Source organism: Balaenoptera physalus, assembly GCF_965194825.1.
Source record: "Balaenoptera physalus genome assembly, chromosome: X".
Classification (NCBI taxonomy): domain Eukaryota; kingdom Metazoa; phylum Chordata; class Mammalia; order Artiodactyla; family Balaenopteridae; genus Balaenoptera; species Balaenoptera physalus.
The window spans coordinates 117,963,026-118,023,973 of NC_138903.1; the positions used below are offsets into that span (position 1 = coordinate 117,963,026).

At 42.4% G+C, this 60,948-nt stretch overlaps 1 protein-coding gene across 6 annotated transcripts; it reads left to right on the plus strand.

The window, feature by feature from the left end:
- Positions 1-29,364: 29,364 nt before the first annotated feature.
- On the plus strand, positions 29,365-55,050 carry ZNF449 (zinc finger protein 449). Of its 6 annotated transcripts, XM_082445367.1 has the most exons (6): positions 29,365-29,433; positions 33,053-33,502; positions 35,196-35,400; positions 47,466-47,579; positions 47,776-48,396; positions 50,633-55,050. In XM_082445367.1, the coding sequence occupies exons 2-6, from the start codon at positions 33,149-33,151 to the stop codon at positions 50,728-50,730; spliced, it is 1,392 nt and encodes a 463-aa protein (XP_082301493.1). In that variant the 5' UTR covers positions 29,365-29,433; positions 33,053-33,148; the 3' UTR covers positions 50,731-55,050. The 6 variants fall into 6 exon arrangements, with proteins under 6 accessions (XP_082301493.1, XP_082301488.1, XP_082301489.1 ...); XM_082445362.1 differs by having other exon boundaries at positions 47,776-50,702; XM_082445363.1 differs by lacking the exon at positions 29,365-29,433 and adding an exon at positions 29,445-29,966 and having other exon boundaries at positions 47,776-50,702.
- Positions 55,051-60,948: the final 5,898 nt, after the last annotated feature.

Consider the following 60,948-nt stretch of genomic DNA (forward strand, 5'->3'; position numbering starts at 1 on the left):
CCAGCTTCCGGAGGGAGCTCTGCTCCAGGGTTGGGATTTAGCGGGGAAGTAGAGAGGAAGAGCCAGGAAACACCAAGAAACATTTCCCTCGTCCCTCCTTAGGCTCTGGTATGGCCGTGTGCGACTTGGGGTGACAAGAAGGAACTGACTCTGACCCAAGGGCTGCAGACACCTCAGAGGAACTCGAGTTTGGTAGCAGAAAATCTCATGGCTGAGAGCGTTCTCTCTTCAGGTGGTACCCATATATCTGCCATCCCCAGGCCTCCCTTGGGGAGGCTCTCAGCTTCCCTAAAGGGTGTTATTCTGGGTTTTCTTCTTCACCTCGTGCCCCATTCACTGGAGTGTCAGCACCTTATTTTTTGGGCATTCCCCCTGTTGGAGTTGGTGCAGGATCTCACATAGAGTAGAGGTAGTATGGGCGTAAGCTGTCTGCAGATTTTTGTGTGTGAGAGAAATAAACCTAAAGGGATAAATGTAACCCCCTGCCAAGATTGAAATATAATCATCTCAACTCTATACATCGTTTGCTTTTAAAATCCTTGCTACAACAGGTAAGCGGGAATGTGAGCTGAGAAAAATACAGCAGCACAGGGCAGTCTCTATGGCTTATACTCGGTTGGTCCAGTCTCCACTCCCACAGATCCTGACACAGTGGGTGAAACCTTCCTGAAAATTCTCAAGAATGGAGAAAATTCTCAAGTCTTCAGGCTCAGTGGACATAGGCCTACCCAGGACCAGGCTCCTAATGGTCCTTGTGCAAAGACTCGCCCCCTCCCCTGCCAAAGGGATCCAAAGCCTTTCCACCCGTTTTGCTGGCAAGGGCCCCTCTGGGAGCTGGGCATACCCACGGGATAGATCAGCACACAAAAAAAAAACATTGGATTGGCCAAAAAGTTCGTTCGGGCTTTTCCTCCCATCCTATGGAAAACCCGCACGAACTTTTTGGCCAACCCAATATATCAATATCTTTCCTTCAATGGTCTTTGACAAACCTGGGAAGCAAGGCTTCCTCATCTGGGGGCCCATGGATGACTTCAAAGGGCCTTCAAAGTTTTGAGTATGTGGGCAATTGTCCAAGAACCTAGCCCGTACCTTTTTGGGGTTATCAAAAGTCTTCGTGACCCCCAAGCATTTAGGCACAATTACAGCTGCAATTACTTAAAGCTGTATCCCCGACTCCCTCAAGTCTTGTAGTGCATTAGGGCTGAAAGAGCCCTTGGAGAAGCCATGGAGACCATGCCCCTGGTTTTACAGAAGAGGCAACTGGAGCTTAGGGGGTTTCCTTTCCAGGACCTTGAGGCAGAGGGGTATTGGAATAGAGTCTCCCAAGCCCCAGGCCTGGAGACTAAGGTCCCTCTTTCTACACATCACAATACCTTCACCTCCTGGCAGTGGCATCTCAGGAAATGTTATCACTCTCAAATTGTGATCTCTTGGCTGTCTCCCAGGGGCTAGGAATTCCTTTTTAGCGATGGTCTGTTCTGTTCTAGGAGGGCTCCAAACTCTATTCTTCTTTCAGGATAACCACTCAGGCAGGGATTCCACTCCTGAGCTCTGTAAGAAAGGGCTTCCCTGTGAACAGGATACTGTGTCCTTCAAAAGTACTCCTTGTCCCTGTACACAGACTGTGACCAGATAATCATCCCCATTCTTACGCCCGAAGGGGTCTGGGACTTGTGGGAGAGTCACAGGAAAAGCTGGACAAGAGGGGCATGTCCCTGGAGAGGCAGACTCTCCTCCAAATACCCCCTCCTCATTTCTTGTTTTTTTTTTTTTTGGCTGTGCCACGCGGCATGTGGAATCTTAGCTCCCCGACCAGGGATCGAACCCGTGCCCCCTGCAATGGAAGTGTGGAGTATTAACCACTGGACCGCCAGGGAAGTCCCCCATCTCCTCGTTTCTGTGCTACATATTCATTAATTGTCCTCCAGCACCGTGGTCACCAAGTCACTCTTCCACTCAATTTTCAACAGCTCCCATATCATTTAAGTCCCGCTCCCTGCTTTGGCTCAATAGATCACGTGGCTCCACATGATCGCCAGCCCTCTCTCCTCTCTCCCAGCTCACAGACTGTTGCTGCCGAACCAGGCTGTTAGTCTGTCTTCAATTATTCTTTGCGTTTAGCCCCCAGTGTTGCCTCCGGGCCTGTCCAAATCCTTCTTTCGACATCGCATCCTCCCCTTCCTCCTTCTACCCCCACCCCAAACTCACTCCATACTGACTGTCCTTTCTACTAGAACAGTATTTAAAACCCAGATTTTGCTAAAACACTGATTGCTGGGCCTCACCCCCAGAGTTTATACTCCAGTTAGCCGGGGGTAGGGCCAGAAAACTGGCATTTCCAGCAAGTTCCCCCGTAATGCTGATGTGCCAGCAACCCCACTTTGAGAACCTCTGCCTTAGAACCTGTCTCATGTACTTTCTCCTGAGGGCAGAGGTTGTCTTAGAAGCTTAGTAACTCTATCAGAGGCTGGCCCAGGGCTGCATAGCAATCAAAACTCCCTGAACATATGGGCCTGACCACTCTAGGGTTAAATGTGATCTTAATCTGCGCTTTATTTATTTTTTTTATAAATCTATTTATTTTTATTTATTTATTTTTGGCTGCGTTGGGTCTTCGTTGCTGTGCATGGGCTTTCTCTAGTTGCAGTGAGCGAGGGCTACTCTTCGTTGCAGTGCGCGGGCTTCTCATCGTGGTGGCTTCTCTTGTTGAGGAGCACAGGCTCTAGGCGCGCGGCCTTCAGTAGTTGTCGTGCGTGGGCCCAGTAGTTGTGATGCACGGGCTTAGTTGCTCTGCGGCATGTGGGATCTTCCCGGACCAGGGCTCGAACCTGTGTCCCCTGCATTGGCAGGCGGATTCTTAACCACTGAGCCACCAGGGAAGCCCTGTATTTTTTTAAAGTTATTTTCTAAGTGTTTACCCTGGGGACTACACTTGACATATTAAACTTTTAACAATCTAGTTTGAATTAATAACAACCTAGTCTCAACAGTATACAAAAGCTTTGCTCCTATACAGCTCAGTCCCCACTCTTGTAGTTATTATGACAAGTTAAGTTTCTATTTATTGTTTCCATTAACATAGATTTGTAAGTATTGTTTTACGTGTTTGCATCTTAAATAATGTAGAAGAAACAGAGGTATTACAAACTGTAAATATGATAAAAGTGGCTTTTATATTTACCTGTATTGTTATCTTTACCACTGTTCTTTATTTCTTCATATGACTTACATTTACTGCCTAGTATCCTTTCATTTCAGCTGGAAGAATTAACTTTAGCATTTCTTCTAGGGCAGGTCTACTAGCGATGACTTTTCTCAGCTTTTTTAAAATATGGGGATGTCTTAATTTCTCTTTCCATTTTGAAGCATAGTTTTGCCAGATATAGAATTCTTGGTTGAGAGATTGACAGTTTTTTTTTTTCTGTCAGCACTTTAAATATGTTATCCCATTACCTTCTGGTCTCCATGGTTTCTTCTGAGAAATTGACTGCTAATCTTATTGAAGATTCCTTTTACTTGAGTCACTTCTTTCTTGCTGCTTTCAAGATTCTCTCTTTATCTTTGTCTTTTTACAGCCACTGTGTCACCATGAGAGAGTTCTGAGTTGGGTGAAAAAAAGCTTGCACCTTGTATCTGTCCTCAGGGAAACCCTAGACAGGTCAAAATAGACAAATACAATTCCTTGGGAACAAGGTCTACTCTGTTCCTCCAGAACAAGATACCTACATCAGGAATGAGGGCTACTGTCTTCAAGACTATCACCGTGGAGGGGAGGGGAAGGGGGCAAGGCTCAGTTAAAACACCACAAAGCCCTCCTGTCGAAGGCTTCTTTTTGTTGATTCAGCATTCATTTGGTTGCTTCAAACCTTTATTTCCTAGAGTCTGACCAAGTTAGTTCTGACAGTTTTTGCTCATTTTGGTGTTTCTGTGGAAGGACAGGCCCTCCAAATTCCCTACTCTACTACTTTTGTTGATGTCACTCCTCTGTATTCTACCTATCTATTCTTGCCTGTTATCTATTTTTTTTCCATTATAGCCCTTAACGTATTAATCATAGCCATTTTTAATTCCCTGTTTGACCATTCTAAACTCTGTGCCATATCTGAATGTTGTTCTGATGTTTGCTTTGTCTCTTCAGACTCTGAATATTATTTCCTTCTAACATGGATTGTAATTCTTTGTTGAAAGCTGTAATGATATATTAGATAACAGGAACTAAGGTAAATAGGCCTTTAGAGTGAGGTTTTATGTTAATCTGCCTAGGAGTTGGGCTTTGTTTAGTGCTTGCTCTAGCTGTGTCAGACGCATCAATTTCCTCTAGCATTCTTATTTTTATCTCCCTTGTTGGTTTGGTTGTCCCTAAAAACTCCTTCTTAGAGTCTGGACCTTGCAGCCTTTTCCACTGCAGTGTAACAGTATAATAATCCCCTGTTATTATTCTAGAGCCTGTTACTGTGGTGTCATTATGTGGGGAGAAGCGAAGTATTATGTTATCAATCACCAGATCCTATGGATTCTGCTTCCTTATTTTTTCCTTATCTCTTTTCCCTCTTCATCTGCTGTAGCACTATTTTAATTCAGGCTTTCACTCTATTTTCTGTCTAGATTAATGTAGTGGACCGTATCTTAATCAGAACTCCATGCTTTCAGTCTAAGAAATCAGACTGTGCATATTAGTGCACAGAAATCAACCACCTTGTTTTCAATGGCTGCAGTGTAGTCCATGGAATGAACTCACCGTGACTCATTCAGACAGGCCCCTATCGAGGGACATTGTATTAATCGCAATTTATAACTCGCTGGCAAGAGGGACAGGCAGGTTCCAGGAGGATGGCAGGAATGAAAAAAGAGAAAGTGAACACAGTCTAGTTTTTTCATTGAAGAAAGTAAACAAGGAAAAAGCGTCTCAAAGGGTAGAATTCTTACTAATGTTTTGTTGAAAGAGATAACACAGAGAGATCCTCTAACTTGGTGTTTCTAAACTATTTTCTGGGAGAGTGGGGCCCACAACACACTTGGATCAAATAAAATCTTTCTTGAAGGTCCAATATGCAAAAATAGTTGACAATAGGAGCTGCTCTGGCAGAAGGATGGACTAAGCTTAGAGCCACCCCTACCAGCTTCCTGCAGATAGACTTCAGGTAATCTATGAAACCTAAGAGAGAGATAGGAAGTTATTGGTTCATGTGCTTTTTCACTAAGGAAATCCATAATCCCCATGGCCCATAATTTTCATTTGATTTTAACAAGGAACACTGATACGCTAAAGTTTAAGGATCTGTTCTCTAGGGGTTCAAGGGGCATATTTTGAAAACCAATACTCTAGTCCAAATCTCTACCCATTTATAAATTAGAAGGCTAATAATGCTTGCATTTGGGTTGAATGGCTTATTTTGTTCATAGCTCTTGCTGTAATTGGAAATTACTGTTTCTTTATGTATGGTGTGTGGCCCCCCTCCCCCTAGCCTGTGTGTTAAGCTCACTGGAGCAGGGATCTTGCCTATCATGTTCACTGTTAAACTCATGGAACGTACAACTGGCAGTGTGAGGGGTACATAGGAGACTTTCAATAAATATTTGAGGTAAACGTGAATGAATAAAGGGCATTATCAAGAAAGTGAAAGAGCAACCCACAGAATGAGAGAATATATTTGCAAATCATATATCTATTAATAGAGGCAAGGGTCTAGTATTCATAGCATTATTATTTGACGAGACTGGGATGTTCCCTGGACGGTTCCATTTGCAAACCTGATTTTATTTGTCCTGACTGGGAGTTAACCCAGGGTGAAAAGCCTTTCCTGAGGCCATTTGTCGAAAAGAAAGTTACTGGCAATTGGCTAATTTTATGGCTGCCTGAGGCTATGGTACACTTGAGAAGGCTGATGCTTTTGCTCTGGCTGATCTTGAGTTTCTGTGTAAGCAAGAATTGAGACTAAAGTAGACTTGTAAACTGTCTACATGTGCATTGAAGGTATGACCTAACATGAACACAAAACCCCTTAACAAAAGTTGGGAGACTTATTGATTCAAGATGTTTAATAAAATCTATTTCCAGTCGTCGGTTCACCACAAAGGTAACTGAGCAGAAACTTCAGTGACCGCAAGTGACAAAGAATACAAACAGTAAAAATTCATTCAGGAAAGTCACTAAACAAACAGCAACAACAAAAACTAAAAAACAAACAAACTCCCAACAACAACAAACCTGGAAGAAGGGGAAAATGTGACTTCCAGAGTTGGCACATTATAGTATTTGAAATGTATAATTTAAACAAAATGATCGAGGCGTGCAAAGAAGCAGAAATGTATAACCAATACAGAGGGGAACAAAGCAGTTCGTGGGAACTGTCCCTGACAAGGCCCAGATGTTGCCTTACTAGATAAAGCCTTTCAAGAGCTGTATTGAACATGTCCAAAGGTATAAAGGAAAACATGCTTAAAAATGAAAGGAAAGTAGGAGAACAATGTCTCACCAAACAGAGAATATTAATAAAGACGGGGAAATTATTAAAAAAAAAAGAACTGAGTGAAAATTCTGAAGTTGAACAATACAATATTGGAAATGAAAAGTCCCTAGAGAATCTCAAAAGCAGATTTTTGCAGGCTGAAGAGAGAATCAGCAAGTGTGAAGACAGCCTAATGGAGACTATCCGGTTTGAGGAATGGAAAGAAGAAAGGGTGAAGAAAAATGAACAGACCCTCAGAGCACAGCAGAAGTGATGTGTTATGAATTCCAAGGTGAGGTCATGTAAGACCATGGAGTGTCCATTTTATTTTTCACTAGGTATACAGTGGAGATATTTTGTGCCTCAATTAAAGAGTCTGTGGCTACATTAACTTAACGCCTGTTCTTAATCTGTGTGTTTATATTTACCTTGGAGGTAGAACCACACTGTTTTGATTACTGTAGCTTCATAGTAAGTTCTGAAATCAGAAAGTGTGAGCCCTCCAACTTTTCTTCTTTTCAAGATTGTTTTGGCTATTCAGGGTCCCTTGAGATTCTATAGGAATCTTAGGATGACTTTTTCTATTTCTGCCAAAAAAAATGTATTTAGGGTTTTGATAGGGAATGCCTTGAACGTATAGATCACTTTGGGGAGTATTGACATCTGAACAATATTAAGTCATCCAGCCCATTTACATGGAATGTCTTTCCATTTATTTCTTTAATTGCAGCAATGTTTTATAGCTTTCTGTGTACAAGTCTTTTGCCTTCTTGGTTCAGTTTATTCCTAAGTATTTTATTCTTTCTGATGATGTTGTAAATGGAACTGTTTTCCTGATTTCCTTTCTGGACTGTCCATTGTTAGTGTATAGAAACACAATAGACTTTTGGTTTTGTATCCTGCAACTTGGTGAACTCAGTTATTTGTTATAACTATTTTGTGGGGGAATCGTTAGGGGCCTCTGCTTTTTTTTTTAAATTATTTATTTATTTATTTATTTATATTTATGGCTGTGTTGGGTCCTCGTTTCTGTGCGAGGGCCCCCTCCAGTTGCGGCAAGCGGGGGCCACTCCTCATCGCGGCACGCGGGCCTCTCACTGTCGCGGCCTCTCTTGTTGCGGAGCACAGGCTCCAGACGCGCAGGCTCAGTAATTGTGGCTCACAGGGCCAGCTGCTCCGTGGCACGTGGGATCCTCCCAGACCAGGGCCCGAACCCGCGTCCCCTGCACCGGCAGGCAGACTCCCAACCACTGCGCCACCAGGGAAGCCCCGGGGCCTCTGCTTTTTAACTGTCTTCATATACTATACCTTCAAGAGAGATTTCTTTGACCCAAGTGAACTGCAGCCTTTACCCATCCAAAAAGTAGTTTAGAAATACCCACCTAGATGGTCCGTCTCTACTTATAGTTCCAACATTCCATTTGTGAAACTCCTACGCAGCAAGATATTTTCTCTCTTTACTTTCTTCTGTTAAAAAAAAAAGATTGTGTTCACCTGCACTTTTTCAATGGCCTAATGGCAGTCTCACTGGCGCTATTTCTCTCAGATCACTCATCCTGCTAGAGCATGCAGCTGCCCACCGCACTGGCCAATGTGTTACAAATCGGAAACACTTAAATGAATATTGACAAGGCCTGCCTGAATAAACTAGAGTGAATGCATTCCACAGACTACGCTGAAGACACTGAAAACAATGTGATGGATTTCTGTGCACTAATGTGCAAAGATGGCCATATATATTAATGAATGAGAAAGCAAGTTTGGAAGACAATGTACATAAAATAATACCATTTTTGTTATACTGGAAAAATATTTTAATGTTGAAATATCTGGATAGATACCGAAGATATAAAAAGGGCCCCTCTAGAGAATAGAATTGGAGGGGGTGGGGTTCAGCTTGTACTTTTCATTCTGTGTTCGCTACACGTTTGATATTTTTCAGAGCTACTGAAAGTTTTATGCCATGCTAAACATAGCCCATGAATATACATATATTCAGTGTAAACCAAAAAATATAGCCAGCTAAATGTCAGAGGGGACCTTTGAAGTTTTTCTCTGTAGCTCATATAGCCTTAACTTGTTAAAATCTCATTAACTGAGATATTTGTTGCACTGGGATGCAGAGGATTCAGAAAGTGATTGTGAAAAGCAGACAGTGCCCACTGAGAAACAAATTTGTGAAGTTTTCAAACTAGGATGCAACTGCGTCTCAAAGTCAAATAAGTGACTTTGAGCCTATATGGAAGTAAACAGAGCACAGACCTACCTCCAAATTGTCAAAGACTCTCCTGTGTCGCTCGGTTGGTAGCAGGGAGGGTGGCAATTCGTGGACGCTGCAGTGAGAGATGTCAGCTCACAGCTCCGCAGCAGCCTCGCGTCGCAAACTTCACTAAGACCCAGCCACCTCTGCGGGGCTCAGACTCCTCGAGCTCTGCTGGCAGAGGAGCTGCAGGGAGATTCTGGCACCTGGAAGCCGGGGCGCTGCTGAGGGAATAACGCTGCGCAAAAGCCGTCTCTGGCAAACTGCCATCCCGAGAGAACGCACAGCGCACGGACTCCCGCGCAGCAGGCGCCCGGGGCGGAGCGCAGAGGTCAGGAAGTGGCCGCGGGGCTTCGGGGCCGCGTGAGACTGGCCTGTGCCTGCCCTCCCCTGCCTGCGTCTCCCCGACCCCGCCGTCAGATGGACTCGGAAACACTGCGACTTGTCTCCGGGAGTTGCTTGAGGGTTAAAGGACGCGGACGCCTCTCGGGCCCTGAGCCCAGTGGTTGGCACAGACGTCGCTCAGCACCCACGGAATCAATGCAACCAGAGCACGGACGCCACCCTCCCCAGCAAACCTCAATTTAACGGATGCCCACCAAGAAAATGACGCCTCCTCAGTGTCTCCCGAGTCATGCCTTCAGTGCCAGACTCTGGGGCAGGTTTCTAGGGCACAAAGGTGAGCAAGTTAAACATGGCCCTGCCCTCCGACCGGGGACAGATATATGATTCCTCCACGTGGCTTCAAATACACGCGCGTTTGTGAAGTAAAATCAGAGTCACCCTCAGATCGGGCCGATGCACTGTAGGGGAAATCTGGAAAGGCATCTGCTGCAGGAGCAGCTGGGGAAATGCAGGGCCGGGAAGCGCCCCCGTGGGCCTTCTCTGCGAGGGTGCTGTGTGGGGGACAAGGGGACTGAGAGGGTACCTGGTGGGAGCCCTGGCTGCCCGGGGCACTCCCCCTCCGCGGGGTCCCCCTCCTCCGGAAGACGGGCACCGCCCTGGTCAGAGGCCTGAGCGTGGTCACCGCAGCCTGGGCACGCGCCACACGAGATGATGCACGAGGCTGACGCCACTGCCTCGCGGATGCCCTCTGGTCACAGCGACCTCTCAGGGCCTCTGGTCACAGTGACCTCTCAGGGCCTGAGCCTCCTGCTGTCTGTCCTCAGCCTCGGTGCCCCCAAGGGACCCTGCTGCCACCCTAGGAGGTGACACGGGCCCCATGCTCCAGTCTGTGGATTCATCACATGCAAGGCCCACCCCTGTGGCCGTCCAGCCAAAGAGGGTGCAGCTGGCGGGCTCCTGTGGCCACTCTCTGGAGCTATCCAGATGCAGGAGCAGCCTGTGCCAAGCTTCTGAGGCCAGAGTGTGCCTGATGTGTTCAAGGAAAAGCCAAGTGCTTGGAGCAGAGTAAGTGAGAGATAGAATAGTAGGAAATGTGATCGGAAAGAGAATAAGGATTCCGGCTTCTACTGCACATGAGATCTGAAGTCCCCGGAGGGTTTGGATCCTTAGAGAGGATTCTGTCTTACGTTTTGGAAGGATGCCTGTGGCTGCTTGACTGTGAACAGGTTATAATGGGCTGAAGAGTGAAGCAGGAAGGCCAGTTAGAAAGGTACTGCTTCATGCCTGGGCACTGTGGCTGGAATTGTGTGCCCTTCATGCCCTGCAGAGGGAAATGGCAGAAGAGCCGCAAAGAGGATCATCTGATGGAGGAGATGGAAAGGGAGAGGCCCGAGAACCAGGTGAGAGCAGTGTTGGGACAACAAGGGGAGTGGGGGGCATGGGTGTTGAGTGCAGGGGGCTAGAAATGTCTACTGCGCTTAGGTGATCACCAGTGGTTGTGGGATGGATTTGGGCAGCAACAAGTCACAAGGGGAGAATAGAGAGTGTGGTCTGTCCTTTCAGCAAGTGTCAGCATGAAAAAAAATGAGAGAGATGGGGAAGAATGAAGGCAAGGTTTTTCCTGAACGTACTAGTCATGGTTGAGCCTTTAGAGTGTGTGCTCTGTGCTGGTACTGTGCTGAGCACTTGACGTGCAGCAACTGATTTCATCCGCAAAGTTTTTCATGGTAGGTGTTATTATTATTATCCCCACTTTACAGATGAGGGTCCTGAGGCTAAAGGAAGTGGAACAACTTGGCTGAGGGTGCCAGCCAGGGGGAAATGGGATGTGGGCCTGAGTAGTCTGGCTCCATCATTGGTGCCCATGAGCACAGGGTCACACTCAGCGGCCAGAGCCTGGAGACACCCATCCTTCTACTCCTTCCCCCTTCATTCCAGAAACACTCCCCAAGAGAGTGGTAAAGACCCCGGGGAGAGGGGCTGGTTGACAGATCAGGAGGAGGTCGGGGGTGTGTGCTAGCATCTTTCCCTGGCTTTCTGGTCCTTGTAAGCTGTGAGTCGGTGTATTTGCTTCTCGCTCCAACTTTAGGGGCAGTGGTTTTCCTTTAACATCTGATGTATCTGAAAAGAGTTGTTGATTTTCAATTTGTTCATCTTTTTTCTTGTTATGAGGATGAGAGTCATGACTTCCAAGCTCCTTACTTGCTGGGCAGGAAACCTGGTTTTATTTTTATGTCGGACAATGTTCTGGTTTTTAGGAGATACATGCTAAAAAAATTTAGGAATGAGGTGTCATGAGGTTAGGAAATGTCTTTGAAAAAGTTCAGCATGTTGGGGAGGAAGAGATTTTCCTCTACCCTTCTAGCTTTTTCTGGCTGGTCTAAGAATTAAACTTTTTAAAATTTTAATTTTATTGGAGTATAGTTGATTTACAATGTTGTGTTAGTTTCAGAAGTAATAAGACTTAAATTGACATGAGACTGATTAACAGGAGAAAAATCACACAAAAGTTTAATAATATGTATACATGGGAGAGACCCCAGGAGAACTGAGTAACTCCCCCAAATGGACAAAACCTTCATCTTAAATACCAACTTCAGCTAAAGATAGAAAAGGATGTTGGGGGTAGGGGTTTGGACCGTAAAAGGGGAGGAAGGCATTTCACATGAAGATGGAAAAGCAAATGTTTGGTAAACAGTTGTTTGCTTGGCCCTGCAGAGACAATGGGACATGGGGTGGAGTTTGATCTCTGGAAGTTGCCCCCCCCCAGACCCAGCCCATATTCTTACAGATGTCTCCGGTGATAGTTCTATTCTGAGAACAAGCCCTGTATCTAAATTCTTTAGGTGGTCAGGGGGAAAGTCAAAGTTTCTTCTTGAGTCTTTTGGGCCTAAGAGACATTTTGGAGGGGCAAATTTTGCTCTCCTATGTGCACAGTGTTCATGGCAAGAATGTTAATGATAGTTGAGTTTAGATGGTGAACATTTGGGTGTTCATGGTGCTATTCTTTCAATTTCTCTGTATATTTAAAATTTTACCTATCATTTTGAATTTAAAAATCAAAAGGAAAATAGGAATCTAATGTGAAGGAGCATGGAAGTGACTATTTCCCTAAGGGAAATTGTCAGCCTGGTGAGGTTTGGCATCCTTAACTGACAAGGTGAAAGAAACCAGAGGCACACAACATGGGAATTCTAACTCTGCCAGAAATGATCTGGGCCCCCAAGTTGCTATGATCTAACGGCTGGTAAGAACAGGAAGTGGACTTAATATTGGGTGGAATTATAGACTAGTTTCAAATACCCCGGTTTGTGTAGGGGCCTCAAGTTTTGCACTTGGTTTTCTTGGACCCCATCTAGAATGACCCCAGGCATGTGGCAGAAGCAAATGAAAATCCTCTCTGGAGTAAGCTGCTAGCATTCTAGGTCTCAAATTATTCTTACAGATATATTTTAAACACAATGGACAGCAGGAGTGCAAAAACACGTAGGCACAGATAGAAACAAGTCTCTGTGAATGCAAACCAGCAGAAACGGAGTCACTTTGCCCACTTTGACAGGCACTTGCCAATAGGTTTTGTTTTAGTCTGTTCAGGCTGCTCTAACAGAATATCATAAACTGGGTGTCTTATAAACAACAGAAATTTATTTCTCATAGTTCTGGAGGTTGGGAAGTCCAAGATCAAGATGCTGACAGATTAGGTGTCTGGTGAATGCTCACTTCCTGATTCTTACACAGAGGTCTTCTTGCAGTGTCCTCACATGGCAGAAGAGAACTCTGGTCTCTTCAGCTCCTTATATGGGCACTAATCCCATTCATGAGGGCTCTATCCTCATGACCCAATCACATCCCAAAGGCCTCACCTCTAAATACCATCACACTGGGGGTTAGGATTTCAACATCTGAATTGGGAAGAGGGGGAATGCAAACATTCAGTCCATAATAAGTTTGTTTTGTTTACTCTGTGAAGGTCTTTTGGCCACTAATATTTTATTTTCTCATTATCATATTATGCTTCACAGCAAATAGTTTGCATAGTCAAAGAAGGAATTACCTTGATGATTAAAGGCTGTTTAAAAATGCAGATTTTAAGTAGGTAAACATCAGGTCGATCTGGGTGGGCCATATTCCAAGTCTGGCAAAATCCACTATTAGACAAATTGTAAAAAAGGCAGAGAAGAAAAAGACATTAGGTAATAAACTTCTAATTGCATATTAATTACATGTTGATCATATGTAATATTTACTCTGCCTGGAAAGCACCTCCAAACGATTTATTCTGTAATGACTGAATAATAGTGATTTGGTTAGTGCTTTCATTTGCAAGAGCATATCTCCAATACTAAATAAGATAAGCCTGTTCTAAAATTTTAAGGTATAAGTAATATTTTTAAAATATTACACTTGATTATACTTACCAAAGGAACATTTTTTTTAATAATTTTTTTTTGAATTTTAGAATTTTATTTTTTTATACAGCAGGTTCTCATTAGTCATCCATTTTATACATATTAGCGTATACATGTCAATCCCAATCTCCCAATTCATCCCACCACCGCCCCACCCCCCCGCCGCTTTCCCCCCTTGGTGTCCATACGTTTGAGGAATGTTAATTTTTTCCCCTTTGTGTTAAATATGGATTTAGTCTTTTACCTAAAAAGGAATTAATGTGATCAAAATGATTAACTCCCAGGACTTCCCTGGAGGTCCAGTGGTTAAGACTCCGCGCTTCCACTGCAGGGGGCGTAGGTTCTATCCGCGGTCGGGGAACTACGATCCCTCATGCCACGCTGCAAAAAAAAAAAAAGAAAGAAAGAAAGATTAATTCCAGCTATCACTGTTGATTCATACCTAGTATCCAATCAGTCTCTGAAACTTTTGCTTCTGTCCTCCTTTTCGTTGCACGGTTGCCGGAGTCAATGCGTTCAGGTGAATTTGGGGGGAGACCAGTAGGAGGCCTCACAAGAGCTACAGCAGGTCCTTTCCTCAGGCTGCCCTGGTCTTCCAGAACCTCTGGGTCTGCATAATGTCTCATGGCTGGTAATTGTGTGTGAGGATGATTCCAGGGCAAGGTACACTTACGTCCTTGTACAGTTGACTTATAATTTGCACCTGACTATACTCAGCTGGCAGAAAAACACGGACACAGTGGGTTAGTACTTCCACATATCTGGGGGGGGGGAATTCAACCCATAACACCCTGTTTTAATTTATATTGGGCTGTATTAACTATTTTATGTGGGATTGAAGGTCCAAGGGCTTCCATTTTGTAAAACCAATTGTGCCAAAGACTTTATCTTTCATTGAATCAGAGCATATTTTTGGGTAATGGGCATTTGACTATGGGGGAATTTATGCAAGGCAACAGTTCTGATGGTTAGGGTGAGGCATATTTTTGTCCTTTATTTTGTGTTTGATAACTCTCTCCTAAAAGTGTAATTGGTACCTTTTTAAGATTTAGTGAAGATCTCCAGGTATAACTGTATTCGTTTCCTAAGTCTGATGCTGATTAAGGCTATGAAGCTTTGCCAGTTGGTGCATATCAACAGATGCTAAAGTTAATTCAGAACCTCTCTTGTAGAAGTACAAAAGCCAATTAGCATAATTTAATCTTTTGTTGCATTAATTCTTTTAGTAAATTTTGGATTTCCAATTGGGTAAAACTATGAACCTCTATTTTAGTTTTTTGTCCCCCTCACCATCCAATGTTTTGCTTTTTGAATAGTTGCTGGATACTTCCAGGGTCCTCTCTGTTCTGCTTAACCCCAAATTTGGTTTAAATATCAAGACAGGTTATGCCTCACATGCATTAAAGCACTAGTAACAGGATTACTACTCACATATTGAGGCTTTCTTGGGAGACCAGGGCAGCCTCCCCAAGTAGGTCTGAAAATGGCTTGAGTGAACAGGGAAAGGAAATAGACTTTGGGGCTTTATTGTGCTTAGGAGATGGAGCTGGGGTGAGGGATTTTGCTTCCACTGGGTGGGGCTGGCATGGTTTGAACTTCTGGCTTGCATCAAAGGAGGGAATATATGTACCACATCTTCTTTAAAATGATGTGGTCCGTATATACAATGGAATATTACTCAGCCATTAAAAAGAATGAAATAATGCCATTTGCAGCAACGTGGATGGACCTAGAGATTGTCATACTGAGTGAAGTAAGTCAGACAGAGAAAGACAAATATCGTATGATACCACTTATATGTGGAATCTAAAAAAAATGATACAAATGAACTTACTTACAAAACAGAAACAGACTCATAGACTTAGAGAACTGAACTTATGGTTACCAGGGGGAAAGGGTAGGGGGAGGGATAGGCTGGGAGTTTGGGATGTACACACTGCTATATTTAAAATAGATAACCAGCAGCCTGTGAAAAGGAGACCCCAAACACAGTAAGATAAGCAAAATGAGACGACAGAAAAACACACAGCAGATGAAGGAGCAGGGTCAGAACATACCAGACTTAACAAATGAAGAGGAAATAGGTAGTCTACCTGAAAAAGAATTCAGAATAATGATAGTAAGGATGATCCAAAATCTTGGAAATAGAATAGACAAAATGCAAGAAACATTTAACAAGGACGTAGAAGAACTAAAGAGGAACCAAGCAATGATGAAAACCACAATAAATGAAATTAAAAATACTCTAGATGGGATCAATAGCAGAATAACTGAGGCAGAAGAAAGGATAAGTGACCTGGAAGATAAAATGGTGGAAATAACTACTGCAGAGCAGGATAAAGAAAAAAGAATGAAAAGAACTGAGGACAGTCTCAGAGACCTCTGGGACAACATTAAACGTGCCAACATTCGAATTATAGGGGTCCCAGAAGAAGAAGAGAAAAAGAAAGGGACTGAGAAGATATTTGAAGAGATTATAGTTGAAAACTTCCCTAATATGGGAAAGGAAATAGTTAATCAAGTCCTGGAAGCACAGAGAGTCCCATACAGGATAAACCCAAGGAGAAACACACCAAGACACATATTAATCAAACTGTCAAAAATTAAATATAAGGAAAACATATTAAAGGCAGCAAGGGAAAAAAAACAAATAACACACAAGGGAATCCCCATAAGGTTAACATCTGATCTTTCAGCAGAAACTCTGCAAGCCAGAAGGGAGTGGCAGGATATACTTAAAGTGATGAAGGAGAAAAACCTGCAACCAAGATTACACTACCCAGCAAGGATCTCATTCAGATTCGATGGAGAAATTAAAACCTTTACAGACAAGCAAAAGCTGAGAGAGTTCAGCACCACCAAACCAGCTTTACAACAAATGCTAAAGGAACTTCTCTAGGCAAGAAACACAAGAGAAGGAAAACACCTACAATAACAAACCCAAAACATTTAAGAAAATGGGAATAGGAACATACATATCGATAATTACCTTGAATGTAAATGGATTAAATGCTCCCACCAAAAGACACAGGCTGGCTGAATGGATACAAAAACAAGACCCATATATATGCTGTCTACAAGAGACCCACTTCAGACCTAGAGACACATATAGACTGAAAGTGAGGGGATGGAAAAAGATATTCCATGCAAATGGAAATCAAAAGAAAGCTGGAGTAGCAATTCTCATATCAGACAAAATAGACTTTAAAATAAAGACTATTACAAGAGACAAAGAAGGACACTATATAATGATCAAGGGATCGATCCAAGAGGAAGGTATAACAATTGTAAATATTTATGCACCCAACATAGGAGCACCTCAATACATAAGGCAAATACTAACAGCCATAAAAGGGGACATCGACAGCAACACAATCATAGTAGGGGACTTTAACACCCCACTCTCACCAATGGACAGATCATCCAAAATGAAAATAAATAAGGAAACACAAGCTTTAAATGATACATTAAACAAGATAGACTTAATTGATATTTATAGGACATTCCATCCAAAAACAACAGAATACACATTTTTCTCAAGTGCTCATGGAACATTCTCCAGGATAGATCATATCTTGGGTCACAAATCAAGCCTTGGTAAATTTAAGAAAATTGAAATAGTATCAAGTATCTTTTCCGACCACAACGCTATGAGACTAGATATCAATTACAGGAAAAGACCTGTAAAAAATACAAACACATGGAGGCTACACAATACATTACTTAATAACGAAGTGATCACTGAAGAAATCAAAGGGGAAATCAAAAAATACCTAGAAACAAATGACAATGGAGATACGACGACCCAAAACCTATGGACGCAGCAAAAGCAGTGCTAAGAGGGAAGTTTATAGCAATACAAGCCTACCTCAAGAAACAGGAAACATCTCGAATAAACAACCTAACCTTGCACCTAAAGCAATTAGAGAAAGAAGAACAAAAAAACCCCAAAGCCAGCAGAAGGAAAGAAATTATAAAGATCAGGTCAGAAATAAATGAAAAAGAAATGAAGGAAACAATAGCAAAAATCAATGAAACTAAAAGCTGGTTCTTTGAGAAGATAAACAAAATTGATAAACCATTAGCCAGACTCATCAAGAGAAAAAGGGAGAAGACTCAGATCAATAGAATTAGAAATGAAAAAGGAGAAGTAACCACTGACACTGCAGAAATACAAAAGATCATGAGAGATTACTACAAGCAACTCTATGCCAATAAAATGGACAACCTGGAAGAAATGGACAGATTCTTAGAAAGGCACAAACTGCCGAGACTGAACCAGGAAGAAATAGAAAATATGAACAGACCAATCACAAGCACTGAAATTGAAACTGTGATTAAAAACCTTCCAACAAACAAAAGCCCAGGACCAGATGGCTTCACAGGTGAATTCTATCAAACATTTAGAGAAGAGCTAACACCTATCCTTCTCAAACTCTTCCAAAATATTGCAGAGGGAGGAACACTCCCAAACTCATTCTACGAGGCCACCATCACCCTGATACCAAAACCAGACAAAGATGTCACAAAGAAAGAAAACTACAGGCCAATATCACTGATGAACATAGATGCAAAAATCCTCAACAAAATACTAGCAAACAGAATCCAACAGCACATTAAAAGGATCATACACCATGATCAAGTGGGGTTTATCCCAGGAATGCAAGGATTCTTCAATATACGCAAATCAATCAATGTGATACATCATATTAACAAACTGAAGGAGAAAAACCATATGATCATCTCAATAGATGCAGAGAAAGCTTTCGACAAAATTCAACACCCATTTATGATAAAAGCCCTGCAGAAAGTAGGCATAGAGGGAACTTTCCTCAACATAATAAAGGCCATATATGACAAACCCACAGCCAACATTGTCCTCAATGGTGAAAAACTGAAACCATTTCCACTAAGATCAGGAACAAGACAAGGTTGCCCACTCTCACCACTATTATTCAACATAGTTTTGGAAGTGTTAGCCACAGCAATCAGAGAAGACAAAGAAATAAAAGGAATCCAAATCGGAAAAGAAGAAGTAAAGCTGTCACTATTTGCAGATGACATGATACTATACATAGAGAATCCTAAAGATGCTACCAGAAAACTCCTAGAGCTAATCAATGAATTTGGTAAAGTAGCAGGATACAAAATTAATGCACAGAAATCTCTTGCATTTCTATACACTAATGACGAAAAATCTGAAAGTGAAATTAAGAAAACACTCCCATTTACCATTGCAACAAAAAGAATAAAATATCTAGGAATAAACCTACCTAAGGAGACAAAAGACCTGTATGCAGAAAATTATAAGACACTGATTAAAGAAATTAAAGATGATACAAATAGATGGAGAGATATACCATGTTCCTGGATTGGAAGAATCAACATTGTGAAAATGACTCTACTACCCAAAGCAATCTACAGATTCAATGCAATCCCTATCAAACTACCACTGGCATTTTTCACAGAACTAGAACAAAAAATTTCACAATTTGTATGGAAACACAAAAGACCCCGAATAGCCAAAGCAATCTTGAGAACGAAAAATGGAGCTGGGGGAATCAGGCTCCCTGACTTCAGACTATATTACAAAGCTTCAGTAATCAAGACAGTTTGGTACTGGCACAAAAACAGAAATATAGATCAATGGAACAGGATAGAAAGCCCAGAGATAAACCCACACACATATGGGCACCTTATTTTTGATAAAGGAGGCAAGCATATACAGTGGAGAAAAGACAGCCTCTTCAATAAGTGGTGCTGGGAAAATTGGACAGGTACATGTAAAAGTATGAAAATAGAACACTCCCTGACACCATGCACAAAAATAAACTCAAAATGGATTAAAGACCTAAGTGTAAGGGCAGACACTATCAAACTCTTAGAGGAAAACATAGGCAGAACACTCTATGACATACATCACAGCAAGATTCTTTTTGACCCAGCTCCCAGAGAAATGGAAATAAGAACACAAATAAACAAATGGGACCTAATGAAACTTAAAAGCTTTTGCACAGCAAAGGAAACCATAAACAAGACCAAAAGACAACCATCAGAATGGGAGAAAATATTTGCAAATGAAGCAACTGACAAAGGATTAATCTCCAAGATTTACAAGCAGCTCATGCAGCTCAATAACAAAAAAACGAACAACCCAATCCAAAAATGGGCCAAAGACCTAAATAGACATTTCTCCAAAGAAGATATACAGATGGCCTACAGACACATGAAAGAATGCTCAACATCATTAATCATTAGAGAAATGCAAATCAAAACTACAATGAGATATCATCTCACACCGGTCAGAATGGCCATCATCAAAAAATCTAGAAACAATAAATGCTGGAGAGGGTGTGGAGGAAAGGGAACACTCTTGCACTGTTGGTGGGAATGTAAATTGATACAGCCACTATGGAGAACAGTATGGAGGTTCCTTAAAAAACTACAAATAGAACTACCATACGACCCAACAATCCCACTACTGGGCATATACCCTGAGAAAACCATAGGTCAAAAAGAGTCATGTACCAAAATGTTCATTGCAGCTCTATTTACAATAGCCAGGACATGGAAGCAATCTAAATGTCCATCGACAGATGAATGGATAAAGAAGATGTGGCACATATATACAATGGAATATTACTCAGCCATAAAAAGAAATGAAATGGAGGTATTTGTAATGAGGTGGATGGAGTTAGAGTCTGTCATACAGAGTGAAGTAAGTCAGAAAGAGAAAAACAAATACAGTATGCTAACACATATATACGGAATCTAAGGGGAAAAAAAAAAAAAAAAAAAAGGCCATGAAGAACCTAGTGGCAAGACGGGAATAAAGACACAGACCTACTAGAGAATGGACTTGAGGATATGGGGAGGGGGTGGGGTGAGATGTGACAGGGTAAGAGAGTGTCATGGACATATATACACTACCAAATGTAAAATAGATAACTAGTGGGAAGCAGCCGCATAGCACAGGGAGATCAGCTCGGTGCTTTGTGACCATCTAGAGGGATGGGATGGGGAGGGTGGGAGGGAGGGAGATGCAAGAGGGAAGAGAAATGGGAACATATTGTATATGTATAACTGATTCACTTTGTTATAAAGCAGAAGCTAACACACCATTGTAAGGCAATTATACTTCAATAAAGATGTTAAAAAAATAAAATAAAATAAAATAAAATAGATAACCAACAAGGACCTGCTGTATAGCACAGGAAACTCTGCTCAATATTATGTAACAACCTAAGTGGGAAAAGAATTTGAAAAAGAATAGATACATGTAAAGAAAAAGTTGTAATAAGAGGGAGAAATTGGGAAATGTATTCCACAATGAATGCATACTCCATGTACACAAAATGCTAAATAAAAACTAAGAAAAAACAGAGACATATAAAAAGAGGAGGGAATACTCAGGCTTTCTTATCAGCTTGCCCACACGTAGGGGAGAAGGGGAAGGGGTAGTAGTAGGGCTTAAAATCTCTCAGCAAACATTAAAACCAAAGTAAAACACGTTACTACAGACGTCTCCTTGGCAAACTCTGGGGTAGGAGCAATTATGACCTTCACTTTACAGATGAAGAAATGTGGCTTAGATAAATCATATTCTCACAGTGATGGGATTTGAACACACATTTATTTTACGTCAGTCAGTGCTTGTGTCTTTAACTGATATAAGGTAAAGTGGGGAACATTTGCACTAACAACAAGTTGATTTCCAAAGCAAGTGAGCAGAGTGTCCTTATTATGTCTGGATTCCTGTAACTTAATGACAAATGTTGCACCAATTACGTACAGTGTACAATTACCCTTTAAATTTCATGATGTTACTGCTGGTATATGAATCCTTATTCCAGTTGGACATGAAGTTCACCTTTACATCAGTGCCTCGTACTGCATTAATGAAAATGTTCTGGCCTGAGGACACACATGTCCCTCTCTGCCACCAGCAATGCTGTAGACAGAGGCTGTAGGTTGGTGTGTCTGTAGGCTGTGGAACTTCACAGTCTTGTGCCTGACTTGGGGCAACGACTCCCTGAGCACCATTAGTATCACCAGCAGCAGTGCTTCTGGCCTAGATGCCCAGACTGGCACCCATCTGGGTCACAGGCAGACCTCGGGATCCCCAGCCCCAGTGAGAACTGGAATTGAGCTCACGCATGGCTGCAAGAGTAGTTGTCCTAGCTCTCTGGGAATATGGCACATGCCGAGTTATTCCAGCAATGCTTCTCAACAGCAGATGCTAGCAGAACTTTCAGGGATACAAATGGAATGTTCTCTCTTGAGAGAATACAACTAATTGCATAGCCAAGGACCTGACCATCAGCGTGTTGTGGAGACCAGCTCAAGACTCAGGAGCCCCACCCCTTCTGATACTGTGAGGAGCATGAGCTTTGCCTCACCCCAAGACCTCTTCTTTGGAGATGGGATGGAGGGGAGGGGAACAGTGCCACTGGGGAAGTGAACTTTGAAGGGATTGAATATACAGTAGATCCAACCAAGACTGAGCCAAGTCAAAGAGGTTGGCTGAGATGACCACAATGATGAACGCTAAGGTCATCTGAGCACTGCCTGCATGCTAGACACTGTTCTGAGCACCTTAGTAGTATCATCTCGTTCAATCCTCACAAACTCTTAAGGAAGGAGGTGTTGTTGTCCTCTCCCTTTTACAGAGGGGGAACTTGTGGATCAGAGAGTTTAAGGGACTTGCCCGAGATCCCACAGAACCGGGACTGGAGTTTAGCAAGCCAATTCATTTTGTGGTGGCAGACAAAGATGCTACGTTAGCTAGATGTATCTGAGTGTTTTATCCCAGGGGTTGTTCGGATAAGCCACATTTCTCACAGCAGTAACAATTGGTCTGGAAGAGAGAGCAAACAAGGGGACAAAAATTCTTTTTCCCCTTCTCCCACTACCTTTCTCTAAGTCCCAGGACCTGATTCGTTAGGCACCAAGAGGAGTCATGGTGACGCACAATGGCTCCGAACACTGTGGCCACATGCAATGGCAAGATCTGACAGTGGCTGCCACCACCTGAGTTACTCCATGTTCAGGGCTGAATACACTGAATTAGAGGTGCTGGAAGGGCAGGGCAGACATTACCTATGTTTGGGTACCACCTGTGTATCTGTTGCCTGGACACTCAACTCTCTTCTCTCAGGCTTTTCCTTGACCTGAGCAAAATCTCTCCATTAAAACTTCTCCCATGGGAGGAATTACAAAAAGTGTCCTAACAGTGGTCATTGCATTTCAACAGGTCCACTGGGTAATGTCAGCGATTGTGGTCTCAAGATCCAATTACCCAGTGAAAGCTGCAAGGCAATTCAGTCCCAGGTAGGATTCTCTACACTTCCTTGATCTCTGGATCCAGCCTTGGCAATGACTCTCAAATGACTGCTTTTTGTTAAATACCGATTCACATAAATGGGGTGTTTAATTGTAGAAAATATGGTTGTGAGTGGTCAGACCTCTCACGCCATATTACCCTGTGAGTGTCTGATATAGAACAAGTATATAGTTAACATTAAAGTGCGTGACCCACGTGGATATTGTCTAGAAGTAGGACATGGATTTTTACAGGATGTTTTTTACTAACAGTGAGGACAGGGCTTTGTGTTTCTTACAGTGCTGCTGTTTAAGACACTAAAATGACTATGATGACGAAATGCGCCTTGCCCCCGTATTGGCTGTCCTACTCAGTCTCACATAACAACTGGGGAAATTGAGACGCATATGTGGAAGAGGGATCCAGGTCACACACCCCCTTCCTAGAGTGCAGGGAAGGCTTAGTCATCCAGGTTTCTTCTCACCCACGTAGAACCATGTAAAGGCACTAAGATACTGTTTTCAGTGTTCAAAACGAATAGAAGGATGGGAATCGTTTCCTTGTCTTCCACAAGGATCAAGAGGAGGCACACTGAAGGGGTGGAAGGCTGGGGCTCTGAAGCCAAACAAATTGGGTTTACACCCTGGTTCTGCCACGCACTAGCTATATGACCTTGGGCCAATTACATGCCTTTCCCGTACTTCAGTGCCCTGTTCTGGGTAAATGGGCATGACAGTGGCACTCACCAAACCTGTTAAGACATGAAATGAGCCAGTGTATGTTAAGCCCTTTGGAGAAGTGCCTGGCAGGCAGACTTCCTGAGCAGATGTCTGCTGCTGCTGGTGTTGCTATTCTTATCATGAATGTATTCCTGGTAAAATGGGGGGGACTAGGAAGCCTAAGAGGCTGGAGAATGGGTGTCATCACCTCCACTTTCCCTCCTGAATGAGAACCTCTTAAAGCCACAGACAGGTAGAGAGTCTTCCCTGGCTAAGTCTGTGCTCTTGCCTTCAACTCCAGTTACAGGTTGGTTCACTGTTTGCTTGGGGGTTTTGATGTCTTTCTTCTGAGCCCCAGTGCCCTTCCCATGGAGAAAACAGGCTGAATCTGGGTCAATCTACCTTGGTGTTTGCACCTGTCTGCGTCTCAAATGTATGCTTCTGAGGAATCTTGTTTTATTTAAATAATTTTACAGAATTGACTTATATTTTTACATTCCTATAGAAAATACAAGTAAGAATTACATTTATAGAGATCAACTAATAATCCATCTCCCCACTCCTTTCTTATATTCCCACATCTTACACACCTACACCAGAAGAACTGCCATTAGCAGTTTGCTGTAAAATTTTCAGATCCTATTCTTTGCATTTACTTTTATTGATATAGATGACTCTGAAGAAAGACAAATGGGATGATAAGACACATTGTTTTTCGAGTTTCTTACTTCAACTACCATTTCTTGGAGATCTTTCCAGGTCAGTACGTAGAGGACCCCTTTATCATTTTCAGTAGCTGTAATTTATATCATATTATTGATATACTATAATTTATTTACATAAGGAAATTGAAAAAATTGCCTTTGTCTTCTTAAGTGAGTGTCTCTTTAGAATAACAAGTCATTCAACCAGATATTTTACAAAAAGTAAGATTGGATACAAGTTAAACACAGAAGATATTATATACTCGAAGAATAAAATATGAAATAACAGAAATGATATGTCCATTTCACACTGGCCACAAAACACATGTGAATATCATTTTTAAAACTAGAGGGAAATATGCTTGAAACATTTTTATGTTTCCTGTTTTGAGACTAAAAATACCATTTCTTGCAGGATAGGAAAACTAATTATTGTCATCCTATCAATTCTTCCTAAAATACATCTATGAATTCAGTGTAAACATAGTCATGAATCTCAACAGGATTTTGCCATGAAATGAGCCGACTGAAGAGACTATGTGGAAACAGCCACGATAGTGAGCTGTTTCAAGATATGAAAATCTACCTTATAGATTTAGCAATTAAAACAGGAATCAAAAATTTGTCAATGGAACAGAACAGAGATTCTCGACACAGACCCATGTATATGACAGAATGAAGGAAATGATAAGGTTGACATTTCAGATCAGACTATGCCCCGAAGCAAGGTCTTATGACCACTGCTGGAAACAAGTGTGTGTGGTGGGGAGGTGGCCGGGGGGCGGGGCAAGAGGCCCCAGGGTCCACTGGATTAAGTGGGTTTCATCATCTCTTTCAGGCCACCTCGGTCGTGCTCTCTTCCTGAAGCCGCCTCTGGCGTCAACCAGTCATGGATAAAGGAGCCTCTGAAGTCAGTCCCAGGACGCCCCACCCATCGTGAGAAGGATGGCAGATGAATACCTAAAACCCTCCCTGGCCTCCAAAAACATAATGAGTTTCTTACTCGGTAGGCAACTGGGGAGGCACAGAAATGATGTGGATTTGTCCAAATGGCTATGGGTGCTGACACGAGCTGCACCAGGGTGGAGTTGGCCATTGCCAAAAAGTCATATACCCTACCTGCTTATGCCTATCTTTAATTTTGGAAAATGAAAAAAATTGTAGAGGACTTCCCTGGTGGCACAGTGGTTGAGAATCTGCCTGCCAATGCAGGGGACACGGGTTCGAGCCCTGGTCCAGGAAGATCTCACATACTGTGGAGCAACTAAGCCCGTGCACCACAACTACTGAGCCTGAGCTCTAGAGCCCGTGAGCCACAACTGCTGAGCCCGCAAGCCACAACTTCTGAGCCCACGTGCCACAACTACTGAAGCCCGTGCTCTGCAACAAGAGAAGCCACCGCAATGAGAAGCCCACACACCACAACGAAGAGTAGCCCCCGCTCGCCGCAACTAGAGAAAGCCGTGTGCAGCAACGAAGATCCAACACAGCCAATAAATAAATAAATAATTGTAGAATAACAAACTCCTCCCTTGTTTCACCTGTTAAAATAAAAGGTGCCTGTCACTCCTTTTCATTTGATATGTTTTTATGTCAATACAGTTTTTCCTGGGTTACACTGGAGAGGGGATTCTATTCATCCTAACAGTCTATGCAGGGGCTCTCAGACACAGCGGAGATGGTGAGATCACACTGCATGTCAGATTTCTTCCATCTTTAATCTGAAAAAAAAATGGAATAGTTATGGAGTTCTAGGTCACTCAAGGACCCAAGTCTCCTGTCCCCTAGGCGTTTTGGAAAGACATCCACTGCCAAGCAAGCACACTGCTTCTCTGCTGGCCCTGAAACTCCCCTCCCCGCCCCCAAGAGACACTCTACTGCTGGGAGGCACCGGCCACAAAGAGCCCAGGCCCAGGAAACATTCCCCGTTGCCCACTGGCAGGGGCTCCTGCCTCCAGAAGCCCCCCACACAGCAAGCATCCCTTTCTCGGAGGCAGCAGGTGGAATCCCTTCCCCCGCCTAGAATCCCAAGGTGGCCCGGCCTGGGGAAGCGCCTTCCATTTCCCCAGGCAGCATCCGCAGCAGCCTTCGGTAAACCAAGCAAACCAGAACAGCACCACAGACGCCTGGAAAATCACGCTGTCCTCCCAAGCACAGCCCACGGCAGGAGGCCAGGGCCTGGTCGCCAAACCTCAACAGGGGGACTGCAAGCTAGAGCAGCGGTCCCCAACCTTCTTGGCACCAGGGTCCGGTTTCCATGGAAGACAATTTTCCCACGGACGGGGGTGGAGGGGGTGGTCCAGGCGGTAACGTGAGCGATGGGTAGCAGCAGACAAAGCTTCGCTCACTCGCCCGCCCCTCACCTCCTGCTGTGCGGCCCGGTTCCCAACAGGCCTCCGACCAGCATCGGTCCTCGGCCCGGGGTTTGGGGACCCCTGTGCTACAGTACCCAGCTGCAACAGAAGCCAGTGTCTCCTAACACGACACCAAAATGTCCAGGACACAATGGAAAATCATCCTTCATACAAAGAACCAGGAAATTCACAACCTGAGTGAGAAAAGACAATCAAGTGACACTAACTCCAAAATGAATTAGGTGTCAGAATTATCTGACCATGATTGTAAAGCATCGATCATAATAATTCAGCAAACAATTAAATGTTCACACGGGCTTACTTCTAACAGCCAAAAGCTGGAAACCACCCCCAGGTCCTTCAGTGCGTGACTGGTTCAACAAGCTGTGGTACGTCCATACCATGGGATGCTGCCCAGCAATAAAAAGGAACAGATAATTGTTACACAGAAGGACGTGGATAAATCTCCAGTGAACTATGCTGAGTGGGGGAAGAAAAAAAAAGCCAATCTCAAAAGGTTACAGACTCTATGATTCCATTTACAAAACAGTCTTGAAATGACAAACTTCTAGCAAAGGAGAACAGATTCGTGGTTGCCAGGGGTGAGGGGTCTGGGAATGGGCAGGAGAGGGGTGGATGGGAAGGACAAGGTGTGGGTGAGTCTACAAAGGAGCAGCAGGAGGGCCCCTTGCAGTGATGAACTGTTCTGTACCCAGACTGGATTCATGTCAATATCCTGGTTGTACCTTGTGCTATAGTTTTGCAAGATGTTACCTACCACTGCGGAAAGGAGGGAGAGGGGAAAGGAGACCTCTCTATTTCTTTCAACTGCCTGCCACTCTACAATCATGTCAAGATTAAAAGTTTAATTTAAAAGAGGGACTCTACTAAGAGATATTCCCCAGCCCCCTTCGAGAAAAACCCCAAACCACCCTTTCTGAGGTCTTTCACTCCACAGTGAGGAACCTTGACTTCAGAAACTCTTTCTTGTTAGTATCCACGCTCCACCCTCTCGGTGTCAGCGAGGCCATTCCACAGCCCTGACTGCTCACCCTAATATACAGCTAACAGATTTGGCCGCGCGGCTTGTGGGATTTTGGTTCCCTGACCAGGGATCGAAGCCGGGCCCTCGGCAGTGAGAGCGCAGAGTCCTAACCACTGGACTGCCAGGGAATTCTATGCCTAAGAGTTTTGTTTGTTTGCCAGGGCGGGGGTCTTGCTCTGTTGCCCAGGCTGGAGGGCAGTGGCTGGTCACAGGCGCCATGTGGTACTGATCAGCAGGGCAGTTTTGACCTGCTCCATTTCACACCTGGGCCTGTTCACCTCTCCATAGGAAAGCTGGTGGTCCCCCGCTTCCGGGAGGTTCCCAGATTGAAGCTGAACTTAGTGCAGACACGCGATCACAGAGCGCCCTACAGCCCGGAAGTCCAGGGCTCAAGCGGTTCTCCCGCCTCAACCACCGGAGTAGCTGGGACCGCTAGCGTGTGCCACCGCGCCCGGCCAGCTCACAGTTCTAAGCACTGACTACGTGCCAGCAGTGTGATCAAAATGTACGCGCTGCTCTCCCTTTAATCCTCAAAACAATACCAGAAGCCATTTTACCAAAGGGGAAACTGAGGCGCAAAGAGGAAAGTAACTTGTCCCAAGCCACGGAGCCAGTGGGCAGAGGGCAGAGCCAAGATTCGAACCCCTTTGATCCAAGCTGACACTGGCTATTGCAGCAGTGACCTGCCTCCCTGTGGAAACAGGCACTCTTCACTGTTCCCTCTGTGCGCTTGGGGGGAAATCTGGAGGATGGAAGTTCCAGACTAAACTACAAAGTCACTTGCCCGTGTAGGTCTACTCAGGGCAATCAAGAGACTCCGGGTGGGGAAGTAAGACACCGTGATGTCCCAGTCGCGGCCACCAAACCGCACATAAAACATCTCTGTCTCACTCACTCACCTATTCCCTCAGTCTCGCAACCTCTGTCTGCATGTATTGTAAAAGACTCACAGCTTCTTGGCAAGCTGTGCGGGTGCAGCTTCTGCACGCTCTTGTGGATCTCCTGGGATGGGATGGTCGGCAGCTGCTCCAACACCAGCAGCGCCAGGACCTGCTCCATGGTGCGCATCTCAAGCCAAAGCCACCCAGCCGTGGCAAAGCTCCAGAAGCCGCCTGAGGGTTTCTGGGGGACCAGCGGCAGAACACATAGAAGCGCAGATGACATGCCTCCAAGCTGGGCCTCGCATGGCTCCAGGCGCAGAAACTACTCTGCTATCACAATGAGGACTACTTTTTGCTCCTGGGAGTTGGGGTCAAACGCAGACCACCTTGGCCCAGAAACCAGCTGCGACAGCTGGCGAAGGCGCCTGGCGCCTCCTCCAACGATACACAGAATCCGCAGGAGTCGGCGTACCCCTGGGGCCACCCCGTCCATGAGCCCAACTCCAGCCCAGGCGGAGCAGATTCAAGTGCCTTGGCCTCTATAGGCTCGCGACAGTGGGGCGCCTGCCCCAGGTTTCGCTTCCACCAGAGCCTCTGGGAGGCACAATCGCAGGCAGCTCTTTCTTCTCTGTCTTGGACCAACACTAAACTTTGGCGTCCAAAGACACACACACTCACAAACTAGCTCAGGACGAATGTGAGGACTACATCTGCAGAATGACATCATCGCCTCTGGCCTGGACACAACTCACGGCTGACCACCCAGAAGGAAAAATTTGACTCCGGGGGCGGGACCTGCGGACGACCAATTGGAAGACAAGAGGCGGGGCCATTTGGGCTAACCTAAAGACCCAAGAGCCCTCTGGTGGCGGCCGAAAGCAGAGAGGAATGCACCGGGTAGTTTCGTCGAAGCTCGGTTCTTTACGAGAAGAAAATACAAAGGTAGCTAGGCCACTGTGACCGGGAGCGGAAGATCAGAGTCATTATACCCAGAAAAGTTTATTAAAATGCAAATTCTCGAGTTCATGCGAGATCCAATGAGTACGGGTGTCGGGGTAGAGCGCAGAAATCTGAATTTTTAAGATTCTCGCAAAAACATTCTTCCTAAAAAGAGAGGTTTGAGAATCACTGATACAGTCATAACAGATTTAAGGATGTCCCCAGTCGCTCCGGTTACTCTAGGGCTGACGGGAGAGAAGCCCTCGCTAGGATCTAGAACTGGAGCACGCCCCACCCAGTCCCCGGGAATCTAGAGTCGCTTAAGACCGGAAATGGGATGGCTTCCAAAAGCGGCCTCAGGCCGAGGGGAGACCAAGGAAACTCCCAGCCTCTCCCGCGTCAGCATCCTTAGGGGCCGCGATCTTTAGGCGAGTGGCGTGTAGCCTGCCGGGGGTTGTAGTCCGCAGCGCGGCCGCGCGCCTGCGCCCTGGGCAGCTGCACCCGGTGAGCCTGGGAGAGCCGTGGGCGCTGAGGCGGTGAGTCCCGGAGCGGTCAGAGGGCGTGGCCGTCCCTGGGGCGCGGGCGCGGGGAGCGGGGCTCCCTTCCCGCTCGGGCTGCGCTAACCGGCCGCTTCCAGCCCCGATGCGGGTGCGGGCACGGGAAGGAGCGACGGGCGGCGGGCCCCTGTCCGGCCCGGGTCCCCGCCGCCGCTCCCTGCGACCCGGCCGGGCCTTCCCGGGCTTCTCCGGGGCGGGGAGCGCCCCTCCGGGCGGCGGGACATCCTCCCCGGGGAGCACGCTCGGGCCGCGCCGCGGCCACCCGATTTTGATCCGGCTTTTAGGCTTGTCCCCCTATCCTTTCCGCGAGTGCCCTCTCTTTACACCCTTTTTCATCCACGGGCCCTGTGGGCCGGCTTCATTCAGGAGGCTTTGAGGAGAAGCCATCAGCCCCGGGGTGGAGTGAAGTTTTCCTCCGGAAGGGCCGACGGGGAGAAAGCCGGAGGGTCAAGTCCCTGGTCGGCGTGGTGGAAGGTTGGGGACCGTCCGCGGAGGGCTGCCCAGCTGTGAGGCTGGAGCGCACTCAAGGCGGGTCCGTAGCCCAAACCAGCACGGTCCCTGGATGCCCTCCAGCGACGGTTAGGTGCCTTGGCGGGGTGGGGTGGGAGGAAATAGAAGCTTCCTAGGAAATGAGCTTTCTGAGCGCTTCCTCTGTGCCAGGCACACTGCTGTTCCTTTCCCTACGCTGGGATCCGCCTCAGGAACTTCTATGAAAGAGATGCTGTGATTATCTCGTGTTAGCGACAGAAGCCCTGGGCGTCAGGGCCTCAGAGCTAGCATGTTATCACGAGATGGGTCTGCCGCTGAAGCCCAGGCTGCCATCAAGATAACAGTGCTATGGGGGCAGTGTCCATCTGGGATGACTGGGTGGGATCATGAGCATATTTTTCCTTGTCCCACCACTCCAAGGAAGAGGACAGGTACGTGAGGCGTCCTGGCAAATGCAGACAGAGAGGAGCCACAGCACACGGGGCGGTGGGGGGAGCAGGCACTGGTGTTGAGACCTGTGGGGACATGTACGTGACGGCCTCTGTGACCTCAGAGGCTGCACTCAGAGAACATGTGGATGTTTTGGACGTGAGCAGTGCAGGAGTCTGTAGATTCCAACCTCCTCCCCACTTCCCTCTGGCGTTTACTGTGTCACTTGGGACAAAGTTATGCAGTCCTCCTCAGCCTCAGCTCAGTCCCCTCGTCTGTATTCAGGGCACAGTACCAGAGCCCACCTCCTAACGTTGGGTGAGGGCTAAATGAACCAATACATGTGGGAGGCTTAGAACAGTAGCTGGCACGAGGCGTGATGAATGTGACAGATGTTCTTGGTTATTAATGTAGACCCGATTCCTGCTGGCCTGCCCTGTTGCCATGTGTTTTGCTCATGAGAAAGTCACTTAGAATGCTGTTTCAGGGTGAGGGTCACGGTGATGTTGCCTGAACTACGCAGAACCTCCAGTGGAGAGGAATGAGGGACTGATTGGTGGTTTGCTGTCTTTGCAAGGCATGGCCCTAGCTAAGATGCCCATGGTTGAAGGTGACTAAAGGTTACTCAAAGGTAGATGGACTTTCATGGTTCCTCACCACTGTAAGCATTGCTCCTCCATTTCTTCTGTGGCCCAGCTATATTCAGAAACACAAGACATTTGAAATTAGGCTGGGAGTGGGTTTAAAGGCCACTAAATCTGTAGGGGTTCATTGGGTCCATGGAATTCTAGAGCAGAGCTGTCCAATAGAACTTTCTGCAAAGATGTCTCTTTTTAAAAATTTATATTGGGGTATAGTCGATTAACCATGTTGTGTTAGTTTCATGTGTACAGCAAAGTGAATCTGTTATACATATACATATATCCACTCTTTCTTTAGATTCTTTTCCCACATAGGTCATTACAGAGTACTGAGTAGAGTTCTCTGTGCTGTACTCAGTATTAGTTATCTATTTTATATATAGTAGTGTGTATGTGTCAATCCCAATCTTCCAGTTTATCCCTCCCCCACCCCTTACCCCCCAGTAGCCATAAGTTTATTTTCTACATCTGTAACTGTATTTCTGTTTTGTCCATAAGTTCATTTGTAACCTTTTTTTAGATTCCACATATAAGCGATATCATATATTTGTGTTTGTCTGACTTACTTCACTAAGTATGACAACCTCTAGGTCCATCAGTGTTGCTGCAAATTGCATTATTTCATCCTTTTTTTAATAGCTGAGTAATATTCCATTGTATATATGTACCACACAAAGATGTCTCTTGAGCACTTGAAATGTGGCTAGTATGAATGAGAAATTGAATTTTTAGTTTTAATTAATTTAAACTTCCACATGGGACTATTTTGTTTTTACTGAGGTGTAGTTAATTTACAATGTTGTATCAGTTTCAAATATACAGCAAAGTGGTTCAGATATATATGTATTTGGTCGGCCAAAAAGTTTGTTCGGTTTTAAGTGAAAATAAAAGACACATTTTTCATTTTCACGAGAAACCTTATGGAACAACGTATTCACTATCCAAACGAACTTTTTGGCCAACCCAATATGTACATATATGTATGTGTATATATATATATATATATATATATATATATATACACACACACATACACATATGTGTATATATATATATATATATATATATATATATGTTATTTTTCAGATTCTTTTTCCATTATAGGTTATTATAAGATACTGAGTATAGTTCCCTGTGCTGTACAGTAGGTCCTTGTTGTTTACTTATTTTATGTATAGTAGTGTGTATCTGTTAATCCCAAACTCCTAATTTATCTCTCCCCCGACCCACATGGGACTATTGAATACCGTATTGGATAGCACAGTTCTAGAGAATCCGTGGATGGTCTTGAAGATTTTGTAAACTTTTTGAAATTGAATGCAGAATTTGCTGTGATATGTATCTTTCTAGAAATTGTCCATGACTTTCATCAGATTCTCAAAACCGCCCAAAAGATTATGATCTGCTTCTTTAGGGCTTTGGAGAAAAGTAAGCAAGTTAAGGGAGGTAAGTCTGCCCTATGGTAACCACTGCTGTTTCTCCTTTCTCATTTTGTCCCATCCTCAGCTTGTAGGTGGCTCTGCCCGGAGGATAACACAAAGAAAGAAATTGGAATCTGCCGCTTTGGGACCCAGATAAATTGTACAGCGCTGGAAGGTGGCGATGGCTGTGGCCCTGGGTTGTGCAATCCAGGCCTCCTTGAATCAGGGCTCGGTGTTTCAAGAGTATGATACCGACTGTGAGGTCTTCCGCCAGCGCTTCCGGCAGTTCCAGTACAAAGAAGCAGCTGGGCCTCATGAAGCTTTCAACAAACTCTGGGAGCTCTGCTGTCAATGGCTGAAGCCAAAGATGCGTTCTAAGGAGCAAATCTTGGAGCTGCTGGTGTTGGAGCAATTCCTAACGATTCTGCCCACAGAGATAGAGACCTGGGTGAGGGAACATTGCCCAGAGAACAGAGAAAGAGTTGTGTCACTGATAGAAGACTTACAGAGAGAACTTGAGATACCAGAGCAGCAGGTGAGAAAAGAGGTTGGGATCTTGGGAATTAGACCAAAAGAAGTAGCAGAGGCAGTTGGGACTGGATCAGACATTCTGTCTGGTGCCTCAGGATTTCCCTGCAGGGTTTTCCATTTTTTCCTTCTGCTGGAATTGTCATATGTTTCAGTGATTCTCAACTATTAAACCCAACTCCACTTCTATAACAGATATTTGGTAATGTCCCCTTTACTGTGCTAAAATGAAATTTATAGATAATGTAACCTCCTTACATACACCGAATTAGAAAAAAAATCAATATAATAAGTGCTCTATGGGCCAAATATTGGACAAAGCCTGTTTTTATACAACCCATGAGCTAGTAATGGTTATTACCTTTTTGAAGAGTGGTTTAAAAAAAAAGAAGAGACAACAGACCAATACTACCCACAAAGCCTAGAATATTTACTGTCTGTCTCTTTACAAGAAAATTTTGCCAACCCTGAGTCAAGTAGAGTCTAGAAGGAATATAAAGGAAAAGGAATGTGATTTCTTATGAACTAATAAGCATGTGAGCGTGCACATATTTGGGCCTGACTGCACCAGAACTTCAGGAGGTTGTCATTTGCTTGAATCTATGCACAGACACACTGGGAAGGCGACAGGCAGAACTTCTGACTGATGTGATACAGCTCAAACACTGTGAGCGGTGTTGCTGTTGGTCATATGATTTCTCAAAGTGGCAGACAACTCTTGGTCAGTCCAAACAATAAGTAGTATAGTCTTCATTTGATTTCCAAAGTAATGCTTTCCTAGAGCATTCAAGTCATGCTAAAATATGCAAAAATATTTTGTGTTTATACGACCAACAGGGTGAGGTCCTTGACAGGTTCTTTTTACCTACATGAATGTTTGAGGGAACATTCCTAAATTGTTTGGGAGGTGGAACAATTCTGCCCTGTGAATTATTGGGTTGGCCAAAAAGTTCGTTCTGGTTTTTCCATGTTAACAGCAAAACCCGAACGAACATTTTGGCCAGCCGGATATATAGACTCCCACCTCTGGCTCGTTACATTCTGATAGCCACCACCTGCCATCATAGGCAAAATGCCCCATGTGGGCAGTGGCGCTGGTCTCTGTTCAGAACCATCGAGTGAAACCCATAGCTGAGCACGGGCAGAATCTTTGGGAGAAGAAAGTGTTTGTTGGTGGGCATTAGGGGCACTTCTGCCTGGTGTGTTGATGGGGTCAACTCTCCTTGGAGTCATCCAAGGTTCCCTGTCCCCCTAGGATAGAATGAATTTATGGTTTCCCTTCCTTTCTCCATCTTCTTGGTTTAGCTTACCAAATATATTTTATCTTTGTATGGTCTAGTCGTGCACCACCCAGAACGGTAGCCACTAGCCAGGTGTGGCTCTTGAGCACTTGCAACGTGGCTAGTCCAAATCGAGATGTGCTGTAAGTATAACATGCACAGCACGTTCCAAAAACTTAGTATGAAACAAAAGTCGGTGTAATATCTCGTAACAATTGTTTATATTGATTACATTCTGAAATTATGATATTTTAGATATATTGGGTTAAATACTGTGTGTTATTAAGATCAACTTGACCTATTTCATTTTTTGGTTCATATGGCTGCCGGTACATTTAAAAGGACATGGGTGGCTTGCATTATATTGCTACTGGGCAGGGCTGGTCTGGACTTCAGTGACGGTTCTGGCATTTCCCCCAGCTCGATAGGCAGGAAATGCTCTTGGAAGAACTGGCACCAGTGGGAATGGCACACATACCGCCAAACATCCACCTGGAGTCACCCCCACTCCAAGTAATGGGACCTGCCCCGGAGGTCCCAGTGGCAGAGGCGTGGATCCCACAGGCAGGGCCGCAGGAGCTGAGCTTCGGTGCTGCTGGGGAAGGCCAGCCCTTTCTGGACCCTGGTAAGGCAAGGGTTTTATTTCCTTTCTTTGGTTTCCATTTTGAGAGCTCAAGAGCTCTCCAGGGTTGAGGTTGCTTAGAATACCGATTACCTGATGGAAACAGGCCACTCTGATCAAGAGTAGAAGGAGGAGGGACTTCCCTGGCGGTCCAGTGGTTAAGACTTTGCCTTCCAAATGCAATGAGTGTGGGTTCGATCCCTGGTCAGGGAGCTAAGATCCCACCGGCCCCGCGGACAAAAAAACCAAAACATAAAACAGAAGCAACATTGTAACAAATTCAGTAAAGACTTTAAAAATGGTCCACATCAAAAAACTCAAAAAATAAAAAAAGAGTAGAAGGAGGAAGTATCTCTCTTGGGAATAGCTGGGCACAAAGCACCTTCGATTGAATGGAATTGAAAACCCCTTAAGCTAATGACCCTGCTCAGGAAGCCAATTTTTCTCTTTTCAATGTTTTTTTTATTGTGGTAAAGTACCCACGACCTAAGATTTGCCACCTTAACCATTTTTATGTGTACAGTTCAGTGGTATTGAATACATTTATAATTTTGTGGAGACATTACCAATATCCATCTCCATAACTATTTCCATCTTGTAAAACTGAAACTCTATACCCATTTAAACAATAACTCCCCATTTTTACATTCCACCACCGCCCCCCGCCCCCGGCAACCACCATTCACCTTTCTGTTTCAATGAATTTGACTACTCTGTGTACCTCATATAAATGAAATCATACAGTATTTATCGTTTTGTGACTGGCTTATTTCACTTAGCATAATGTCCTCAGGGTTCAGAATTTCCATCCTTTTAATAGCTGAATAATAATCCTTTGTATGTATATATCACATTTAGCTTATCCATTTTCCATAAACGTATACTTGGGTTGCTTCTACATCTTAGCTATTGTGAATAATGCTTCTGTGAACATGGGTGTAAAAATATCTGTTTGAGACCCTGCTTTTAGTTCTTTTGGGTATATAACCAGAAGTGAAATTGCTGGATCATACGGCATTTCTAGTTTTAATTTTTTGAGGCACTTCCATTCTGTTTTCCACAGAGACTGTACCGTTTTACGTTCCCACCAACTGTGCACAAGGTTTCCAATTTCTCCACATCTTCACCAACACCTGTTATTTTTTTTTTGATAGTAGCATTCCTAATGGGTTTGAGGTGGTATCTCATTGTAGTTTTGATTTGCATTTCCCAAATGATTAGTGATGTTGAACATCTTTTCATGTGCTTATTTACCATTTGTAAATCTTCCTTGGAGAATGTCTAATCAGGTCCTTTGCACATTTTTGATTTTTTTTTGGTGTTGTTGAATTTTAGAGTTCTCTCTATATGCTAGATATCCATCCTTTATCAGGTATATGATTTGCAAATATTTTCCCCATTCAGTGGGTTGCCATCCTGGGGTCTCTAGTACACAAGACAGAAAATCAGTCCCAGGCACCTTGGAGCTTCAGCTCCTATGGATGATTCAGATATGAAAATAGGACTGTAAAATGATGTATTGGAGGGAGTAGGATGCTATGGGAGCTCGTAGGATTGCCACCTAACCAGCTTTGGCAGAGAGGGGAGGCATCCTTGAGGAAGGGGGACCTGGGTAGACACCTACAAGATGGATTGGAGTAAGCCTGCTGAGTGGTGGAAGTGGGGAGGGGAGAGGGCTTTGGACAGAATGGGCAGCCTATGCAAAGGCTCAGAGGGGTAGAGAGCATGGCGTATTTGAAGACTCCCTGCTGCAGTGTGAGGGCGCAGAGGAGAAGCAGAGGAGCCAGAGTTGCATTGAAGAGGCTGGAGAGAGAAGCAGGGTCCTGGATCTTGAAGAACTTTGTCAGCCTTGTTGAGAAGATATGCTTTATTACCAGGGCAGTGGGGAACCACTGGATGTTCTTAAGTAAGGCAGGGATATACACAGATTTGCATTTAGAAGGTCACTCTGGCTACAATAAGAGAGGGAAGACTAGAAACAGCTATCCTGCAATCATCCACCTTAGAGAGGATGATTTTCTGGACTAAGATTGTGTCGGTGGTGGTAGAGAGAAAAAGACCAATTTGAAAGATAGGTAGGAAATAGAAATTATGGGACTTGGTGATTGACTGGGTGTTGGATGAGGAAGAAAAAGAGGTTAAGGATGGTATCCAGGATTCTGGCCAGTGAACTGGGAAGATAGATAATATTATTCACTGACACAGAGAACAGAAGAAGAGGATCAGATTTGGTGGGTCAACGTGAGTTTAGATTTGACCATGTTGACCATGTGGAGTTTGAGGTGTTTGTGGGTCTCTAGAATATTTTAAAATAAAGGTGACAAAAAAGAAAAACCGACAACTACATATGTATGTATATTATGGTCAAAGCAGAACTAAATAATATTGTCATTTACGTTCCAATCTTTACATTACCTATAGTTTATAGTCTGTTTAAAAGTTCTAAAAAATCTGTAATTTTGTATTTATGCCAGCAACAAGTAGTAAAACTTAGCTAGAAATATTTAATGATAAATGTTTTTGCACATGCACTCTCATTCCCCATGTTAATTTGCTCCTCTTAGCAACAGTCCCAGGTACAAAGATCACAGATGATGCCGAACAGCAATGTTGCTCTTGATTGTAATACTTTACTCTTTAAAGCACGGAAATGTCCAGTGTATTCAACAAGGAAGAGATAGAATGAATTAAACAAGTAAAATATACCAGTTTGGAGGAGAGGAAACTACCCCTTTTTCATCACTGTTAAAGTGATATATTATGCTTTGCAAAATGATGCAAGACTTATTGTTCCATAATTTAAAGGTTGCTTATACTTTTACTGGTTTTTTTTTAAATGAAAACATCTTCGGTATATTACATGAAGCACATCATATTGTAGGCTGAGTGAAAAGCACAGGATGCTGGCAGAATAGAAGAACTTTCAAAGTAATGGAAGAGGTCAGTTGATTTTATATTAAAGTTTGGAATGTATTCCCTGTTAGCAAAACATTAAGTTGTTGGGTATATATAAAATGGAAAAAATATATGTATATACACACATATATTCACCTAATGATATTCATTTAATGTGAATACAGAGGGGGTTGGGAAGAGAGAATAAGAGAGAAAGAGGGAAAAGAACTTAAGTAGAAAATATAAAGAGATCTAAGAAGTACATAAGCTTTAAAAAATCCCTTATTTGAATTCAAGCCAGACACACCAGATGTTAGAGATAGGCAAAAATATTAGAATGTCTGCAATAAGAAAGAAAAGATGTGCTGGTCCTAAAAATATAAAGTATACCATGCTTATCTTTGAAAGTCTGGAGTTCAAAATTAGTACACCAAATTTGGAACAATTTTCATTTGCCAAAGCCTCAGGTTTTTAAAATTTAACTGCATGAGCTTACACTAGGAAATTGTATGCAAAATGTCAAAGGTCACATCTTTTTGGTGATGCAGAATATGAGAGATGAAAATTTAAAGTAAAATGTAGGGCAAAAATTGCTGTCCGCAAAGCAACAAAAGAGTCTTGTAACTTAAATTTCTTCAGATTATTCTATTATACTAAATGATGTATCATTAGCTAATATCCAGCCCTAACAATAGTAATGATATTTCTTGGTACAGTGGAGAGTTTATGACATAATGTTTGATAATGGGGCTTAATGAAGTCATTCCCTGAGCCTGGGATGGGGGGAACATTCATCAATCAAGCACCTTCTTTGTTAACCTCAAGTTGCTTTTTCCCTCTTTGTATGAGATAGCTTTTGCTGAATAACAAATTACCCCCCAAAATTTAGTAGCTTAAAAGAAAAAGCACTTATCACTTCACAGTTTCTGAGAGTCAGGAATTTGGGAGTGGTTGACAGGGTGTTTCTGGCTCAGAGCTGCTCATGTAGTTGCTGTCAAGATGTCAGCAGGGGCTGGCAGGAGACCTCAGTTCCCTGCTAAGCAGTCTTCTCCATAGGCTGCCTGAGTGTCCTCACAACAGGGCAGCAGATTTCCCCCAGAACAAACGAATCAAGAGAAAGCAAGGGGGATGCCACAATGTTTTTGATGAACTAGTCACACACCATCACTTCTACCATATTCTATTCATTAGAAGAGAGTCACTAAATCCAACCCACACTTAAGGGGAAGAAAATTAAATTCCACCACTTGAAGGGAAAAATATCAAAGAATTTGGAGCTATATTTTAAAACAACTATGCACCTATGCTTCCCTGTCCCTACTAGCCTTTTACTTTATACTTCAGTTTTTTTAGGTCAGAAAGTAGTTTTTAAATTGAAGTATAGTTGACTTACAATATTGTATTAGTTTCAGGTGTACAACCTAGTGATTCAGTATTTTTATAGACTATACTCCATTTAAAGTTATTATAAAATATTGGCTATATTCCCTGTGCTGTACATTATATCCTTGTATCTTTTTTTTCTTTTTCTGCAGTCAATTTTTCTTGAGTAAATTTCTTCAGTTAATTAGGTCAAATAAAATATACCCATGATGAGTCTCTTGGCTATAACCATGAGGTGAGTTTAACATCCTGGACAACACATTATCATCACTTGGAAACTAAGATTCTAGACTATAAAAGACGGAAGCAATGGTTGAATTTAAGGTAATAGGCTTTGGTTTCTATTTGTAGGACCCTCTTATTTTATACCAACTGACTAGCAATTGATGTTTCTTCTATTGCTGTGAAACCACTCATCCAATGGTAATAGTAGCTACACAGACTAGTCTGCATTGAGGGTGAAGAGAAGAGCCCCCTGACAGAAGTAGAAATTAGAGCCTGCTTTCTGACTGCCATTCAACATTGATTCAAAGCCCTGGAGCCAAGCTATAAAATATACAGTGAGCATCCTTGTGTATATGCAGGTGTCGATAGGATAAATTTCTAGAAGTGGGGTTGATTGGTTAATGGGTATTTAAAACTTTAATAGATATTGTCAAATTGTCCTCCAAAATTGTTGTACCAATTTATTCTCCCACCACAGCATATGAGAGTGCCAAATTCTCCTTGCCTTCACTTATTCTGTATCATCAAAGTGTTTGATCTTTGCTGTATAAAAGTCATAACTGTTATCACCATGTTAGCAGATAGAAGGAGGGCTGATATCTGTGAAAACCTTTTCAGTAAGCGTCCAATTCATTCAGCATCTGTGATGGTATGCTATGGAGTGTGTAAGAGTAGAGGATAGGAACTAACGTCAGAAGGGTGGAAGATGGATCAAGGAATGGTCAGTGGCCTCTGCTGACATGGGTCATGAGCATAGGTTGGGAAATGCAAACTGGTTATAGTGTCAGGAGCAGGGCTCTGAGAGTCCAGGAAGTGGAGGCTGAGTGCACCAGAGGCACAAGGATCTGCATGTTATGTAGGATGTAGGACGACAAGGTGAGTGGGGGGCGAGGTTGGTAGATAATTAAGAAGTTCATCCAAGAAGAAGCTCAAGTATGAGCACATGTTCTCTGTATCCAGAGATGGTGTAAGGTGCAAAGTTAGGTTATTGAGATTTTTCTTCCTTTCTAATATAGGCATTCATAGCTATAAATTTCCCTCTAAGCACTGGTTTTACAGTCCTAAGTTTTCATTTTCATTTCGTTTCCATTTACCTCAAAATACTTCTGATTTCCCTTTTGATTTCTTCTTTGACTGATTGGTTACTTAGGAGTATGTTGTTCAAGTTTGAAATATTTGTGAAGTTCCCAGTTTTCTTTCTGTTATTTATTTATAATTTCATTCCATTTTGGTGGGAGAATATACTTTGTAATTTTGATCCTTTAACAATTTTTTATAAATTTTTATTCATTTATTTATTTTTATTTTTGGGCTGCATTGGGTCTTCTTTGCTGCGCGCGGGCTTTCTCTAGTTGCGGCAAGCGGGGGCAACTCTTCATTGCGGTGTGCGGACTTATTGCGGTGGCTTCTCTTGTTGGGGAGCACGGGCTCTAGGTGCATGGGCTTCAGTAGTTGTGGCACGTGGGCTTCAGTAGTTGTGGCATGCAGGCTGTAGAGCGCAGGCTCAGTAGTTGTGGTGCACGGGCTTAGTTGCTCCGCGGCATGTGCGGTCTTCCCGGACCAGGGCTTGAACCTGTGTCCCCTGCATTGGCAGGCGGATTCTTAACCACTGCGCCACCAGAGAAGTCCCCTTTAACATTTTTGAACATTTGTTTTATGGTATAGTATCTCAACTGTCCTGTAGAATTCTCTCTGTGCACTTGAGAAGCATGTATATTCTGCTGTTGTTGGTTGGAGTGTTCTATACATGTCTGTGATGTTTAGTTGGTTTATGGTAATTTTTAAGTCTTCTGTTGTTGATCTTCTGCCTAAATTTCCTATCCAATAGTGCAAGGACATATTGAAGTCTCCAACTATAACTATTCAATTGCCTATTTCTTTTACTATTTCTGTCCATTTTTTCTTCATGTATTTTGGTATTCTGTTATTAAGTGCACATATGATTATAATTGTTACATCTTCCTGATGGATTGATTCTTTTATCATTATAAAATGATTCTCTTTATCTCTAATAACTTTTTTGTTTTAATGTCTATTTTGTCTGATATTAATATAGTCATTCTAGCTGTCTTGTGGTTACTACTTGCATGATATATCTTTTTCCATTCTTTTACATTCAATCTATTTGTATCTTTGAATCTGAAGTGTGTCTCCTTAGACAGCATATAGTTGGACTTTTAAAAATCCAGTCTGACAATCTCTGCCTTTTGATCGAGTTGTTTAATTCATACCATTTAATCTTATTTTTGATATGGTTGGATTTATATCTGCTATTTTACTTTTTGTTTTTGTATGTGTCTCATATCTTTTTTGCTCCTCTATCCCTCACTTACTGCTTTCTTTGACACTAATATTTTGAATGTAACATTTATGTACTTTAATGAATTTTCACTATTTTTAAAGTTATTTCCTTAGTGGTTACTCTAGGATTTATTATGTACACCTTAACTTATCATAATCAGCTTTGGATTTATACTAACAATGTCAGTGAGCTATAGAAATATTTCTCCTATGTAACTCTATTCCCTTTTTTCCCTTTTGGGGTGTTACTATCATACATATTATATCAAAAATGTTACAAACTCAACAATATCTTGTTATAGTTATTACTTTATATAATTTTAAGACTTTTAAAGGAGCTGGGAGAAGAAAGGAAAACAAGTATATGTTATAGCTTTTGTTATATTAACATTATTTATCATTTCTGATTTTCTTCATTTTTCCTGTGGATTCAAGTTACTAACTGGAGTCATTTCTTTAGCCCAGTACAGCTTTCTCCTACCCACTTCATTTGTGCTGTTATTGGCAAATATAATACATTTCTATATGTTATTTGCCCAACAATATACTACATACATACTGTTTTATATAATTGCTTTTAAAATCTTTTAAGACAAGAAACAGAAATTTGTATTTGTACTATCTTTTATAATTAAATAATTACCCTTACTTGTGCCCTTTGTTTTTCCGTGTGGATTCAGGTACTGTTTGGGATCACTTGCTTTCAGACTAAGGAACTTCCTTTAGTGTTTCATGTTAGGCAAGTCTGCTACCAATGAATTCTCATCAGTTTTTGTTTATCAGAAATGTTATTTCATATTCATTTTCGAAAGATAGCATTTCTGGATATAAGATTCTTGGTTGACAGTTTTTATTTTTCTTTGAACACTTTGAATATATTATTCCCACTGTCTTCTGGCCTCTGTTGTTTCTGATGAGAACTCAGCTTTTAATCTTGCTAGGGTTCCCTTGTAAGTGGCAAGTCATTTTTCATTTGCTGTCTTTCAAGGTTTTTTCTTCTTATTTGGCTCTTAGGATTTTTACTCTGATATGTCTGTTTGTAGATCTCTTTGTAGTTATTGTACATGGAATTTATTGAACTTCCTAGATGTGTATATTGATATTTTTAAATACATTTGGGGAGTTTGGGGCCATTATTTCTTCGAATATTTTTTCTGCTCCTTTCTCTCACTCCTCTCCTTCTGGTTCTCTCATTATATATCTGTTGGTGCACTTAATGGTGCCGCACTTTTCTCTGAGACTCCATTCATGTTTGTTTCTTCATTCTTTTCTGCCTCTGTTCTTTTCATAGCATAACCTCTATTGATCTGTCTTCGAGTTCAGCAATTCTTCTGACAGTTCAGATGTACTCTTGAGCCACTGTAGTGAATTTTTCATTTCAGTCATTGTACTTTTCAACTCCAGAATTACCACTTGATTCTGTTGTCAAACCCAAGTTTTTGTGCCTGACACACAGTGAGGCCAAACAAACAGAAATGTCGGAGTTTGGAGCAAAGAAAGGTTTATTGCAGGGCCAAGCAAGGAGAACAGGTGGCTCATACCTAAAAGACCTGAACTCCCTGATGGGTTTCAGGGAAGAGTTTTTAAAGGCAACATTTGGAGTGAGGGCTGCAGGGTGCATGACTTTCTTCTGATTGGTTGGTAGTGAGGTAGCAGAGTGATGTTTCAGGAATCTCAGTCATCAACTTTCTGACCAGTCTGGGGTCTCAGAAGGTAGTTACCATCCTCCACCTGGGTGGGGAACCTTAGCTCCTGCAGAACAACTCAAAGATATGTATCAGATTATTTTATACACACACACACACACACACACACATATGTATATCTCCCTTGAGGAGGAACTAGGACTCTGTTTACTGAACTATTGTTTCTTGACTGCTTTTCCTTTGTTTCTGCATTCCCTCACTTCCCTAATTAGTAACTGCTTGAATTTGCTCTTTGGAAGTCAGGGAAGGCCTAGGAGACTAAAGCCTTTTTCTACAAACAAGAAATGGAGGACACAGAGAGTCCTGCTTGGTTTCAATCCCCCCTTTGCATTGATACTCCTCAATCCTGAGGGGGAACAGGTGCCAGACAAGAAAGGGAATAAAATTTGGGATAGAGAGGTTAATCATAAACTCAGCAGAGGAACTCAGTTTTAGGGGGACTCTGTTTCAATTATTTTTTAAAATAATTTCTATCTATTTATCGATATTTTTTAAATTTAATTATTTATTTATTTTTGGGCTGCGTTGGGTCTTCATTGCTGCGCACAGGCTTTCTCTAGTTGTAGTGAGCAGGGCCTACTCTTTGTTGCGGTGTGCAGGCTTCTCATTGCACTGGCTTCTCTTGTTGCGGAGCACGGGCTCTAGGCGTGCAGGCTTCAGTAGTTGTGGCATGCGGGCTCAGTAGTTGTGGCTCACGGGCTCTAGAGCACAGGCTCAGTAGTTGTGGCGCACGGGCTTAGTTGCTCCACAGCATGTGGGATCTTCCTGGACCAGGGCTTGAACCCGTGTCCCCTGCATTGGCAGGCGGATTCTTAACTACTGCGCCACCAGGGAAGTCCGTATTTATCAATATTCTCTATTTGATGTGATGTAATGTCATCATAATTTACTGTACTTCTTTAATCATGGTTTCCTTTAGTCCTTGAAACATATTCATAATGGCTACTTTGAAGTCTGTTAAATTAGATATCTAGTCACTTTCATAGGCAGATCCTGTTGCCTGCTCTTTTTTTTTTTCCAGTGTAGGGGTCATACTTTCCTGTCCACATACATGTCTTGTTTTTTATTGGAAACTGGACATTTTAGATTACATACTGTAGCAACTGTGTGTCCTTCTTCTCACTCTCCAGAGTTTATTTATTTGTTTGGTGAGTGGCTGGATTATTTTAGTGAACTCTAGTTCACCCTGCAATATTAAGCATTTGATATTGCCCTCATGGAGCACAGCCTTGGGTGTGCACATAGTCACCCTGGAATGACAGTAGTTTTTGCAGGGCTTTCTTTGGCTGTCTCTTGCCCTGACCAGACCCAGCTACTAATTGCCAGCTAATTGCTCTATTGCATTCAACAATGCCCTGGAGCATAAATTGCTCTGTAGACTAATTCAATCAAATTCAGACACCTTAGATGGGCTAGTTCCTGAGGTCAGTTTTTGAGATTTGTTCTGATCCCAGGAGGGCTCCTCCCAGCTGTCTCTTTCCCCAGTTCTCTTCTGCAAACTAGTCAGCCTACAGTTTAGTGTGTATATGCAATAAGTCTATCACTCTTTCCAATTGCCTTTCATTACAGCCTCCACTCTTTTTGAGCGTATCCTTAGGCTTGAACATCTCCTCTCTCTCTTGGAAATGAAGTCAGTTTCTTTGAGAAGACTTTAGGAGCTACCTCTTTTAAGGCCTGCTTGTCCTCCCAGGCCAAATCTCTGATGCATGGCTCTGGAGCTGGAGGTGGGGACAATAATGTGCTTATCTCTGAGTCACATTGCCACTTTAGGAGCTGAGCACTAAGTCTGAGCCTCAGGTCTTCTTGACTTGCCTCTCCAGGCAAGAAACCACTGCCTTACAATCACAGTTGCCTTACAAAACCACAACTGCCTTGCAAGGGCAATCAGTGCCCTAGTATTCTCAGCAATACTACACCCGAGGTAGATAGATCCTCTATCCCACCAGTGGAGACTGGGTAGATGAAAGGAGCCCTCACCTCTCAGCCACAGTGGCCTGGAATTTAGACTCAACAGTAGATAGCTGAGGGTAGGGTGACAAATGCTGGGGTCCTGCCCCTCCCAGGAAGATATCCCTCTGAATGGGAGCTGGGGGAAAGAGCGCCCCAGGCTCTTGGCTATGCCAATCTGGAGTGGAGCTGGGAGAGGGACTAAAGAGAACAGTTTTGGTTTAAATACGTAAGACTCTTGCTGTTCTCTATAAATTTTAGCAGAGTTTTTAAAATATTGGGCTGGCCAAGAAGTTCATTCAGGTTCTTCTGTAACAGCGTATGGAAAACCCGAATGAACTTTTTGGCCAACCCAATAGATGTTTCCTAATTTTCTAGACTTTGAATGTTTCTTTGTTATTTTTAGTAATTTTCACCAGTTTCATTAGGAAATAGGTCTGCAAAGCTCCTCATGGTATCTTGTTGGAAGTCTGTCTCCCTCCCTGCATTTAGATTATAAATTAGTGTTTCACACCTAGGCCTTTGCTACTCTCTCTGCTTATTTCAAGTTTCAGTTTGCTCCTACTTTTATGTAATCGCAGCTTTCCTTTGATCTATGAACTCCATTTTTATTTGACCTCGGTCTCATTACCCTCTCATCCTATTCTTAGCTTTGAAACCCAAACAAAAACAATATAGTGAATTTAAACAGAATTTTATTTGCAACGCATTTTTGTTTCTTAATCTTAAAAGGTCCTTTTTTCCATGAAAATATAAAATAAGGTATTTTAGTCCACTTCCTATGTTTTGATATGTTTTAAATTTTAAAGTTTCATCAAATTACCTTGCTGATATTATTTTAATGATGCTAATATTTAAACATCATGCTGCATTTCGATCTCAGATGAGCCACTTCCAACCCAAACTTGATGGCAGACCGGTTAACTTGGTCAGAGCAGAGGAAGGCGAGGAAGGGGTGTGGAGAGAGGATGGGAGTCAGAGTGGCTCTCCTCAGTGAGGAGAGGGTGGTAGGACACAGCAGAGCACTGAGTGTAGAAACTTCTCTGGTTGTCCTTAGCTTGACAGTGAGAAACACTCTTTGATGGTTACTTGGGTTAATTTCAAGAGGATCCACTTCTAGTCTTCAGCTGAAACAAGCATAAAGACTGCTTTTCTGGTTGCTAACCCAGTCAGTTTCCATTATAATTTGAAAATCTCAACTGAAATTATTCCAGTAAGCAGTTGTATAACTTCTGGCTTTACCTCTCTCTCTCCACGCAGTACTCAATAACAGCATTTCTCAGTTTTAATGTGCCAAAACTTTATGAAGATTTACTTCATATTTTGGCTCTAACCTAAATAAATCTATTATCAAAATAGATACAGTAGCAATTTATTGTATTGATTTCTGCACAGAATTGATTTACTCCCTTTCCATAGGTTAGAAGAGAATAGGCTTGTTTTGTTCTTATCTTAAAGAAAAAAAAGACTCTTGCAAGAGATTCCAGATGACATAATAGTAGTTGAGGAGGAAGTAGATATTAAGGGCCATATGTCCAAGATATAAGCCTGAACTCTGGAAAAATCTTTGATGACCTAAACTATTATGCTTCTCATCTTTCTTCTGGCCAGGATATCCAATACCAAAACTCGACGTGAGCTTTCCATTGGAGCATAGAGAAGAGGCATGGGTGAAGGAACTACAAGATTCCAAAGAAATTAAGCAATTACTCGATTCCAAGTTAGGTAAGTAATCATTCATTGGTAACACAGAAGAAAGAAAAGAAAAAAAATCAACTTTGAACAAGGTAAAGAGTTTTGGATTCTATTGTACTTAAGAATGTCTCTATTTCTACTGGTGGTTTAATATAACTCTTCATTTTCCCTCATGTTCTTTTCAATGTGGGACACAGTGACATCTGCATTCTGTTTCTTCTCTCAGGTTTTGAGATCGGGATAGAAAATGAAGAAGCTACTTCAGAAAAACAGAAAAAAATGGAGAATATGTATCCATTTATTGTTACTTTAGAGGGGAATGCTCTTCATGGCCCCATCTTGCAAAAAGACTATGTACAGTTAGAAAATCAATGGGAAACCCCCCCAGAGGATTTACAGAGAGATTTAACAAAACTTGTAGAGCATCAGAACCCCTCAGCAGGAGAGAAACCTGAGAGCTCCAACTTGGAAGAACCCCTCAACCCTAGACCCCATAAGAAAAAGAGTCCAGGAGACAAACCTCACCGATGTTCTCAGTGTGGGAAATGTTTTGCTCGGAAGTCACAGCTTACAGGGCACCAGAGAATTCATTCAGGAGAGGAACCTCATAAGTGCCCTGAATGTGGAAAAAGATTCCTTCGTAGTTCAGACCTTTACAGACACCAACGACTTCATACGGGGGAGAGACCCTATGAATGCACGGTGTGTAAAAAGCGATTCACTCGGCGGTCACACCTTATAGGGCACCAGAGAACCCATTCTGAAGAAGAAACATATAAATGCCTTGAGTGTGGGAAAAGCTTTTGTCATGGATCAAGTCTTAAAAGACATCTGAAAACTCATTCAGGTGAGAAACCTCATAGATGTCATAATTGTGGGAAAAGTTTTAGTAGGCTGACAGCTCTTACTTTGCACCAGAGAACTCACACTGAAGAGAGACCATTTAAATGTAATTACTGTGGGAAAAGCTTTAGACAGAGACCAAGCCTTGTTATTCATTTAAGAATTCATACAGGGGAGAAGCCATACAAGTGTAGTCATTGTTCTAAAAGCTTCAGACAGAGAGCAGGCCTTATTATGCACCAAGTCACTCACTTTAGAGGTCTTCTTTAAGGATTGTTAAAGGAAACAAGTCCTACAGAGATTGACAGTAACTCAAAAAACAAAATCTTAAACCTGCAGCATCCTGTTTGCCTTGGAAGAATTTTTTTGTTTGAGCTTATAAGAACAGCTTTTTTTTTCTACTTTAAAAACCCATCTTCCAAGTCATATGAATTCTAGAGTATCCATCTACTCTTGCAGTTTTCCTAGATTTGATTTATTCTGTCTCTACAACTCTTATTTTTTTATTACATTGAAAAATTTTGTGAACCAAGCCAACCGTATCATAGATGTAAGCATAAAAATAATGGCAGTCCTTTTCAGGGTAGGGTCAACTAATGGATAATCATATTTATCTGACATATCTATTATAGCAGCACCATAATTATTCTGCTGTCATTATTAAAGGTGATTATATTAGTTTAAAGCTTTATATGTGTCCCAAGTGGCAAGAAAGGAGACAGTGTATTTTATGAAATAATGAAAATGTGTTAGGAACACATGGATGAAGACGATTTCATTTGCCTGGTATGAACTGGGTTCTTTCCATTGAAAATTTTATTTTTGAGGAAATTAGAATTTTAATCTTTACTTTTGAATTTTGCAAAGTTGGCTAGTCTGCTTAGTTGCAGCCTGGGGTGATGCCGCTTAGAGCTGAGTATTGATTTGATGATTTATTTTGTTCCCAGAATAAGTCAGCTCTTTGTGGAAGAACCCATTTGACAGTTGAAGTTATACAAGTGGAATCTAATTTAATTTAGATTGACTGAGGAACCAGTGTCCATTGCTTTTCACTCTCCTTTGCTATCCAACTATGTATCTCTCAGTGCTTTTGAATTTTACCCATCCTTTAATTCAGTGTCTCCCTAAGTGTGTGTCATAGAACACCTAGTTCTACAAGATAGTCTGCAAATAAGTTTGGGCATCACTTCCTGCTGTTTCTGCTTTGTAGATTCACAGCGCACATCAGCATGTAAGAATTCTGAGAGGTCCTCTGGTAAAGGCAGAAAAAGCACCTCTTTTGGCTCAGTGTTTTACAGTCCTGTTTGAGCCCAGAACCCTTTTTCATGTATACCCAGTAATGACCCACAGAGCTAGTATTCTTCAAATATTCTTTGGAACACACTGCCTTTAACAGATATTTCTATAGCTATCTGTATAGTCTGATTGTTCCCAAGCCTCGTTATCTCCAGTTGTCTCAAGGGTGTTATGAAAAACTCTTTAAACTTATATGTTTTTTATGTAACACACACACACATTATTTAAGGAGGTGAAGGTCACTAATTCAGATATTTATACGTTGCTCAGTGATTCACAGCCTCTTTGAATTTTACTTATAATCTCACACACACACACATTGCTACTTATATAAATGTTCTCATATAATAGTGGTAATGACTCAAGTTCCTGTAGCAAGGGAAGAACTCTCTTTGTCAGGTAAAGCTGTTAATACATGAAAATATTCATTCAGCCTAGTTCCTTGTTGTAAAATACAAGAAAGAGGACATTCAAGTATTTCGCCTTTATGAGAATACCAGTCATCCTTTCCTTAAACTAGAATTACGGAAAGAATATTTTTTTCTATTCCATTGAAGTTCTTGGAAGTGATATTTAATATAAGCATTTTGGGGGTATCTACAATGTGCCTAACTAGTCCTGTTCTAGGCTTAATGAAAACTAGTAAAGAAATTAATTCATAAAGAGTTTATAATATCTTTAGTTAAACAAGAGTTGGGAAACAAATGGAGAGCAATGCAAGAGAGTTTGTAGTTAAGTGCCAAATCATATTAAGTGCTAGAGCCAGGATGTGTCTTTCATTTTTGTCATCTAGGTCCCAGTATGATGCTGCTATAAGTTTGGGGTTAAAATTGAGATCCCAGTAGCAATAAACATGGAACATGGGAGGAGTCTGAATGTAGAGGTGAATAATACCGAATGTAATGGCTTCTCTTTTCTCTCTTGTGGAATTGCATTCAATCCAGGACAGTGCCTTAGAATGGATGTGCCCAACTGCTCTGTATCTATGCAATATTTTAATAAAGTGGAAATGTATGTGCCCTTCCTGCTTCAATCACATTAACTAATTGTTTGAACAACTTAGAGATGCTTCCCTGAGCAGTGGCAACAAGCCCCATGATGGACTCCTGCCCCCAACCTCAGTTGGAATCACTTTACTCCCATGGCGCTGGGTTTATGTATCAGTTTCAGCATTTAATGCAATCAATTTAGCTAGTAGTGTTAGTTGCAGTCATAATATGAGCTGTATCATCTATATCATAAACACACATGACTGGATTTTACAGGGTAGAGAACATCTATTATCCATTTCTTTGTCATAGTGTCTTGTATATAATAAGCACTAATAAATATTTGTGGCATTGAATCAAGAATTATGTGAAATAGTCCTTGGAAACATATCATAGTTAAAACATGGTGTGGATGTGCCTAATTATACTTCTGAGCATTTCAAAAAGATAAGGGCAAAATACAGTACGTACCTCCTAAGTATTACGAATGGCAAAACACAGTACCCACCTCATAAGTACTATGAAGATTAAATGAGATATATTTTTTCAGGCCCTACACAGTGTACACTTTCAATAAATATCCAGCATATCGTATCTTAAGTATTTGTTGTTTAATGATAAAAGCATTTAAGGCTATGGATTTTCCTCTAAATATGTCTTTAGTCACATTCCGTACTTTTTATATATAATGCTTCTATTAGCCAGGATTCTCAGAAAAACAGGTAGGATGGGTAGATGGATATATATATACACACACATACATATACATATGTGTATGTATTTATATATATATAAAATTAGATTTATTATAGAACTTCACTCATACAGTTATGAAGATTGACACATCCCATAATCTGCCGTCTGCAAGCTGGAGGACCAGGAAAGCTGGTGGTGTAATTCAGTCCAGGTCCGAAGATGTAAGAACCAGGGGAGCCAATGGTTTAACTCCCAGTCCAAGGCCAAAAGCCTGAGAATGGGGGGTAGGGGGAGAGCTGCAGGTGTAGGTCCCTGAGTCTAAAAGCCAGAGATAGATAACTAATGAGAACCTACTGTATAGCACAGGGAACTCTACTCAGTGCTCTGTGGTGACCTAAATGGGAAGAAAATCCAAAGAAGAGGGGATTTATGTATACGTATAACTGATTCACCTTGCTGTACAGCAGAAACTAACAACATTGTAAAGCAACTCTACTGCAATAAAAATTAAAAAAATAAATAAAAGCCAGAGAACCAGGAGCTCCAATGTTCAAGGGCAGGAAAAGATGGACATCCCAGCTAAAGAAGAGAACGAGGGAATTCGCCCTTCCTCTGCCTTTTTCTTCTATTCAGGCTCTCAACAGATTGGGTGATGCCTACCCACATCGGTGAGGGCGGAACTCTTTACTCAGTCACTGAATGAATGCACATCTCTTCTGAAAACACTCTCACAGACACGCCCAGAAATAATGTTTTACCAGCTATCTGGGAATCCTTTAGCCCAGTCAATTTGGCACATAAAATTAACCGTCACAATGTTATTATTGATGACTTCAAAATTATTTATTATCACAGTTTTCATTATAATTCCTCTTTGACCCAAGAACTGTACAATATTGCCATTTTCCTCTTCAGTTTTGGTTCTCCTGCGCTGTGATTAGAAAATGAGGTTCACTCTATTTCTACATTTAAAGTTCATTTAGGTTTTTGAAAAAGACACATACTTGACAAAATATGCTAAGTGTCCTAAAAACCCTAGAGAATCAGGATTCTATTTGTAAGGCACAAATTTAGAATACAGCCTTGGACCTCTAAATTATTTTAATGTCTTTGGCAATGCCCTTGGTGTTTGTGAAGAGGCAGTAGCTTAGAGGAGATTGCCTTCCTCCCCGTTTGGCCCCCCTGCAATTTTGTACTCCCCATTCCCTTGGTAAGAGTTTTATTGGGTCCATTTTATGGATGTTATATGGCGATTGTTAACAGCTGTCCAGCTATCAAGGCTGGCCCTAAAAGCAGGAGGCTAAAAGACCTCGGAGAGACTTACCCTTTCCCAGCCAGACTGAGAAAACTCTCCCTCGGGATTCCACAGTGGTCTGTCCTGAAAGCAGCGAGGACCTGCAATGGGCACTTTGAGGTTTCTGCGACAGTGGCCCTCCTGAGTCAGCAGGGATTGCTTCCCAGTGTGCTGGCGAGGTTGTCTAGGGAACAGACAGGTGAATCAGTGCCCAACTGGCTCACCATCAGGTGGGGGAACAGAGACATGAAGCTTTGTCCTCTTGCACCTGCATCACCGTAACATTCTGAAAAGAAACAGTCTTAGGCACTTCCAGGAAACTGCATGCTCTTTCTTTCTGCAACCCTCTCTCATTTCTAGCCCAGTGTATAAACTGAACATTCTTAGAAAGAACCAAAGCTTACACTTCAGCCTTGGGCAGCTCCTGCTTCTTTTCGAGTCCTCTGTAACAGATATGGAACAGACGGGAAGAGAGCTCATCTCTTAGTCTTTCTTCAGCATCAATAATCAGCTTAGTCCCCCATTTCTGGAAATATAACTCCTGGGATTGGAGGCTGGGGGGGTTAAGTCCTTTCCTCACCAGAGTGATGCGTAAGTTAGTCACTATCTAGTCTTTTTCAACTTGCATTGTCAAACAGGACTTCTCAGAGGTCTAGCATGGCCTAAGTTCACATTTTTTAAGGATCAGAAGGTATTAAAATGTCATATCTTTCCTCTGAGCGAGTGAAGCCCATCACAATCCCCAACATGATACACTGATTTTCAAAAACAAAATTTTATCTCCAAGGATTACCTGGAAACCTGATTCATATATTAGAGAACCAGTTTACATTCAAAATATATATAACTCCGGAGTCACTGAAGAATTCCTCTAGATGTTTATTAGAAATAAGCAATGTTAGTAGTCCAGGTTGATTGTATGCGACCACTTACTGCTGCCCTCAGAGTTTCCTTTCAACACAACAATGATGAGTTCGTCTGTGGTCTTCCCTCTCCTGGATACTCTTAGTGTCTTAACCTTTCATTGTGGCCTGCATTTTGAAGTGCTTAGTGCTAAAGGGAATGTTACCAAACTCAGGTTGGGCTGTTCACCACTTGAAAAGTCAATAGTAAAGAGACAAGAGTTGGTTGGAAAGGAAAAGTTGCTTTAATCATGAAACCGGCTACCCAGGGAGAAGGTGGAATCCCAAAACCAACTCCAAAGGTTCTGCTCAGTCATGAAAGTTTTTAAAGGGAAAAAGGGGAAATAATCTCAGTTAATCATTAAGGTAGAGGGTCAGATTCTTCGTCATTTTTCTGTTGCGTGCAGATCTGCTGACTTGTGATCTTCCTTTGGATGCTATCTTGTCCACGTGGTTCGCCTGCAAATTTGCTAACGGGGAAACTAGGGGTAGGGGGTCAGTCATTCTTCAACTATTTAATTCTTCATTCTTACTCCTTAGAATCTGGGAAATGACTCAACACGTTAGGGAAGGCATTGTGTACATTCAGAAGAGCATAAGTCAGGAGTTAGTTAGATTAAATGTTGCCTAGTGATCTCATTTTTATAACTAAGGGAAACAGAGATGGACAAACAGAAAAAGGGCAAAAGAGCTGCTTACAGGAAGATTGTGCAGGATGAATAATATTCTGTACTTCACACCACACTTTATATCCCTTAAACCACTTGCTTCTTCATACTCTCTTTCAAAACACAATACCTTTCGGCTCAGTCTTACCAAAGCCCCTGCTCTGACTCCTACATACACTGACCCAGATTGGACGCCCCTAGAGAAGTCAAAAGCATGAAATAGAGAAGCCGGACCACCCTTCTTCATGCAACTTCACGCTTATCCTTCAACTACTCCAGCTGCTGAAAAGCTATAGAAATTAAAGAAATCTCCCTGTGTTGTGTGTGCAGCACCTTCCTTGAGAGCGATGAGGTCAAGCCAAGCTGCTCCCCTGTCCAGCTCAGCAAGCTTCGGGTTCCATTCAGACCTCCTTCTTCACATACTGAGCTCTGAACAATAGACTCTCCAAGCTTCCGGAATTCCCTGGCAATCCAGTGGTTAGGACTCGGCGCTTCCACTGCAGGGGTCACAGGTTCGATCCCTGGTTGGGGGACTAAGATCCCGCAAGCTGCGGGGCGCAGCCAGGAAAAAAAAGAAAAAGAAAAGAATCTCCAAGCTTTGTAGTCTGGTTTTCCACTTAGAGAGCATTATCTTAACTTTCCCACACCACTACAGTCCGATTCACCTCTCTAAAGGCCACCAAGATTAAGAGCATCAACTAGCCCTTGGATTAATATATGCAGCTGTACCAAGACCCATATACAAGGGGAGAGGTCACCCATATTGGTAAAGGTGGGACTGAAAGTTCAATTCTTCTATGCGATGCCAGGAATCCTCTTAGTAGAAGTCATTTGTTCATAGTAAAGGTGCACGTCGCTACTAGATTTAGCTGCCTAACAGCTTTAATATGGAGTTGATTTACCCTCAAGAAAATGGCTCACTCTCCTTTCTTCTCTGCTAAAAGCCATTGGCTGTTGGTCATCTGAACACAGTTGTCAGTTTGACCTTCTTAGAGGGGCACCAGCATTGCCTCAGAGGGGCCTTGTTTACCACTCTGCATTCCACTCTACAAAATGAATTGCAAGGTTTCCCCTTCTCCGCACCTTATAGTGTGATGACGTTGCTCCCCTAAGGAGTAAACAATACGTGCCTTAAAGTGGACTTGTAGGATTTGAGTGTCTTTCTTTTGATTTGAAACTACATCAAATAAACTTGTACAGAGGTGGTCTGCTTCTGAGTCATAGCTTATGGTTCCTGGGATAATTATATTTGATGGGAGCTCCACGTGATTCAGGGGTTTAGTACTTGTCCTGATCCCAAGCCTGTGTCATCTTTGTTTTTTTTTTTTTTTTTCTTTAATCGGAGTATAGTTGCCTGTGCCATCTTTGTAACCTAACCTTTTCCTGCCTTTGAGGCAGCCCAGGGGTATGTGCCCTCTTAGGCACTGAGGAATAGTAGGGGTTTAGCAGCCAGTCTGGAGACCTGATCTGGGAGAGAGCCAGGCATTCAGTTTCATCTACAAATGCCCATTAGGACTCAAAGTCGACCATCCTGAAAAAGGGTAAGGTTCACAGTAAGACAGCATGAAGCTGGCCTTGGGATAAGTTCAAGTTAAAAATGAGATAAGTATAAGGATGTTCAGTGGAGTAACTTTAAGGTTTATTGGGAGACAACGAGAATGATGATAATACCTGGAGCTGTTACTGGTCAGGAGACAAAAAACATTAAGACAAAGATTCGAATAATGTTAATGTCGTGTGTGACAACAGCATAAAAATGACTGCTCCGGGTCCTGGCTCAGCAGGGAAGCGCGGTTGCACGTCAGAGCTGAGTGCGGCCGACAAAGGGCCGCCTTCACCCGGTTGCTGGGCAGTGGTCTAGCATGGCCTAAGTTCACATTTGCGCCTCCCAAGGGGCAGTTGGCTCCTCATCTCCACACCCTCCCGTCCGTAATCAGTGACCAGGGCCACTGCAGAAATCACATCGCAGCAGGATAAATGAAGAAGGAAACGGGGAAGGGGCAAAGCATTGATTGCAAATGGCATATGTCTTAATAATGAGCAAATGTGGCAGGAAAAAAAAAATAGAAGACAACTGACCATGGAAACAGTTGAATCCCAGCCGGATGGAACAGATTCTGTGTGACAGATTCTGTAACAGGTGTAACAGATTCTGTGGCAGAGAGTGAATCTGCTCATATGCAGACTCAGACTGGTCAAAATTCAATCCCTGGTTTAGCTCAGGTTTCTGTGGCTGCATCAGGCACCAGAAGAGGCTCCCCAGCTGTCACTCTAGTGCTGTCACCTTCTGGCCAAACTGTACATGCCCAGGGAATAATAATTGAGACACCACAGCCATTGGTTATTCAGTCACCACGAATACAAACCGTTCAGACAGCAGCGATTGCAGAGACAGATGAGTCTGCAGAATCAGAAGGTGTGATTGAGTCTCGTAGAGAAATCCTTTCACGAAGACCCTGGATAGAAAAATACTGAATGAACTTTTCTCTGATGTGCCTAGTATTCCCAAGATTGAGGAATAAAATGCAGAGGACCAAGGAATGTCCCCTAACCTGACTACCATGGCAGTACTAACTAGCATATATCAGACTAGCCAGCGCAATACAGTGTGTAAGATACAGTGTTAGGTTAGGCATCATTAATACCTAACCTGTGTATATAAAACTAAAAGTGAATGTTAAAGTGAGACATTTGCACTGGTAGCTGTCATATACTTTTGAAAAGTAAAAAAAAAAAATTATTACTGAATATAGAAGAAAACTGGGGGTAAAAATAAACAAGGGACAGTTTTTCCTATTTATATATTATATCTACCTCTCATGAAAGTTTTAAACATGTTTTATGTTGTCTTTATGATGCATGCAAACATGATAAGATGTAAATGTCTGTATTTCATTCTTGGTTTTGTTACCAACAAATATATATCATACATACTAACCTAAAATAAGCACATTTGATTTCAAAATTATGTTTTAAATGTAATCCTGTTTACACTACTTTCTACTGAGTTACTTTGTGCTGCAGTTTTTTCCTAAAAGAGAATGGAAAAATGATCTACTTTCTAAAACTATAGCAATTGGACAGATCATTTTATTTTAAATGTTAAGCACCAAACAGATACAGTCACATTTACTTTTCAAATGACTTACATGAATTATATTAAGGTTCAGAGTGAGACAACAAGCATAAGTGACACCTGGAGTAAAGTTAGGGTTCAGTATTTGATAACAGGAATATAGATCTTCTATGGTTCAGCATGAAACAACACACATAAAGGGGACTGCTGGAATAAAGTTTAAGATTCAGGCTGAAACCACAAGCACAGAGACAGCTATTTGTTCAGTGTGAGACAAAAACAGGAAATTTTCACTGGGAAAAGGTTATGGTTCAGTGTGAAAAACAATCCTGAAGATTGGATTGGAATCTTCAATCTTCATTCTGCTGGAATGAGGTCAAGGTTCACTGGGCAACGCAAGCTATTAGATGGCTGCTCAAATAAGATCACGTTTCAGTTTGGTGCAGGAAGCGTAACAATGAATGGCAGAATTTATTCTTCAGTGTGAGACCAAAAGCACCCAGCTGACTGCTGAATGAGGTAAGTTTGGTGTGCGACAAGAAAGAAGATCACCAGGGAAATAAGTATAAAGCTCAGTGTGCCACAGCGTTCCTGAACATGATGCTGGAATTAGGTAAAGGCTTAGAGGATGACAACAAGCTGGAAGGTCACCGCAGCAATAGGATAACGTTCAGTGTGACACAACCACCACGAAAATGATGGATTATGGTTAAGGATCAGAGTGAGACAAGAGCGTGAAGATGACTTCTGGGAGAAGGTTAAGGCCCAGTGTGAGATGCAATCAGAAAGATAACCACTGGACGAAGGTTATTCTTCAGTGTGGGACAAAAAGCTAAAAGATGAGTGCTCGAATAAACTTAGAGTCAATGGGAGAAAACAGGCCTGTTGCTGACTGCTACAATAAAGGTTCAGGATGAGACCACCAACCTGAAAATGACTGTGGAAATATGGTTAAGACTCAAAGGGTGACAGTGTGTATGAAGATGGCTGCTGGAATAAGGTTAAGGTTCCGTGTGCAACAATAAGCAAGTGGATGGATTATAAAAATAATTAGGCTTCAGTGTGAGGCAACAAGCAAGAAGATGGCCTCTGGAATAAAGGTCAGTTCAGTGTGAGACTATAATTATGAGGAAGACCACTGGAATACAGATAAGGTTTATTGAGAAACATCAAGCATGAAGCTGACCACTGCTATTCCGTTATTGTTCAGTATGAGTCAACCAACTTGAAGATGACCACTGATATAAGGTTAAGGTTAAGTATCATAAGGTTAAGTGTCAAACATTGTCAGAAACATGATTGCTTGAATGAGGTTAAGGTTGAGTGTGGGATGGCAAGCATGATATGACTGCTGGAACCAACTTAAGATTCAGTATCAGACAAAATGCGTGAAGATGGCTGGTAGACTCATGTCTTGCTATGATGTGTGATCAAACATTCAGTTGACTGCTGGGAGAAAGTTAAGGTTCACCAAGCCAACACAAACAAGATGAGTGGTGGAAAAGTTAAAGTTCAATGTGACACCAACAAACATTAGCATAGCCACTGGAATAAGATTAAGATTTAAAGAGTGTCAACAATCTAGAATATTACTGATGGAACAAGTTAAGGTTCAGTGTGACACAACTACCAAGAGGATGCCTGTTGGAATAAGGGCAACATTCAGGTGTGATAAGAAGCATAAAAACAACAAGGTCCTACTGTATAGCTCAGGGAACTATATTCCATATCTTGTGATAAACCATAATGGAAAAGAATATGAAAAAGAATATATATATGTATAACTGAATCACTTTGCTATACAGTAGAAATTAACACAAAACATTGTAAATTAACTATACTTCAATAAAAAAAAGATGCATGAAGATGACTACTGGAATAAGTTTAAGTTTCATCATATGTCTGACCACAAGCATGATGATGAATGCTGATAGAAGGCAATTATTCAGGGCTTCCCTGGTGGCGCAGTGGTTAAGAATCCTCCTGCCAATGCAGGGGACACGGGTTCGAGCCCTGGTCCACATGCCGCAGAGCAACTAAGCCCGTGAGCCTACAGCTACTGAGCCTGCGCTCTAGAGCCCACGAGCCACAACTACTGAGCCCGCGTGCCACAACTACTGAAGCCCATGCGCCTAGAGCCCGTGCCCTGCAACAAGAGAAGCCATGGCAATGAGAAGCCCGAGCACCTCAACGAAGAGTAGCCCCCGCTCCCCGCAACTAGAGAAACACCCGTGCGCAGCAACGAAGACCCAACGCAGCCATAAATAAATAAATTTATTTTAAAAAACCAAAAACCAAAAAACAAATGGTTCAATTAGAACATGACAAAAGACATTTCACTAAAGAAGACATACAGATAGAAAATAAGCACATAAAATGATTTTCACCATTATTAGCCATTAGAGAAATATAAATTAAAACCACAATGAGATATCACTATACACCTATCAGAATGTCAAGAATAAAAAATAGTGATAATACCAAATGTTGATGAGTAAGAAGAGAAACCGGATCTATTCATAAATTGTTGATGGGAATGTAAAATGTTACAGCCACGATGGAAAAGTTTGGCTGAGTCTTATGAAACTAAACACGCACTTACCATACAAGCCAGCAATTGCACTCTTGGGCGTTTATCCCAGACAAATAGAAATTTTTATTCACACAGTAACCCGTGAACAAATATTCACAGCAGCTTTATTCCTAATAGCCAAAAACTGGAAACCCTGGTGTGCTTCCTTGGGTAAGTGGTATACAAACTATGGTACAACCATACCAAGGAATACTAACTCAGCAATAAAAGCAGTGAACTATTGACACTTGACATTCCCAGCAAATTGGATGACTCTCCAAAGAATGATGTTGAGTGAAAAAGCCAATCCCACAAGGTTACATACTGTATGATTCCATTTGTATAACATTCTCAAAAAGACAAAATTATAGAAATAGACAACAGATTAGTGATTGCCAGGCATTAAGGAGGAAGAGCAGGAAGGAAGTGGGTGTGGCCAAAAATTGGCAACACAAGGGATCCTGACAGTTATGAAACTGTTCTATATCTTGAGTATGATGGTGGATGCATGAATCCACACGTGATAAAATTGCATAGAACTAAACACACACACACACACACACACACACACACAAAGTAAATTGGGGAAATCTGAACAAGATAGATAGATTTGTGTCAATATCCTGATTTTGATATTGTACAGTACTGCAGTTTTGAAAGATGCTACCACTGTGGAAAACTGGGTAAAATGTACATGGGATCTCTCTATTTTTTCTTGCAACTGTATGTAAATCTACAATTAACTCAAAAGAAAGGGTTTAATTAAAAAATCAATTGCAATTCTATATACTAACAATGAACATGTGGAAACCAAAATTAAACACACAGTACCACTTACAGCCACTCTAAAGGAAGTGAGATAGATGTAACTCTAACAAAATATCTACAGAGTTGCTGAGTAAGTACAAGGAGGTAGCCCAAAGCAGTTCTTTTGTGGTGATGGAATATTTTTGTATCGTGATTATAGTAGTGGTTACATGAATCCTGACATGGGATAAAATTGCTAGAGCTATACATGCACACACACACACACACACACACACACACACACATTAACGCAGGT

Bases quoted from the DNA above. Each gene is read 5' to 3' on its own strand.
- ZNF449 (XM_082445362.1), top strand. From the start codon at position 33,149: ATGGCTGTGGCCCTGGGTTGTGCAATCCAGGCCTCCTTGAATCAGGGC. The intron at 33,503-35,195 runs GTGAGAAAAGAG...CATTTCCCCCAG, and splicing joins TTGAGATACCAGAGCAGCAG to CTCGATAGGCAGGAAATGCT. The intron at 47,580-47,775 runs GTAAGTAATCAT...TTCTTCTCTCAG, and splicing joins ATTACTCGATTCCAAGTTAG to GTTTTGAGATCGGGATAGAA.